General features: G+C 36.4%; 3 protein-coding genes and 1 pseudogene across 12 annotated transcripts; 1 reads left to right on the top strand and 3 right to left on the bottom strand.

The window, feature by feature from the left end:
* Positions 1 to 2393: 2393 nt before the first annotated feature.
* Positions 2394 to 7210, bottom strand: LOC129370339 (acidic mammalian chitinase-like). The gene is made up of 12 exons (XM_055046270.1): positions 7178 to 7210; positions 7002 to 7051; positions 6898 to 6927; positions 6600 to 6804; positions 6168 to 6224; positions 5889 to 6054; positions 4932 to 5056; positions 4719 to 4842; positions 4445 to 4627; positions 4212 to 4328; positions 3127 to 3259; positions 2394 to 3048 (listed from the first exon to the last, which is right to left on the bottom strand). The coding sequence occupies exons 2-12, from the start codon at positions 7024 to 7026 to the stop codon at positions 2708 to 2710; spliced, it is 1506 nt and encodes a 501-aa protein (XP_054902245.1). The 5' UTR covers positions 7027 to 7051; positions 7178 to 7210; the 3' UTR covers positions 2394 to 2707.
* A 2754-nt stretch (positions 7211 to 9964) lies between these two features.
* Positions 9965 to 27146, bottom strand: nfascb (neurofascin homolog (chicken) b). Of its 8 annotated transcripts, none has more exons than XM_055046312.1 (28): positions 27126 to 27146; positions 23768 to 23921; positions 22763 to 22896; positions 22177 to 22282; positions 21899 to 22089; positions 21532 to 21654; positions 21136 to 21354; positions 20739 to 20850; positions 20430 to 20617; positions 20223 to 20354; positions 18891 to 19034; positions 17741 to 17852; positions 17488 to 17651; positions 17251 to 17398; positions 17006 to 17130; positions 16790 to 16891; positions 16495 to 16692; positions 15654 to 15724; positions 15319 to 15541; positions 14813 to 14928; positions 14126 to 14336; positions 13893 to 14015; positions 13442 to 13615; positions 13230 to 13361; positions 12943 to 13012; positions 11271 to 11282; positions 11102 to 11137; positions 9965 to 11010 (listed from the first exon to the last, which is right to left on the bottom strand). In XM_055046312.1, exons 3-28 carry the CDS (start codon positions 22836 to 22838, stop codon positions 10779 to 10781), a joined length of 3540 nt encoding a protein of 1179 aa, XP_054902287.1. In that variant the 5' UTR covers positions 22839 to 22896; positions 23768 to 23921; positions 27126 to 27146; the 3' UTR covers positions 9965 to 10778. The 8 variants fall into 8 exon arrangements, 7 of the variants coding, with proteins under 7 accessions (XP_054902287.1, XP_054902285.1, XP_054902288.1 ...); XM_055046310.1 differs by lacking the exon at positions 27126 to 27146 and adding an exon at positions 26379 to 26638; XM_055046313.1 differs by lacking the exon at positions 27126 to 27146 and adding an exon at positions 26379 to 26638 and having other exon boundaries at positions 22763 to 22874.
* A 588-nt stretch (positions 27147 to 27734) lies between these two features.
* LOC129370438 (calcium-independent phospholipase A2-gamma-like) lies at positions 27735 to 38169 on the bottom strand. Of its 3 annotated transcripts, XM_055046438.1 has the most exons (13): positions 37857 to 38169; positions 36896 to 37084; positions 35753 to 36809; positions 34311 to 34466; positions 33974 to 34056; positions 32539 to 33776; positions 31524 to 31676; positions 31275 to 31432; positions 30048 to 30142; positions 29765 to 29936; positions 29597 to 29654; positions 29301 to 29495; positions 27735 to 28308 (listed from the first exon to the last, which is right to left on the bottom strand). In XM_055046438.1, the coding sequence occupies exons 6-13, from the start codon at positions 33697 to 33699 to the stop codon at positions 27850 to 27852; spliced, it is 2451 nt and encodes an 816-aa protein (XP_054902413.1). In that variant the 5' UTR covers positions 33700 to 33776; positions 33974 to 34056; positions 34311 to 34466; positions 35753 to 36809; positions 36896 to 37084; positions 37857 to 38169; the 3' UTR covers positions 27735 to 27849. The 3 variants fall into 3 exon arrangements, with proteins under 3 accessions (XP_054902413.1, XP_054902414.1, XP_054902415.1); XM_055046439.1 differs by lacking the exon at positions 33974 to 34056; XM_055046440.1 differs by lacking the exons at positions 32539 to 33776; positions 33974 to 34056; positions 34311 to 34466.
* On the top strand, positions 37837 to 42485 carry LOC129370453 (monocarboxylate transporter 2-like; annotated as a pseudogene).
* Positions 42486 to 60415: the final 17930 nt, after the last annotated feature.

Here is a 60415-nt window from a genome sequence, read left to right as displayed (position 1 = left end):
TGATGGCGATGGTGGGAGTTCGTCCTGGACTCTGTGGGTTGCCAGTTAGATCCCTGCTCCTTCTGGCTCTGTTATTGTGTTCTTGGGTAAGACATGCCACTTGGGTGTTGGTGGTGGTCAGAGGGCCTTGCTCTGTCAGTGTGCCACAGGGCAGCTGTGACTACTATTCGGTAGCTTGCCACCATCGATGTGTGAATGTGTGTGTTCTCCTTGTTAAAGCAAGATTGTTCGAACAAAACAATCTCCTTTTGTTAACTAGTCTTCTGTTTAACAAAAAAGAAGACTATTTCTATTTTAGTTTCATCTCAACCATCTCAGAGATCCGCATCTCAAAGTCTTTTTGAATTTGGATTTACTTTTAAATCCAAATTTAGTTTATTCTTGCATTTTCTTTGTGCATGTTTATCTATTTTTCTCAGATGTTTTTTTTTTTTTTATCTTTCTTGGTTTATTATGTCTTCTTTAGTTTCTCTCCTGTTATTACTCTGCCTGCCGTTTCTTGTGTAGTTCTTTTGAAATGTGTGCAAGTAGAGCACGCTATAATAGGCTGGGACTATAGACGTGCATTATTTTTGCCGCTTGTGCGATAAAGAACTGTAGGGGGAACTTATGGGGAAATGCAAACTGATATAATGCCAGATTGATGATAGCAGCATGGCGATTGCACCATGCATATTTCACTGTTACAGGCCACAGTTTTTTACAAGCAGTTCAATGTTTGTTGTGCATCTTTGGTATAAGCTTGACCTTCAAACAGATGCTCCTTTTGTATATATTGCTGTTAGTTCCAACCTGCCATCCTTTGAATAGAAAAGCAACGGAAACAGTGAAAATTAAACCAGAAACTCTTGTAAGAAGGGAACGGTTAGCCGTTGTAAATGGCTTCAAAGATAACACAACAGGATCTTTCTCGTCTTTCGGGGTGGTAAAATGTAAATTGGAATCTTGTTTTTCTTGACTTTAAAATAACTTTCAGCTTTCAGTATTCAAGAGTTAAAAAGCTCCTGAAGACTTCAGCACTTGGGCAACCATGTCATCAATAAGCCTGTGCTCATACCATATCTTCAGCTTATCAAACTCTGGTTTGTAATGTTTCTCAAAGATGTCCTGGAAAATATATTTGAACCTGCCATCGTAAGCTTTCAGAATGGTGTTCTCTGTGCTCATGTACCAAATAATTATTATATAACCACATAATTATGAAAGCATCTTTCTTTCGTAATTATGAAAGCAAGATGCTTTCATAATTATGAATTATTGGGAATTATATATTCCTAATTATTCATAATTATGAAAACATCTTTCATAATTATGAAAGCATCTTGCTTTCATAATTAGTTAGCTGTGTCTACAATCCAATAGCCTGCCATGAGCAGTGTGTGAATGGGTGAATGAAGGTATAGTGTACAGCAGTTGGGGTCCTCTGAACTTGATAAAGTTAATAATTTTTCTTTCTATTTCAGCCATTTCCCTCCCCGAAATCTTTTGTGTGAAGTTTATTTTCTAAAGGCTTAAAAGTTTTTTTTTTTTGGTCATTTACTTTCTTTGTTGACTTTGTTGAGAACTATGACTCATTTTGTAGTTCTTGTTTTATATATTTTATGAAATATTTTTCTCTTATTTTTCTCAGTCAACTCTTTAATGCATCTTGATCATTAAAGTAGCTGTACCAGCCACTAGCTTCTTTTTTTTATTAAAAATAGTCTTCTGTTTAACAAAAAGGAAAACTATTTCTAATTTAGTTTCATTCTGTCATGTTAGTTTTAGATAAACTAATATTGGGTTGTTCTTAGAGTGTCAATATTTTAAAGCCTGGGAAAAACAATAGGCGTGAGTTAATGTTATTTGTACTAAAACATATTTTTTTTTTACAAGAATACATTTGAAATTAACTACCTGAGACAGCTGCTTCTCTTTGTGCTTCTAGAGCTTTGGGTGTGGAGACGTTTTTGCACGATGTTTACTTATTTACCAGCTTTTCAGAGATTTACCAATTCTGAATCTGATTTTGAGACCATTTTTTGATGGCTGGAATATGTTGCTCAATAAGCCACATCTGAATAAAGACGCACTTCTGATCTGTTATTGCAGTTACTAGTTCACCACCATTGATATTTTAAAAATGTCAGCTTTTACTCCTATTCATTCTGACTGGTATATTTTCCTTTTCAATTTGTTTTCTAATTTCTCATTTGAGATTACTTGGAAAAAAAACAAAAAAACAAGAAACAAGTCTGAACTCCAGGATTCGTCAAAAACTAACTTACAAGTAATTTTTTCTAAATATTTGGCTACCTATTGTGAAATACACAAAATACCTATTATATTTAAAATGAAAGTCAAATAATGATGGCCACACTGGGCAGCAACAAGAAGGAAGATGGCAACGGAAATTGAGGAAGCAAAAAGTAAGAACATTTATTGAAAGATTTTGGTCTTTAACAACAGCAAATCTCCACATTACAAATTACTTTAAGGCACAGTGCACTGAAATAATCTTCTTTTGGTTTTGTAAATAAAGGTGACAAACAGGAACATAGACCCAGAGAGGATATTGCATGCACATTGCCAATTCAGCATTTGTATTCACAAAAGCTTTACTAAATAATTTCATATATATGTTACATTTTATATAAGGGGGCATTTACCATTTTAATTAACAAACCGAGAGTACAATGCAAACCAATTTCATAAATTACATCTTTACTTAGGGCCAGTCGCAACAGTTGCATCTGTCACTGAAAACCAGATTAACAGGACATCTCTGGAGGTAGGTGTTTCCACTGACACACTGATAGAAGGTGGTTCTGTCACTGTCATTTCTGTAGTTTCCATCAGGCTTCCCATTACAGAAATCACTTCCAGAAACAGGAGATTTGGTTGTTTTGGGTGTGGTCGTGCCAGGAGCTGCAGTGGATGTAACAGGGTTGGGCTTGTTTATGGTCACGTTCCCTGTGTTGGGGTGGGCAGTTATGGTTGAATTGTAGCTCGGCTGGTTTGTTGGAAAAACTGGTGCTACTGTCGTTACGGCAGGGTTTGGTTGGGCATCTAGAAACACATAAAGCGTGCGGTTTTTAAAGTAAGCAAGTCAAGGGGGAATTAATGACACTGATTTCTGCTTTTTACCTGAATCCAGAAGAGAACGCAGATATCTAATAAGAGGATAGGTTCCCTGACCACAGAATTGTCCAGCAAAATCATCCAGATCCAGAGACCAGACGAATGCTCCACCGTAGCTGTTCTCTTTCACATACTGTGCCTACAAAATATGAACATTGTGTTTAAAAATGTTAATATTTCTTAATACAATCAAAATTAAATTGACCAGAACAAAAACAGCTTTCAATATTTTAGGTCAGAAGATTTAAGCTTGGTACTGCCTGAACAGAATAGTAGTTTAGAAATGACAACACAAATACATGAGTAATGTTCTCTGCTTGGAAGACTGCGTCTGGTATTTTAGAAATGCTTCTTAAGTTAAGGAAACAAAGTCCAACCAGGAGTCAAATGTAACTGCTAGATTTTCTTATATTGAAATTCTGTTTTCAAAATGAATTTTTAATCAAGGTCTGTCTTTGTGTTTCAAACTAGAAAACTACCGAAGAGCTAGTCACTGCCAGTCAAGGTGGTACAGTTTGATATAGACAGAAATCAACTCATTTTCTTTTATGGGCCACATGAAGACCATTAATGTCCTCAAAAGTGTGCTTGTAGAAGAAAATACTGAAAAAAACCCTAACAAGTTGTTGAAATATTATTAAATAGTTGTCTCTTCTTTCAGCTAACACTTTTTGGGCCAATGTACAATAGTGACAAGATGAGCATAAGCATTAAAAACACTTTTTATTCCTTACATGGAAAACATACCTTCACAACCTGTAACTGGAATTTCTTGTCAAATTTTAGCAAAAAGTGAATTTAGCTTGAAGCAAAAGATGGATGATCATAATGAAGGACCTGTAATGCTGTGTGCCTGTTCCTCCTTTAAAAAAAACTGATGTCACGTCAGAGGTAGGATTTGAAACATTGCAACTGTATCGCCATCTTCTGTCCAGTTTTGGCAACTAAAAGATGTGTGATTGATCTTTGGCTTCATGCACAGAGTTTGTTCTGATTCATAGGGCCATTGCACAAACTGGGACGGACAGGGACATGCAGCATTCTTTCCTTATTTGTATTGTAGCTATTATTGTACTCAATGGATGACATACCTTGATTGCATAGCTCTGCTTGTTGTCATATCCCACCCATTCATCGCCTTTGACTGCATAGGGAACCTTTTGTTCCTCAATCCAGTCAGTGGTGGCTCCAGCAAGAAAAGTGCAAACCTGCAGATACAAGATGATAAACCTAAATATCATCCCCATTTTTATATATTTTTTTGTTTCGCAGTATCTATTTCGTTTATCTAAACATTTTCCTTAATACTATATTGAATCGTTACCTCATAATAAGAGAAAATTCCTGCTTCACGGGTGTAGGACCCAGCAGAGGCTGCTCCGCTGGCCGGTGCGCCAACACCACCAGCTGCTGCTGGTGTGCGAAATGTGCGACCATAGGCGGGAAAACCAACCAGCAGCTTTTCTAGAGGAGCTCCTTGATCTCTCCAGTATTTCATGGCAAAGTCCTGCATCAAAAAAATGGCAAAGTCTAACCAAAGAGGAGATCATATCGCCTCACATGTATCGAGTTTGGGTTTGTTGGATATTTTTACTTATAACATTGAAGTAGACATGTTGACCAGATAGAGCAGAGCTGGTGTATAGAGGGCTGTTGTGGCCAGTGAATGTATCCCAGGCTCCATGGAAGTCATAGGTCATGACATTGACAAAGTCTAAGTATCTGTTAGACATAACATTATCATAAGATAATTTTCACTTCAAATGACCATTTTTAATTAAAATCTGCTGCTTTGCATCACATTGACTCACTTGGATACATCTGCAATCTCATAGCCGCTATCAATAGTCCCCTTTCCAGCTGCCACAGCAGCTGTGAGCAGCAATCTCTGTCTTCTGGTTTCAGCGGATTCCTTCTCAAATGCTGCAAGTAATTCCTAAATGGAAAAGGACATTACCTGTGCTAAGTTTCATCCAAACGTGGAAATGTCACTATGTTGATACAGTATAATGTAAGACAGTTGTGCTTCTGTTTAAAAAAATACACCATTTGGTCAGACTATCAGTCTCATGTTATATTGTCACAGTTTTTAATATGTCAAGAACACTCTTGTAAAAATAACAAGAGGATAACCAGCAGCTCCCTCTTCTGGAGAGTAGCTACACACAATGAAGGTCTAAGGAACGTCATTAGTTTATATATTTGTCAGTTTATTAATTGTTTGCATTCTTACAGAGGGACCAAAATGTCTTTCTGCAAGAGAGCAAAAAAAAAAAAAAAAAAAGGTAGGAGATTTATCTAAAACCATAGAACGATAAAAATAGAATAAACCATGAGGACTTTATGTTCTAAACTCATAACCTAAAGTCATGAGTTTGAGTGTTCAATCTTTGTTTGTCATAAAAAATACTGCAACTTCCATAAAAAGTGTTGGTAATCTATTAGAAATCTTAGACTTGAGATGGATCTACATTATCAACTCTAAGAAATACCAACAGAAATAATTTAGTAAAGCTAATTATTATCAGCAAATTCTGAAAACAGTTAGAAACCTACTCATAATTTTATCCTTGTTCTAAATTAACAGTGAAAACCGTATTTAAAGGATTCTAAATTTCACCGTTTTTCACTATTATTTTATCACAATGAAGTAATGAAGCCTTTGCTCCCGGTCTAGATACATGTAATTATTATTACAAAAACTGGAGAAATTAAATGAGCCACGGAACAGACATGGCGTCGATTTGTGTTGTGTGAAAATGTCTGACCTGGCAGAGCAACGTGAACCTTTTCTTGTCCTCCTCTGGGCTTCCTCTTGATCCCGGGTATTCCCAGTCCAGATCCAGTCCGTCAAAGCCATGTTGTCTCAGAAATCTGATGGAGGACTGGATGAACACCTGACGGTTGGCCGGAGATGAGACCATGAGGCTGAATCTGTTAATATTCACATCAGTTAGTGGTTATTCAATTAAAAGGTTCTGTTAATGATCCATAAAGGAATTCATTCAAACGGTGTGTTTGCAAGCTGTTATGTTTTGCAGACTCACTGTGTTGTTCCAAAGTTCCACCCACCGACAGCCAGCAGAGTTTTCAGCTGAGGGTTTCTGTTGTGAAGATGTAGGAATATTTACATCACTTATACATGTTGAAAGGAAAGCAATCTGACAGTGTTCTGGCAGTTCAAGTTATATGTTCAAATAGAATAATCGTAATATCTTGAAAGAAAAGTACAGTTTAAACCAACTTAAATACTAAAATTAATAAGAGATTTTTTTGTATTCTAAATGTTTTTATTGTGTCGAAGTAAGAATGATATGTTCCACAGAGCATTTCCACTTCCACCAGGCTGTTTGTGCTCATGCAAAGTTCAAAACGATTTTTCTGAACCTCAAAAACTTAATTCTTGTCAGTTTTTCATGGAACGCATTACAGGAATGCATTCAAACAGCTTCGTTTGTCAGTAGTGATACTAAGCTCACCTGTTCTTCAGTGCATTGAAGGATTTATACAGAACTTCATCGTTCCACTCAAACGTAGACAGTTCATTAGAGGAGCTGATGATGGAGAAGGCGTAGATGAGGTGCGTGCAGAGATTTGGATCTATGTTTTCTGGGGTGTATCTGCCAACCCCTGGTCTGTACTGGGACCAGTTGGTAAAGTAGCACACCAGTTTGGTGGAAGAAACTGTCAGAAAAGAAGAAAATTAGTTTTAGTAGGCCCATGTTCAAGCTGTGATTAAAGTGCAAATTCTAGAAGCAAAAAAATTATAATTCATACCAGTCTGAAGACACATCAGAAGTGCCAGTCCTGAAAAACAGTTTAATTAATAGTTTTTCTTAACAACTCTTGACACAAATTAAAATATAAAACAATTAACTTACCAACCAGGATGGCCAGTCGAGCCATGATGAACCCTTTTCTTCAGAGTTTTCTGAAATTATAGCACAGTTTAATGTAACAAACCATAAAAAGATTATATTGGAGGTCTCTAAAGTCAATTTCAAAGAACCACTGCACAAAATACAACTTAGAATACAGATGAAAATATCATTGGTACCTTCTCTGAGGTAGCTTACTCTACGCCTGAGTGCTCCAACCGTTCTTCCTTTTATAGGTAAAATATGTGAGGAACAAAGGCCATACATAAGTGACTCATTCATTATGTCAAGATTAGAATGATTTGGAGTTTTTTTGGCTGGTGATGAGCTCATGATTGTTTGTCATTTCTGTTTTATAAGCTGATAAATGTTGTCAAGTGGAAAGTGTTATGTAACATATCAACTGATGTCGCACAAAGGACTAAATTCATTAGATAGCAGCTGATTGGTTTCCATTACATTTTCATAATACACAACTCGCTCTCGCAGAAGTGATTGTTTAGTTTTGCATGACACAAAGTGTTTGAAAAACATAACATCTCTTTGTTAGAAATTTTCAAAACGAGCAACACATTTTACTGCCAATTAAGTTACACATTGCTTATTTACAGTTGATGTCAGACAGCATGGTGCATGTCATGTAATTCAAAACTATGATATGAAATTTTAAATTCATATCATGCTTGGTCAACTTTTCACTAAGTTGTTTTTGAGCAACTTGGTCAAAAGTTATTTAGTGATACTTGGACATTTCCACGACTCGTCTTTAACAATAAACCAAAGCAAACATCAATAAAATGTGACATGATTCTTTCAAAACGCAAGTAATTATGTGGCTGATACTTTCAATAGTGTCAAATTGTGTTATTGAGTAATAACTGTTTACTAAACTCCTTTGGACATAAAGTTTTGCTGTAAAACAAGTTCAAACAGATGAATTGAAAACACTTTCTAAATTTCATATTTGTGGAACAAATTCTGTAAACACACTTCTCAGTCAAATATTTAACTCTGCATAGCAGTTTATTTTTAATTTTTCTTTGCCTGTGAACAAAGAGAACTTGGAGAAAACCTAATTGGGCTAATCTCTTAATGAGATTGTCAGTCATCTCTGTGATTAGAAGGGCACAAAGATTGAAGATGAATGCAGTTCGCATGGGTAGCAGCACTCCTTATAGATATGCCTATATCTATAGATAAGATGTCCTTGCCTTAATAGCTCTAAGTGCATCGATGTTCTAATTTTCCAGAATTGTCAAGGTTCAGCTTTCATTTTTATTTTATTTTTTGTCAATGAATACATTACAGATTCAGAATTTTATTTTGCTTACTTGCTTACTATTTTTCCAAAGTAGCAAATGAACTTTTATCATCATGATGTTGTGCAACAAAAGGCTTGGTTATAAACAATTTGTAAAATGAAAACGTTGTGCAACAACAATGTGCAGCGGCGTCTGTCTTACATAACTATTTAGGACTGTGATAAATTACTAAGTTAGAGTCTTAGTTAAACTAACACGTTGGGGAACCAACCGTTGATCAGGAATGATTAGCCAAGTGTAATCAGTCTCTGTCAGAATCTGAAAAGATTTCTAATGCAGTGGTATTCTGAGGTCAGCATCACGGTGAATTCAACGCTGCTGGAAAACAGACACTGCAAGCATACACCATAAGATACACAAACAGCTTCTCTGAGAATTCATTTCTGTTTTTTAAAATATATATTTCCTTTTTTTTTAAATGAATCTATGTGCTTTGTCTGTGACTTTGCTGCTCTTTTACTGAAATTTTGTGGCACCATAAAGTATATGTGTATTCTATTCTGTTCTATTCTATTCTGTTTTTTTTTTCTTTTCAATTAACACACACAAGGTAGACATGTCGAGCTGTGTTTCACCTTCTCTCAGGACAGTGGAAGGAAATCCACTTTGACGAGATGATCAGAGACAACATTTTTTTCTTTGGGAAAGTACAATTCTTTTAGATTCTGTGTGCAGGAGTTCAAATGACCCAAGCTCAAGGGTGAGTGTTGGCAGGAATACAGTCAGCAGTTTAGCAAATGGCAGACTGATTGATTTTGGACCCAGGGTTTCTGCAAAGATTCAGTCCTTTTCCCGCTTACTGAACAATGTTACAATCTGTCTTTGTCTGATATTTAAATGTAATTATCTAAATCATTTAAGTGTGGCAAAATAAATAAATAAATAAATAAATAATAATAATAAAACAGAATAAATAAGTTTTTCACAGCACATTAAATGTGAGTAATACTTGATTACACTTAATTATTCTCTACACAAATTTGATGAAAGTTAATATGATTTGTATTTCTTTCTGACAACAATAATTATTGCAAAAGATCAATAGATGACACACCATGAACATTTACTTCAAATGTGAAACATTAACATTCACCAAAAGCGTTGTGTAAAAATGTGTCTACTGTATTTACCTCTGTTTCTTCAGATATTAATTTAAAATAAATATCTAGAATTGTCACATTGTAAATCGACTATACAATATTTAGAAAATCATAAAGAAAATTGTAAATTAAAACTCCTGTAAAATAACTCACCCAGTTGCGTTAGTAGGTTTCTGAGCCAATGAAAAACCTGCCTTACAACATGTAATATACTTCTCTGTTTCTGTGTGTGTTTAATCTGATAAGACACAGGGACCTGTTCTCCACAAAATGATTCCTGCCAGAGCTTTAACTTCAGTAAATAAAGATCTGAGTAAATAAATATGGTTCAAGATCTGCTGATGTCCCCAGGTAACCCAGAATGAATCCCCATCTGTGTTTCTGATCTTATTTATCTGATTTACACGAGTCCATCAGCTACCAAGATCAAGTTCATTCATAGACCTTTTGTTTCCACTAGTTTGACAAAATATTCCTACTACACATAGTCGAGTTTGATTTAGATGATACTTTTCCACAGTGAAAGACAATATTAGCTTCTGACTGTCTGATGAAGCACATTTACTCGTACATCTTTTAATCAACTACAGCCACAAAGAAAGCACAAAATAAATATATGGATTCAGAAATTTAGCATTCAGAGTGAAGTAAGCCCATATATGTATGTATAAACACTTTTTTATTCAGTTTTTGCTTCATACACAGCCGATGTTAGACGTCAAAGAAACACTGTTATGTCTCAGAATGCATTAAATTAGGAGAGCACTTCAGAAGCTATTTTAAATTGTTCTACAGAAATGTTTTTCCTCAGTGAGGAAAGCATAAGGTCAGCTTTTTTGTTTCAGTGTAAAAATCTAAAAAGCTGACCGTTATGAAATTTGAACCAAAGTTGAGAAAAAAAACCTTCAGAATGTGTTTCACTCATAATTAACACAAACCTTACAGTTGGGAGTTAAGAAACAGAAAAAAGATGCAGTTACAGAGGGTAAGTTGGTCCTTGCAAAAGTTTTCACATATAATAAAAAGCTCCTTCTCAGTCTCTCACAATACTTCAGTTTTCGTAAACATATGTTCTATATATATACAACACGAAAGGAAAATCTTCTGTTTTAACCAATAATGTCTAAAAACACACATATGTCAAGAGGATCCAAACCTCTGCATGTTTCCCCCCTGCATATAAATGACATTTGAGGCTTGTAAAATAATAAAGGTTTAATAGCAGCTCTATTTCCAGCTGTTTCCTCGTCAAATGGACTCAAATCCCCACTTCCTCTGCATGCCTCCTAGAAGGTACGAACAGAGTGAAGTCCCAGGGAAAACAGCCGTAGCAAGAATCGGTCCTTGAGGTTTTAGTCTCATGCCAGAGAGTAGATGGTATTCATCGGAGAGTGGAGCTCGAGATTCCCACCAAAGTCCAAATCCCTGACATCTCTCCTTATTCCTGTATACTGGCCGATGAACGATCCGTCCTCATTGAACTGGATTTCTCCTCCTTCTCCATATTCAACCAGGCTGTCATCACTGTCTGATCTCTTCAGTATCGCCTCCACAGATGGCTGAGCTCTCTGGAGCCCTCTTTCCTCCTCTCTGGCAAAAAGAATAAGGGTGTCACCACAAATTGGATCTCAGAAATGTGAACTATTGTGACTGAAATACAGTGAAAGGTAATGTATCATACCGCCGAGGATAGGGCAAAGTTGAGACACGTGCTATCCTAAAATATGAAAACAGTTAATTCAATTGTAAAATTAAAAGATTGAAATTCAGAAAAACAATATTTTTTTGTTCATAAAGTTACTGTAAATAATGTCAATATTGTCAGTGAGTCAACATTAGTCTTTTCATACCTTTCAAGGGACCTTGAGTGGTTGAGTGGAGAAAACAGAAGGTTGAGGTATTGGAAGGGAAAGTTTTAGATAGAGAAAGAAAAGTAAACAAACAAAAAAACTATTTAATCAAAGGGTTACAGAAAAAAGGCTCACATCTGATTTGAACTACATCTGTGCTCAGATGTGCTGAAGCATGATTAACAATCTTCTTGTTCTTAGGAATGGTTCAAGTTGGAGACAGTGTCTGGGCAGAGAACATTCACGATAAAATAATTCAAATATTATTCATTTCATTGTGTATTTCCATGTGTTTTTGCATTGTTGGACGTGAAAGTGTGTCGGGCCTACAACAGGCTGAGGCACATTTTATTGGAGTTAATAAAACTTTGCTCCAGCAAAGTCAGCTTGCATTACTAGTAAAGACCATTTTAAATCCCTTCCTAAAACTTGTTTTTATTTGTTGGCATTTAACAGAGGCCTGATACTGTAACTTTTCTACTTCAATATTATATTTTTATTTTATTCACTTATTATTACCCTTATTTTTTTCTCTCTTTTTCCATCAACTTATTCTATTGTGTTATCATTTTTGTACATCGCTTTGGTTTTAAATCAATTTTTAAAAGTGCTATATAAATAAATTTGACGCTGATATTAACAGTGTCTTTGCTTTTCTTCCCTCCTCACTGAACTGCATCAGACAGGCCCTCATTGTCCTTGAAACATGTTAAATTGTCCCTGTTATCTCTGCTGCACATAGTAAAGCTAAATCAGGTTAATGCTAAAGGTGGCTGCAGTGTTTACACAGCATAGCTTTTCCTTGTGTGACATAATTAGTCACACAAGGACTAATAACAGCACTCATAAAAAAAAGAATAATAATTCATTTTGACTTGGCAGTTTAGTTGGGTTTTACTGGATTAGTTTTTTGATTAAAGTATTTCAAGTGAAAGACATATTTTGTTAATGAATTCTTATATTTTTGGGAGAATTTGGCTGTGTTTTATTCTCTATATGTGTCCATGGTTTCAGAAAATTAGTGCTGAACTTATTTCTTTGTCTACTGTCCAACCACCCCACACCTCATGAGGCTGGTATTCAATAAACAATGACTGAGACTGAAAGGAACTTTAGCTTTTATTTCCTGATTAACGGGGGATGCCTCAACTTTGGAGTTTTAATTTAAATTGCTAACGTTGTTAATAATTGCCTTTAGTTATAAATGACCAAACCAAGCCTGTTGTTTCATAACACTGTAAAAGACTAACTTTACAAATGTCCCTCAAATAGACCTCTGCATTAAATTATATCAAGTTGAAATTCCGGACAAAACAAACCAAATTAACTTTGTATTATGATTTTTCCAAAGAAAATTAATTTTGGAACTGAACAGTAATTGGTTGCAATATCAATCTACAAAAAAGTTAAAAAAAAGAAAAATGTTTTCATTTATATATTTAAAACTCATCCTTTAACATGTCCAGTTAGGATGGACATTATTGGTACAACAATGTCACAGAGCATTTTCAATTTACAAAAAGAAAATACACAGATGCAGAGCAAATCCATGCAAACAATGTTATCAGAAGATAACCTGAAGTGATAGATGTGTGTTATAGTGTGACGCTATCCCTCATTACCAACTAAAAACAAAAATACAGCTGCTTATCTGTTAGTTTTGGATGTTTACCTGTAATCAAATGTTCCCTCCTGATCTTTATCATCCACCAGTTCCAATGAAATGTCTTTTTTGTCGCGCACTAATTCATAGAAAAAGTTGAATTTAAACAGTTTGCTAGGAAAACAAAAGCCAACATCAATTGTTCTGTCAAATATCTACAATAATTTTGCTAATTCATTTAATATACATTTATGTAAATAGTGTCATAAAGCACATTATGCTGGTTTAAAGTATGTTTTTCCAGTGTGCACCTCTGCACCACCGGAATATTTCACAGGACTGTCCCCTCTTTGTACCTGGATATTTTCCTCCTCGGCTCCTCTTGATGAAACACACTATGAGGAGGATGAGCACGATGAGAGCCACAGCGCACATGATGCCAATAAACCATCCCTGAGTGGAAATGTCCACCTGGTCCTGAGCATATACTGGGACAAACAATCACACAAGAAGAAAGTCAGCATCATCCAGGACTCCAAAGCTGAAACCTCGAACAATAGTAAATTACTCTCTGTGGTGTAGTGGGGAGACTCCTCCGTATGCCATTCTCCCAGCCCGATTCGAGTGTGTGCAGCCACAGAGAATCTGTAGCGAGTGTAGCGGTCGTATCGCCGAATGGAGAAGCTTGTCACATTTGGTGGGAACTCCTCCACTTTCAGCTCTTCTCCTCTGCTTGCATTCACTGTGGAGAGGTTGGATACTTTACAAAACTTGGACAACTCTAGATGTTGAGACTGAAACATTAAACTTTAAAATATCTCATTCTCCCGCTGAGCAGTCACAAAAGTTTATTACCCTCTTAACAGACTTCAGTAGTATTTGGATTTCTATGTGCAGCTACAGCAACGGTTATCAGGGGAATTGATCCATAACCAGCTTTTCTGGAATTACTGTGAGTAATTGATTTTTACCCATTTCTGAGTGCGCTTGGCATCTTGTGTTAGAGTCTTTTGGCATACCTGTCTGGTATTTCAGGCTGTAACCAGTGATAACACCATTAGGCTCTTCTGGTAGGTCCCAGTCAACATAAATGCTGTCCAGATGTCGCTGTTGGATCCTGAAGGATCTTGGAGCAGATGGTACTGTAAAAACAAGCCCAGGATTGTAAGCAACAGTTTAATGCAAAGTCTGCAGAAAAATAGCAGCATATTACAAAATTATTATTATTATTAGTAGTAGTAGTATTTTATACCTCCTTCCGGTGTAGAGAAGTGGATGTTATTACTTGGCGGTCCTTCATACCGGCTGTTTGTCACAACTATATACATCTTGTAATTGCTATAAGGAATGAGGTCAGTGACGATGCCTGAGGGTTCTGGATCGCTGTTTGGAAACACTTTCGACCTCATGCCTCTGTTGACCCTGTGCCACCTCAGCTGGCTGCTGTCTCTCCAGTAGTAGACCTTAAAATTCAGAAGAAACACTTTTCAGTCTTTGCCTCTGTGTCTTCCCATATTTGAAACCAAGAGTCAAAATATGAAATGACGATCAACTAAAAAAACGCACATAAAATGAATAACATTATCAAATAGAATTATTAGTACAACAAAAACACGAATGCAGTTTACTTTATTCTGTGTATTCAAACAGCAACAGGACAGAAGAAAGAATAGGAACAAATCACCTGACAGATTATATTTATATATATAGAATCTATATATATATATATATATATATATATATATATATATATATATATATATATATATTTAGTTTCCTAAAATTTCACATATTCCATGTATTTTCATGTTGTGAAGCTTAAATTAATAGTCTGGAAACCTTCTTTATATTAATATCACAATTAGCTATTTCAATGTACAATAAGGGTTCCATAGCTATTATTGTGTTTTATCTTTTATTACAGCCATAATAGACCCACCTTGTATTCTTTGAGCTCTCCCATAATAGATTCACGTGTCACTGGGTCCCAATGTAATGTAACCTGAGTGCTCTCGATGTCAGACACTCTCAAGTTCAGGGGGGCCGCTATCGGACCTGGGAAGAAAATAGAAATGCAATGCCAGCTTATCTTTTCTGTTGATAAGAAGAAGTCTTTCAGAGTAGCGTGTTAGGTGAGAAAAACTAAAATATATGAAATATGAATACAAAAAGAGTTTTTTTTTCTTCAGAGAGAACCTTGATTGCATGTGCTGGACATATATATTCTAAAATAAGCCAAAAGAGAAGTTTTTTTGTTTCTTCTATAATGTCATGTATGTGTTCATAAAGTAGAAGAGAGAGTGGGAATATTTTGGAAATTTACCACAAACTGTTTTGGTGATTTATTAATTATTTATGGAGTACATGTTTTTGAATGTTTCACTGAGATTTAAATACTAAATCAGCAAATAGACAAACTGTGCCATAAGTACAAACTGTACTTACGGTCTTCACCAGAGTAACCAATGACCACGGGCGACTCGGGTCCAAGCCCAAAGTCATTGACTGCCTGGACTTTGAGCTCGTAGGGGGTGAATGTGTCTGCGTCATAAATGTAATACTTCAGCCACTTTGTGGTTGCATTTTTCCACTCCTCTCTGGATTCTCTTCTTCTCCACCAAACCAGATACTTCAAGTGTGGTCCATTCCACTCTCGCCATGTCAGAGGCTGCAAAGAAAAGAAGAGTTAATGATTTATATTGTTTTGTGTTAAGGAAGATTTATGTGGTAAACTCCCATAGGAAAATACAGATTGACGGTTTTATTTCGGTCCTAGTTACCTCCCAGCTGATTTCCATGTTATTTCTCCATGTGCCCACCCCTTTCAGATTTTTCGGAATGACATCAGGAGCTGTACAAGAAAATAAAATTCTTGATTTAAAACCACATGTTCTAAGCTTGGATTTTTCCCAGCTGAAAGAGACAAGCAGACATCATTTCATCAAAAGTCATAAATCTAAGTCTTTTTTTCCTTTTTGATGACAAGGTTGTTCAGAATAGTGACTCTCGGGGAAGTCTACTCATTAGCTGTTAACCTTAAATGAGTCGTAAGACACAGGAGGTCGACTCACAGCTTGAGGCATCCTTCTACATTGCACTCCAGACTGCTTCAATCCTGAGGAGCAGCAACACTGATTTCTCCAATAGGAATATGTTTGCACGGTACATTGATTTCCATAAACTTTCCACAAACAGAAAAAAACTAATGGGTTGTAATTAAAACTAGTTTATTCAGAATACTAATGCCTGCCACTACTTTCTCAATATCAAACCCTTCTAAATAATCACTAAATTTTACACTTGTTTGCATCATCCCCCTTTACTTGCTGAAATTTCCAGTCCTGCTAAGAAAACTCCACATATTACATTTCTTTTTTTTTGTCAAAAATTATTTCTTAATCTGGGATTGTTCCCCATTTAATAAACATAAAAATAAATTTTTCTATTATTTATATGTTAGATTATGCTACTGCATGAAAAAAAAGATCATTATGACTTTTCAAAGGCCAGTGTGAAGTTCTCTCTATGTCCTTAAATTATATTAAAAAATCAATCATGTTTCTCATGTTTATATGCTCATAGTTGCAAATATAACACAGTGTCACTCAGCATGACACCCACGTGCGCCGCTGGTCTGGAAGCGCCTAGATGGCCGACTGGGACGACTCGATCCAATTTCATTGATAGCAATAACCCTGAACTCATAGTAGGTGAAAGGTGACAGATGCAGCATGACAGAGTTGAGAGTTCCTGGGTATGTTGATAGGTTTTTCCACTTTCCTGGTATCCAGTCATCATCATCATACTGCACTAAATACTCTGTCGGAAATCAGAAAATAGTTTTTAGTATTATCATGAAGAATACAGATACTCTAACATTTCAAAAGCAAAACATATCCCTGTGAGTTTATTTTACCAGTAATGGGGCTGTGGTTGCTGTCTCCAGGAACCCAACTGAGTCGCACACTGCGTTCATATGGATCTGACAGTTCCAAGTCAGTCGGAGGATTTGGTCGGTCTACAACAAACAAACAAACAAACAAAAAAACAAACAAACAAAATGTTAAAAACAGTTTTAAGACAAACAGGCATCTCATCTGCTAAAATAGGTTTTTCTTTCTCTGGGTCCTACCCATCACCATTAGGTGTGCTGATGCAGACTTCTGTTCCAGGTCATTTTGGATGACACACGTATAATTCCCCTCATCATCTCTATTTACATTAGTAATGACCAGATTTGATTCATCCATCGATACTCTACCAAAGTAAAAAAAAAAAAAAAAAAAACAACAAAAAAACCCTCAAATGATCACACTGAAATAAAAAGCTTTCATTCTGTTGTGAGACATGAAATGAACTTGAGAAAAAGTCACAGACCTCCAACTGAGAGCAGCTTGCTTTTTGTTTTTCATCCATGTTGTTGTGATTGGTGTAGTGATGTCTGCTTTCACGGCACACTCTAGGCGCACATCACTTCCACGTAGGACTTTCATACTCTGTGGTTTGGTCACAATTATTATGGGCTCTAAGATTTATAACAAAAAATGCTATTGTCAGACTGTTAGAAGAGCTTCCTGGTGACAAATGTTTTCTGTGAGAATCTGTCATCTTTACCTTTGACTTCTACTCGGACTTGAGTCTCATCTCTCCCTGCAATGTTGCTGATCACACACAGATAGGTACCCTGATCTTCTATCTGGATGCGTTTGATCTCCAGAGTCCCATTCCTGTGGATCCTGAAACGATTCCCCTCAAGATTTCCTTGTCCATATCTGGACCTGTGTCAGACAAGCCATAAACCTACAGACACTGAAAGGCTGCTCCCTAAGGTCACCCAAGACTTATGAAACGTACGCTGTGGCCTTACCATCGCAGTTCAGGAACAGGAGAGCCAAAGAAGCGACAGTCTAAAAAGGTATGATGTCCCTCTATCGTCTTTATGAGCTCATTCCTGGGCCCAATAATACGAGGCGTTGCATCTGAGGGATAAAACACACAATCAGCTCGGTAAATTTGGACAATGATACTCACCACCAGAAGGATAAGTCACAAAACATCAGTTGACTGTTCACTGATTCATATTTGGAATTATATTGATGTAAATTTGAGTGGAAGGAAAAAGTGTGACAGAAAAAAGTACAGAAGTAACTCTGATAAAAAACCCATTGAGATGATTGTGGGGAGAGTCAAAAAGCAGATACTGCAGCTGGATGAAGTGCTTTTCGATCCACAACCTACAAACTTGTCGGTAACGACTGTTCTTTCATAATTGTTTTAAGGGAACATTTGATTACAGGTTTTATATCTGCATATATTTGAACATTTTCTTAGCTTAAAAAAGGCAAAGACAACTTTTCACCCTCAAAGCTGTAATAACAATTAATCTTTAACAACTATTCTGGCTGAGAACTTCCAGTCTGAGAACTCCCAGTTGAGTCACAAACCAAACATTTTTAACGTTTTAACGTTGCAGCAAAAGTTCCTCAAATCTAAGATTCTATTTTTACTAAATAAATGAAGATAAAAATACTCAGAATGACATTGACAAGATAGATGTGTCATCTTTTTTAGTAGTATGTAACTACATAAAGATTTTGACTGTATTTATAGGTAAAAAAAAGTTGCTAGAGTTGATCAAATAAAATAACCAACTTTCAGGCTAAATGTTCACAGGACACAAGTGTTTTAAAAAACGTTAAATTTTTAAAGCACACCTTTTGACTCAAAAGTGGAAACAGTTGATAGCCTTTTAAAATGCCTCCAAGAATTTTTCTGCTGTTCTGAACAGTAAACTCTCCTCCAGATACTCTAAGTTTTTAAGTGATATACACAAGATGTTGTAAAGATGTCCAATGTTATCTGAATATCAACATAGAAAAGCGTTAGGAATACATATAATGGATATTTATATTTCAGTGTCTTTTAGATTGTTTGTGTTTGTAAAAAATGACCCATAATTTATGGTTTAGTGCTGACTTTGAAAAATAACTGAACATTGTCTAAGTAGCGAAACTTACGTAGAACATTGACAAATGCATTGGCCAGTAGATACCCATGCTCATTGGAGGCATTGCACTGATAGACAGCAGTGTTTTCTGTGGACACACTGCGAAAGGTTATCGTTTCTCCAGACACCTGCCTGTTAGACTGCGGTGTAGACGCTGAAAGACAAATTACATGTGGATGAAGAAAAGAATGGGCAAGAATTAACATTTAGATAAATTTTTAAAAGATCATTCTACACTTTGACAAACCTAGTAGAGTCATTAAAAGACCTAATTGTATATTTTGCTGCATCAAATAATAATAATAAAATCTACAAAGATCCAAGGTGATCTGTTTAGTTCCTGCCAAAGATGTTTCCTACAAAATGTGATCATGAGAGAAGGTTGATTTGAATCTGGTGACCTACATCATATATTTTAGATGTTCATCCTGCTAAAATAAAAACCATCTGGTATTCCGAAAAAGGCCAACAGTATCACACATGCTTCAGCATAATTGACCTCCTCTGTTCAAAGCAGATGCTGGCTAAAAACCTGGAAACATTTAACAAATTGTTTACTTAAAATTATGATAGTAGAGCAAAAGTCTTCTTCCTTGCAGGCCTCTGCAGCAGGTTTGGATTGAGTAGCTATGTTAATCTGCTGAACTCAAGATGCTGCTCTTTAAAGGTGAACCTTACGTATTTAATTGCCCTCTTATCCTCTTCACAGTGAGTGGTGGCAAGCTAAACCTGAGTTCTATGTTTTTTTATTACTGGTTCAGCCTTTTCAAATTACTTCTCTGGAAAAAAAAGAGACCACTTAAAATGATCAGTTTCTCTGATTTCACTTTTTATAGATACATGTTTGAATAAAATGAACATTGTTCTTTTTATTCTATGAACTTCTGACAACATGTCTTTGAATTTACAAGCACACATTTAGTTTTTATTTTCAGAAAATTAGAAATGGTCAAAATCGCAAAAAAGATACAGCACTTTCAGACCTCATATAATGCAAAGAAAACAATTTCATATTAATTTCGAAACAACACTAATGTTTTAACTCAGGAAGAGTAACAGGTATCGATATTTGGTGGAATAACCAGGAGGTTTTCAATGGGGTTCAGTGCAGTGGGCCTTTGGGACTTTGTGCTACATCATATTAATACTCTAGAGTAACAGTAAGAAATAAATTCCTCATTAAAAGTTCCTGGACAAAGTTGAATTGCTCTAAAGTATATATGGTTTAGTGTACTTATTACTACACTAAATAATGAATGTATCTTAAAATTATTTTACAAAACTCTACCAGGTTAATAGTAGAGTTGGAGGATGCTAAACACATCCTAAAACAAAAACTTACTCTCAATTGGTTCTCCGTTTATGGACCAGCTTATTGTCGGTCGAGGGGCCCCATCAGAGCGGCACACCAGCTGTCCATTTTCCTCAGGAGCCAAGATCAAATTTGTAGGCCTTTCCAACCAGAATGGAGCCGCTGTTCAACACAGAGCACATAAGCTTGTGCAAAAATGTGCTCCAAATAAAAACTGTTTGTTTTTGAAAGTCTCACCTCTGACCCTGACTGTTATTGTGTGCTCAATATACCCGATCTTGTTGGTAGCTGCACACATGTACTCTCCGGCATCTTCAAAAGACGCCTTTGGAATTTGAATCATTTTGTTGAAGTTCTTCACTTTCATACGTGGTGTCACTGGCAGGTCCTCACCGTCCTTAGTCCAGGTGATGCGAGGAGTCGGCCTTAATGATGGATTAAAAAAAATACTATCTTGTAACAGCAAAGAGAAGAAGATATGCATAAAACACTTTCTGTGTCTTTATATTTCTGAAAAAAGGTCTTGGTTTGTGAACTTGCGCTTACATCCCTCCAGCTATGCACTCGAGAAGCAGTTCCTCCCCTTGAAGCACAAGAATGGAGCTGGATGAGCCTTTGGGAGACAGCCAGGTGGGGGCGGCCTCAGCCACTGTTCGAGCTGTCGTGGAAACCATTCAGAAGACATCAGCAGCACACACATGCACACAGTAAAGGTCCAATCTTTTGGACCTTTAGTGTTTCATTAAGCAGCATAAAGCTAACATGACAGATAACTGTAAAAAAGAGCAATGCTTCTGTTTTTAGGATGCAGGCTAACATCCAATTAGACCAACCGATAACATTGTGTGTTATAATGAGCAGAAATTCAAAGGCAAAAGTAACATATGCACACCTGCTTGCAGAGATTCCAATGAGAATTTAAAACGAGTGTTAAGTGACTCACTTGAAAGCACCTTCACAACCACAGGCATCTTTTGCTGAATCATATTCTTATAAGGAAATCGAGCGCTGCAGCAGTAATCAGTGGTGGAGTCATTAACCAGCACGTTAGAGAAATACAAATCTCCATTGACCCCCATGGAAACTCTGCGATCCTGCCGCACAGCCTGCATGGTGGGAAAAGCTGTCTGAACAGGCCAGTTGAAAGGTCTTGCATACGAACCTAAACAAAATTATTAAGAATACATTATTTGAAGTATTGTTCCGAAATAAAATTCTAATCTTATCAGCACTAATGCCCAGAGAACATATGTGAATGTATGCATTTTTAGGCATTTAATAAGTGTGATTAGCACTGTTGTTTCAACCCAAAGCTCACTAGTCTGTGTTGGACACTTACAGCTGGACATCCAGTAGGTTTCAGGTTTAGGGGGCCCTGGTGGAGCGTCGCAGGGCAGGACCAGAGGAAGGCCAGCGCTGATTACAACAGGCTCCAGAATCTCCCGTGGCCACACAGGAGGTCCTGCACATTCACAAAGGAATGCGTATCTCATCTGAGCAGCAAACTCACCAAACCTTTTTGCCTCCATGTAAGCAAATAATTTAAAAGTATATTACATTGTTATACACCACACAGGTGAGAATACAGATTCACAGGTTTGATTCAAAGCCATATGAACACAAACAGCAGCAGAGTTCTCACCGGTCAATGACATTTCCTTTAACTGGACAACACAGTTCTTTTTTAGTTTCGTGTTTTGACTTACTATAGAGCCGTAGTCTTATCTTGTGTGTGTATGCGGACCCATACTGATTGGAGGCAATGCACTGATACTCTGCTTCGTACTGTTCAGGATTGTGTTTGGCATAGATGTCTAGAGTCCCTGAGCGCCTGCGCATTGACACCTGGGAGTCACGGGCCACATTGAAGTACTTCCCGTTACGCCTCCATGAGAAACTTCATATTTAAGGAGAAGACAGGAAAAAAAATGAATGAAGTGACTGCTGATGAGGCTGTTATCTGCTCTTCAGCTGGAAATCTCACATAGGATGAGGGTTGCCTTTGGCTTCACACTCCATGACCATTGTTTCTTTGGGATCCACAATGTGTTCCTGTAACGACTGCTTTAGGATGGTTGGAGGTTGTCTGGCTGAAAGGATGAGAGATAAATCAGGCATTTCTACAAAAATATACAATGCTTAACAAGTATTTACCCTTCGTCTCACTTTTTCACATAAATGTCACAAACGTCAGTGTGTTATATTGGAATGCTATGTGATAAACAAAGAAAGGGAAGTGCATGCATATTGTTCAGGATTGTGAAAGAACAGGTAATTCCCTAATTATTATTATTATTATTATTATGGTATCACTAGCTAAGATCCAGTGCAACTAATTGTCTTCTGAAATTGCCTAATTAGTAGACAGAGTCTCTTAAGTACTGACTTCACAACTGTGCATCTCTTTGCATTGATCTGTCACATAAAATTCCAAAGTAATACATTCAATTTTGTGGCTGTTGTGTGAAAAAGAGTCATGAACACTTGCAAAATGTGCAAACACACTTACAGCCAGCAAACAAGACAAAACAAAAAAAATAATAAACAGACAACTGAGTTTACTGACTCACTTTCAAGAGGCACGTCCAAAGCCCAAACACTCTGCCACAGAAACAGCAGCAGCCCTGGTCCAACCAGTGTCCTCATCCTTACAGTTCATTTAGTCCAGTAAGAGTTTAAGGCCTGCAGTTCAAATGTGCTCAAACTAATTAAAGCAAAACATGCAAATTAATCATTCTGTTGAAAAAGCATCTAACAAAGCTTTTACAGGTGAGTAATCCCCAGGACATCAACAGAAATTGTACAATTATGTATGATATGGCAAAAAGAACAGATTTTTTTTCTTTACAAGGACACTAACTAAGAATATTTCACTTATTTTATAAAGTAGCAACATTGCTACAATCAAAATTATATTTAAACATACCTTTAAATGTGATTTAAAGGTAGTTTTAGTCATGAGAGTTATGAGAGTTTTGCTATTGCTGTTAATTCTGTATCTATAACTGATAATTCAAAGGACAGAAAATAGACATATAAGTATTTAATTATTTTGGATTTCAGTAAATTGCTCCAGTAACAAGTTCAGCTAAGATAAAATTATATACAGATGAAATAAATGAATGTTTAAATGAACAAATAATAAACAATGCAAAAAACTACCTGACAATAAAACAAGCGACAACAGATAATGACAAATGTCAAATTACAAGTGATTGCCAGTTTTCTCTTTAAAGTCAGTGAAGGTCAGTTAGATATTTTCCCACTGAATAGGTTGTTAAAGATGTAAAGTAAAACATAACAAACGTGTCATAATTATTATAAAGGAACCTTATTCAAATATTGTTCTGACTGAACAGAGATGATCATGAATTTAAGTTCCTGGTCTTTACATGACAGATTCAGAGGTGCCTGAAATGCACAAAGCTTGGGAAAAAAAATTGAAAAGAATATCTTCCATGATTAAAGTATTGAAAGGATTTAATTATAAGTCTCTTTAAATGCATTTTTCTATAAATATGTAATGAATCCAACATCGTCTTAGTTTGTCAAGAACAAAAGTTATGCAAACCTACCTTACTCCTGTAAACTTAAATTACTGATCTCTCCTCCCCATCACCATGGCCTTCTCCAGGCATAAATAATTCAATTACTTTTTCCCAGGAAATTATTCTTCTTTTGCACTACAGCAATTAATGCCCCAGTCCTTCAAATATCAGGTCAAGAACCCTGGAACGAGCAGAAACACATCAGTAATTGAGTTTCTGTCCGTCACTGCCACTTACACTCTTCCCACCCATTTCATGAATAATGAATGACTCCATTCAACTCCTACACTTCACCCACTCTACCGTTCAGGTCAAGCTCTCGAAAGTTACTAACATCTTCATTAAATACAGACAGAGTTTTATATAAACTTTCAGCAAATAAATGTGCAAATGCAGCCTAAGAATTTCTACTTTTCTTCAGAGTAGTTACTTTTTCTCAAACAAACAGAACTTTAGACAAAATGAAAGCACAAAGCAACTTCAGCTCGACACTGTTTGCATTCTCGGTGGTTCTGACGACGTCAAAATGTGGGCTAAAGCAATGCGCTGCACATTATGAATGAATTGTTTGTTTCTGTCGCATGAATTTTACATTGCTCAAGCCACATGATGTCCTGAGGGCAGCAACGTTTTTCCAAAGTTATGAAATTTACTTTAGGTTTATATTTGAGTTGTTTGGACTCTATTAAAACCATTGATTTGTCTTAAGAAATAATTTCTAAAAGTAGATATGGAAAATATGGAAGATAAAAAAGGGGGTTGCTAACCTTTGTTTGGTATGTTTTATTTTCTAGAAAGAATGGCAGATTGTCCACAGTATCCTGACCTGTGTGGGGTACCAAAAATGTAAGAGTGGTCAAAAGACCAAGAGTTACTGGGCTGAACAAAAGCAAGGCAGAGAGTTAGAGTATAATCAGAATCAACAATAATTAATAATTACGAGGATAGATATATTTATGTCTCTGCAGTTCTGTGGCCTAGTCTACATAAATATCCAAAACACAACACCAGCTGCCTCACATTGAACAGAAAAGCAGAAAGAGCTGTGATGAGCTGCTTGGCTCTCAGAATGAGCTTTTCTGCCCATACATTGGACTGTGGTAGGCCTGTAAGTGAGCAGCGATCAGTGCCATGCACCAGATTGCACAGTGAAGAGGCACAGGGGCGCGTGGGACCGGCTCAGTGACGACAATAAGGCTCTCTATGCCCGTGGGTCTCCTCTGGCACGAGTGCCCAGGGCTCCTGTGAGAGCAGATGGCATGTGTGAGGGGATGTTAAACCAAAACAGGCTCCCCGTTCAGCCTCAAAGCCGCTATCACTGACACTTTGACGTCACTGCATCAGGACGAGAGCATGAAGATGGAGGAAAAAAACACTGCTGAGCAAGACGCTGCAAAATTACATCATCACTACTGTGCATTAAGGACATGACGGTCTCACAATCAGCAGAGGCAAAACCCTATTCTAAAGCTACTTAAAATATATATATATATTATGTTTGTTGTAATTTGTCTATTAGCAGCTAACATTGGCTGAAGAACTTTTGATGAACTCTTACTTTTTTCATTATGGCTTTTTCGGGCACCTAGTTTATTTAGCGTTTTAATTGGTTTGAGGTAATGGGAAATTGCATCATGTTGATTTTGATTACCCTTTCCCCCCCCCAAATGTCAGTTAGACAAATTGCCTCATATGTTAAATATATGGTGAAAGTTTATGGACTACTTATTATATGCAAGATGCCAAGGTCCTGCAAAAAAAAAAAAAAATCAAAATCATCTCCCTCCCAAGCCTTACATATTGGAACATGATTCAATTATCGTCTGGATCACAACTTTTCATTGCTCCTCTATATTTTGCAACTGTAATACTTTTTTTTTGCTTGCTTCTTGTGTTGTTGTCATTATGTAACACACTTTGAACTTCCTTCTGTGCTGCTCTTATGTCCTAGGAAAGCAAATTTTCTTTCCCCCATGATTGTCAGAAAAATTGTATAATGAAATATATTTTTATTGTGCTTCTTAAAATAACTTTCTTCACTTTTACTTAATATCTTCAGATTATTTGGATGATTAATAGAAATGTAAAACAGAAACACTTAACTAGCCCCCCTGCTGTCGTGAGATACTTCATATCAAAATGATTTAGAACATTGTTTTAAAAAGAGCATAAAGGGAGTAAAAATATACGCCCCTTGTTTTTTTCTAATATAATTAATACACCATTTTATCACATACTGAATACATCATTTAAACCTAGCAAAAACATTAAACTTGAATCGGGTTACATTTATTCAGTTCATTAACACTTCAGTAGTTTTTAAGTACCTTGAAAGTAAAAATATTAAAGAATTTTCCTTTTATGAGTTTTTTTTTTCTAAGATTGCAAAAGCCTTGCTAGCACGTTATTTGTAGTTACAGTGCTGCGTTCACAATCATAAAAAAAATCTGCCGATGTCCAGCCCCATTTCTCAGATCAGAGTGTGACATCATTTTAATGGCTGCTGAGAAGAGGATTTATTGTAGTGTACATCATGGAACTTTGTATGGTTATATGATTCAATACTCTACATCTCGTAGAGAGAAATGCAAATAATTTGCTTAACAAATTGCAGTTAGTCAATATTAGGAGTTCCTACCTTAATTTTTTTGGTCTCTGTTTACGCTTTTTGCCTTGAAGCACAATGTCTACCTCTTCTTATCTTCACACACTGTCATCTTGCAGAATCTCCAAACTGAGTTTCATCTTTTTACTCAATCTTCTCAAAGCAGGTGACAAGCAGAGAGAAAACAGAGGCTACTATAAACTGTTTGGATAGCTGTTACTGGCTCTGGTCACACGCCTGGCAAACATGGCCTGAGAGGCTGTGATAATAAATCCATTGTGAAATCCACACATGAATATTACGTCATCTCCATTGTGTTGGCAACATGGAGCTAAACAGAGCTGCCATGTCATGCACTAGATGGTAATATAAGCTTTTTAAAATTTAGCAGTCCTCCCATCCAGTGTTTATTGGAATCATCTAAAGTTCTCCTTAAAGTTAACCAAATTTGTCTTCCTCTTATGTGTACGTTCTGTGAGTTTGCTGGGCTGTTATGGACCTTGAAGCTTCACCCTGGCTGTCACGAGCACACTCTCCCCCACAAAGCGTTTCTGTCTGAAACAAAGTCAGATTGTTGTGGACAGGGGGAGCACAGCTTCCAGACACATGTGGTTGCATTTAACCCTTCATATTCATTGGTCAGTGAAACCCTTGCAGTTTTGGACACATATAGTATGCAGACGCTAATGAGGAATTGCATGATATCCATTGTTATTCATTATCTAATAAATTATTGAACAAAGTTTATACATAAAATCAACATAAGAAATGAACAAGAACCATATTACGAAGCCGGATATCGGCTGGCCCGGGTCCTGGCCTTCACCTCAGAGTCCCTCCTTGAAGATGGGGAGCCCACAGGCAGGAGTATTCTGGGTACTTTTTTGAGCCGTGTCATCTGGAAAGAGAAGATGGACTGCAGCAGATTGAGGGTCACAGTTTCCACAAGCTGAATGACGATGATTATAAAAAAGACACAGGGGTTTTAAACCAATACTTTTTGTGAAATAAATGAAAATTACTTCTAAATCGATCATTGGTATGAATTTTTCTATGTAAAAAATAAGACAGCTCTAAAATAATTCTGAACATATTACGTAAATGTAGTTCAGATTACATAAAATGAACCGTTAAAAGAAATCCTTTCTGATGAGAGTTGCTTATTTTGTCTTCAGTGATCTTATTGCAATATAAGATGACTGGCAAGCATCTTAGCTCATTTGTTTGAAACCAATAAAGAAAACACAAAAAGAGAGCAAACAAATGCAATAACACGAGAGAAGGTGTTACCTTATTTGTTTCTTTGATAGTTCGTCTAAACTGAGCACAGCTCTGTGAAATAAATTTCTTGACATTGTACAAACAAGCATCAAAAACGTAAAATTTGTTGTATTTATTCTTTTTATTTATTCCACGCATTCTTTTGCTATTTTCCTGCAACATTTGTAAATGTGCTTCACAGCACTGCACAAACTGACATGTAGAAAAGCTGCAGCTCACCAAATCACGTCAGTGACTTCTTCATTTCCCAAGTCCTCTGACTAATCCAATCCTTGGCTTGGTCGATAGGTGAGCGCTTTTTTTTTAGAACTAAACACAGCTTAGCCACTTTGGATCGATTTGTGTCCAGGTAGTCCTGGGTATCTGTCACAAGCTTATCCAGTGTCTCAGGATGATTCTCATCCAAGGACACGTCAGCATTCATCATGGGGTTGAAGCGGAAGTACACATCTGGGGGCAGCAAATCGCCCAAGAGGGTGTGGACCCCTTCAGTGTCAGTGGCGCTGAAAATCAGGTTATTGATATTGGCTCGAAGGCTCGTGGAAGTGGGAGGGCTCCTCTTGACATTGTCATAACGTCCAGTGCCAAGGGACAGCACGCACTGAAAGGGTGTCCTGGGCCACATCAAACGGCTCTCGTGGACCGCCAAGGTGCAAGGATTGTTCATGATGATTCCTCCGTCCTGCAGTGACAGAGCACAGATTCAGATTTAATTCCACACACATGTTGTGCAGTTTACAAGAGCCAAAGGAAGTCAATCCAACATTATAACTCAGATATCACCTAACTCACTGTTGCATAAATATTACATGTCAATATGTTTATTGACATTCTATAGTGTTTCTTTCTTTTTTTTTTTTCTATAGTTCATTTTGAATGTGGGTGATTATTTATTGAATGTGTGTATAGATTATATAGAATATAGTGTTTCATTGCTGTAGCAATGAACAACTACAACAAAAGAAACTGCTCAGCAATTCCTGACTATATTTATATGATTTAAAATCTATTAAACCTCCGACTTCAGAGTTTGTGTTGCAGTCAAACCTGATCTTAGATCAGAGCTAATAGTAGCAGTCCTGGGAAGATTTAGCAATGCATGTGGATCAAAACTGTGACATTTCTGCGGCTCTTGGCAGGAGTTTTCTCTTACTCCGCATGGCTCTCAATAGTCTTAACCCCTGTAGTGCCAATTTGTTTTGCACAGAATATGGAATCATTCAGGTTGGCAACAGAAGTCAAGACGAACATCGACCAGCCAACCGACGACAAAGTTGGACTTAACTATAATAGATGCAACAAAACTAGTTAGCTCGTTGACAAGCAGAAGTATATCAGCAGCTAGTTATCTTTAGCCTCAATCGCATAGAGTCACAGAATGCAATGAAGATGTCTGCATGTGTCTCAAACTTTTTCTTGACATAAAGTTACAGAAGCAAAAATACCCAAAAACACAGAGTAAATTTTACTCTTGGTCTATTTATAGTCTTAAATAAATAGTCCTGCCAAGACAAAATTTGATACCTGTGACTGACATAAAAAAGATCAAATTATTGTTTTTTAATTCATTTCATCTTGCTTGCATGAATTTAAGGATGCCTGATTATGGGACATGTTTGTGATTAGGTGAAGAATATTTCACATTAATAGTTTTATTGCAGACAACTTTATAACCTGGTGGATGTCATTCTGCAAAAGAAACTCCTGGAAGTATCCAGGTGCGGCTGATGATGCACGCACTGCCTCCCACATCTTGTGGTCTGACCCTCCTGAAAAGCGGCTAGGGTGGCCTGGTTTGTGGCTGTAGTTGCGAAACACATAGGCCTTAGGGCCTGTGCCCCAGTTCACAACTGCACTGACAGCTGAAACCTGAAACATAGGAACAAATCTTTTGTTGCAAAGCTTAACATGGACCAGCTTTAATCGAAATATCACACCTCATAAATTTTGAAAGAAGATATTGTCTTTACCTTTGGAGTGCCCTTCTTTCTGGATGTTTTAATTAGCAGCTCAGAACCCAGCGTCTCCCTTGTTCAAGTAAAATAGGTAACATGTGGGGAGTATAACTTATATCTCATTGTAAATGTTCATTAAGTTTCATTCTAATGCATACAAATAGATTTTGTCAGAGTTCGTACTGTAGTATTCTCTCCCAGGTTGCCGTATCATAGTAGGAATGACTCCATCCCATGTTCACGGTGCCAACCAGCGGGTTTTGCTTGAAAACCTCGGTTCCAATTTGACGGTACATTTCAGCACAATCCTCCAGAGAAACACGGGCCAGCCCCAACATGAAAGCTAAGATGGCTCCTTTTAGCATAAAGAAGCAACGACTTTAAAGTGACACAGATATAAATTAAAACAGAAATATCTTAACATGTCAGACTTAGCTTGCTTTCTTTGTTGTTTTTTAGTTTCTACCTGTGCTCACTCCACAGATGTAGTCAAACAGCTGGTAAATCTTTCTGCCGGTCTCATCTTCGATTATCTTCAATAACTGAAGAGGTACAAGACCTCTGGGAAATGAAAGAACAAAAGCATTTATAGTTTTCCCATTTTATTAGCGAAAACCCCTAAAAACCAAACAAAAATTGAAAATCATGTTTCCTTCTTCAACTTTCTATCATGTTTTGGAGTATTACATAAAACCCCAAAATATTGAAGTTGGTTTCTGTAAAGTGTAGAAATACTTCTAAAAGCAATGTAGTCGTATATAAAAAAGGCATTTTTTATGGTTCGAAAGTAATTTTAAAATAGGAAAAATGACTGGAATAATTGTTATGCAAAGTTTAAATTTTGCATATGCATCTAGAATCAGATTGTTGTGATCAACATTATGCATTGGAAGAACGTGTCTAATTTGTAACAAATGTCTCTCAATACAACCTTGACTGAGATACATGTTTGATTAAATTATGAAACTAAACAGTTTGACAATAATTAATTCTGTAGATATGTGTGTTTTATGATATAGAGAAAACAAACTGATAAGGAAAAGCTCTTGTAGGCGGAGTGAAGCAACTGAATAATTTATGGCAAGACCTTTGGTCACATACTTAATCAGAATGAGGGATTGCTAAATTAAGCTTTAAATCAATTGACCAGCTCCCTTAAAAGGTCATATTTTCTAACAATTAGCATTTACTACTTACTGAGTTTCACTATAATGCATTAAAATCTTAATCTAACTATATGACCAGATTTTAATGGAATGGATCTATTTGTATGAAATTTTGATTGACTTGGATTCTACATAATTAGATATTAATTAGATGCATTTGTGTTGTAGAGTTTATTTAAATTACAGCAAATGTGAACTGACAGTAAATAAGAAGGACTTAAATCAGATTGAAATATATGCTGAAGATGCTGGTTCAAGCATTGACGTTCACTGATTCCTATTTTTTTCTCAGTATTTCCTCAGTGTTCATTTAAAATGGACATTTTCTGCAACATGACTGTCTTGGATAATCTGACACATTATTTTATTTCGATTTACTCCAAGATTAAGTGAAAACAGCTGATCTATAAAATTTTATGAACAGGTATCACCATATTGCAGAATTTTGTTAAAGAAAGCAATTACTGTAGTTCATTTACTTTGTGCACCATAACTTATTAACAGTAAAGTTTCCAATATTTACTAACCTTGTACCTCCACCATCAATGGAGAGAACTCTGATGCCCTGACCTTTGACTGGCTCCACATAACCAATCAGAGCTAAGGCTTCTCTTACAGAGGCCTGCAGTCCTCCATGGTGTTTGTAAGTTCGCCGCACTCTCAACAGGTTGACTATAGTTGGCCCCTGGGGAACAAAAAGCATCTTGGATTTTTATGTATATTTTAAGTTTTTTAAACATTTTTAACCCTGTCTTTGACACAACTGTTCACAAGACCTGCCAGATGAAAGACTTGCATGCTGGGAAGCGGATAAGGTGTTCATTGAGTACTTCTATGCAGGAAGTCATAGCTTCTGGAGTTGAGGATTGTTGTAGTCTCAATATTAACCTAAGTGTGGTCTCCTCTGCTTGTCTGCGGCTCAAGACACACTGAAAATACACAAAGTTTGAAAGCTTTAACAGTCTAAGAAACTCATATGAGGCAAACGACCATACAATCTTTATACTTCTGGAAAGTTTTAAAATATTAGCAGGTAAAAATCACAAACCTCAATGTGTGTTAAAGGGGATTAATGTGATGCAGCAACACAGGTAGGAGATAGTGAAGCTATACAAAATATATGATTTTTATAAATGATGGTATTTTACAAATTAAAAATCTGGAAATAATAGTGTGCAAAACCACGAATATTTAGGTTAGAAGTGAGTGTTGTTGTTTTTTTTTTTTTCCTTTTTTACCAGTACATCAGACTGAAGTTTTTTGCCCATTCTGTAATGTAAAAGTAAACTGCTGATCCCATCTGACCAGAGGAAGTTCTTTTACATGCTGGAAACCTAACCTGGCCAGTTATCTTGGTCAGTTATTATACATACTCTTAGATGATAAATTGAGAGATTATATATATATTCAAAGCTTGTAGTATTGTTTTATATCCTAATCCTGCTTTAGATTTCTCCACAAATGTATCTCCAACCATCTCTGACGTGTTTGTTTCTCTTTTTGATGCGGTTTGTTCTCTAATATTCCTCAACAAACCTCTGAGGCATTCACAGTACAGATGAAAGTAAAATATAATTAAATTAATTAGTGAGATGTCTTCCGAGGTATATTATTGCCCTGAATTTTTTTAGGCCATCAGATTAAAACTATCCCTATCCTTCTTCAAAATAATTAAAGTTGGTTTATTACGCAAAACTCCATCTATTTTATTAGGGTTACTGGTTGTAATGTGACAAAATGTTAACAAATTCAGCATGTATGAACACTATTAAACAGGTAAGAACAACTCACCCTTTTATTTATTATGGTCTCTGGTAAAGTCACAGGAGGATTGACTTCAGTCTCGTGAAAAACTGACCTCAGGATACCTGAGGCAGCAGTAGTGGGATGGAGTAAGATGTCCATCAAAGATGTTTTCTGTATGGATACCGGGTCTGTCTCTGGTTTGACAATTATACTACGGTCCTTCTGTTCACTTTGCGATCTAAAATACTCATTGATATGAGTTGATGTCTGAGAATAGCTGTCTTTTAAGCTATCAGCGTCTGAGGTAGGTTTTGTTGAGAAAGGAAGTTCTTTGTCACTGTGAGCTTCATCTTCATCATTGCTGGCGTCAAAGTATTTATTGATGTGTCCTGCAACGTGAGGGAATGACTCCTCAGAGTCCTTTTTGTGTTGCATTGTTGTCTGTTGTTTATGTTGTTTAACTTCATGCTTTTGACCAGAGTCTGGGATTTTTTTCCTCTTCTTCACCCTCCGGGTCATTCCTTTGACAGATGATAGGTCCTTCTTTTTACCTATTTCATTCGCAGAGAACACTGAGTTGATATGTTTGGCAACATGAGTGAAGGTCTCCCCAAATACTGTAGCAAAAGAGTTGATGTGAAATAAATCTGATCCAGACGTGTCATCACTGGAGTCAACAGTCTCTTGTTCTTTCTGTTTCTCTTTGGATTTCGAAGGGTGTGCTGGGCTGCTGCCTCTCGGTTTTTTCTGATTTGACCACTGACTAAACCTGCGCTTTTGTGACTGGTACTGATATTCAGGAACTGTTACAATAAAACTGCCATTTTCAGCAAACCCAACAACATGGCTCCTCTTATGGTAAATGTTAAAGTGTCTGGACAGCGGGTGACTTTTCAGCACAGGTGCATTAAAAATCCCAACTGGAGCTTTGGTTTTAAATGCCTCCTTTTTAGTAAATGAATAAAAACACAAACAACGGAGATGTCTTACTTCCCTAACAATTTCTTTAAAGAAGATTGAAGCATAACTTGAAAAGAGCTTTGTACTGTTAATAAATGTATAAAGCCTGAATGAGTTTGGACAAAGTGGCTGTCTAAAAAGGGCTTGGTCTTTTTTGAGACAGATCATTGTGTACATATTCCTGCATGATATTAAAGTCCTCTTAGTGACACCTGAACATAAGACAGAGAAAAATGGGTGACCCATTCTTGACTCAATGTTGTACGCAGCTCCCAGACTTGTTGTGGACACCTCTTCTCTGTTGCAACATAATCAATTGCTACCTAGAAAGAATCCATAACACAGTCTTTATGAATCCAACTGATCAATTATCTACATACATACATGTACAAAAAAATATCAGTAATGTCATTTACAAATGTTTGATTTACACACAGTGTCTTGCAAAAAATGCACTTTACTGAAAAAGCAAAGTGAAATGAAGGTAAAAAATTTTCCTCCAAAATTTGAATAGGGTTACCTTTATTTGGCATTTGGCATCATTCTCTGCTCTAACTTGTTTCCTAGAACTGCTTAATGGGACCTTTATTATGCATAAGTCCTCTGCAAAGAAATAGTCAAAATAAGCAATCTGACTACTTTGGCGAGTTACCTACTCCGATTATTTTTACAGTGACAGGGCAAAGGTGTGATCTAAATACTGTAATTATACATTAACCTTCACAGCAAATTTGATAAACAGATTTCCCTGAAAAATAAATCCTTTTTTTGTCTTAAATCCTAACTCCAGTAAGTTTCTGGGGACAAACAATTTGGGTAAACAAAACCTCACCAAAGAGCAACTTCAAATTTTTTACCTGTGGCAATTGCATGAAAAAATTTTGTTGTATGTGTTGATCCAGAGTTTGGGTGGGAGCGGTTCTGTTTGGGGACTGCTGGGGTTTTGGACCGGTTCAGTTAATTGTCATAAAATGAAGCTATGTCATGAAGTTATGTCATCATTCCTGGAAAATCTAGAATAAGCAAGGGAGAGAGTGTCTCTGAGCTGTTAGTCAGTACGTCACATCTCATCACACACAGAGTCAAATACACAATATATATCTCAAAAGATGGTCTAATGTATCGAGATTTAAAATGTTCTTCATTTGAATTACATCTTGAAATATTGACATCTTTTACTCTTTAAGAAAATATTGTTTACACGCACAGGTTCAAACTAAACATATAGTCTCATCACGTTTCGTTCTGGGTAAAAAAAAAAGTATAATCAAAACAATGAAAACTGAATGGCATCTGTTCTTTTTCCACAGCAGAAACAATTTGTAATTTGTGTAACCTTTCAGATGATGAACATGCGACACATTGGTGGTATTCATCTAACTTTACCTTTCAGGAATGTTTGAATGTTTGTATCTGCTTGAACATAATATTACTTACAAACAAAATGAAGTGTTAGGGGTTTGACATATCACAGCAAAGATTTGTCTCTTTTAAGTCTGCTCATAATAATGCAGACTTACAGCGGCATCTAGTGGCAGCCTCCTCACAGTCTTCTTATTTAGGCCTATTTGCTTTTGAAAAAAAAATTCAATCTGATTTTCTGGTATGACAGGAAATTGACTGCATTTTGCTTCAGTGACTTTCAGTCTTATCTCTGCACAATGCATTTACCAAAACAGAACAGTTGCTAACGCAGAACTCGTTTCCTGTCTGTCTTTCAAATTGCTTTATTGTCTGATCAGGCATCTTTTGCTGCTTAAAGGTTTTTTGTTGTTGTTGCTGAATGTTTTGTCATCCACCAGCCTGTTTTGCTGGAGGACACGTCTTTCTGAGTTGATGATGAGAATACGAGACTGAACTGCTGATCAGAAAATAGTGCTGTCACTCAAAACGAGCTCCATAGAACAGATTAAAACTTCATTCTAATTGCGCTAACACATGTAGCTATACAGCCAGCGAACAAACAATAGAACGAAAACTTGCTTTTCTTGAGAATCTTTTATAAATGGATTTTTGTAAATACAAAAGGCAAAAATACATCAATAGCTAATATTCTCATAATGTCACACTCAAAACGCTTTTGAAACTGAAATATAACAGCAATGAAACAATACATTACGAGCCAATACGCTCATTGTAATGCTACACTTAAAACGTTTTTATAACTGAAATACAACAGAAAGAAAAATACACTTCCAGAGGATACTTGTCTTAATGCTACACCCTATAATTAAGTACACTGCTCTACATTTTATCAACAACAAACAGCTAAGTGTCCTTCAAATACATAAATACTTACAAAGATGAAAGTTTTCCAGGGCACAGCGCGTATAAAGTACATTCAGAGTATTCATAAGTTGCTTACTTTCTCCTAAAGGCCTAAATTCGTGTTGACAAGGTTACCGGAGAAATATACGTCAAAGACAGTTTGCTGCTAAGAGCGCTCACTCGGTCTTGTTTCTAATGTAACGAAAATAGTTTTGATAGTCAAAGATAGTTTGTAAAACAAATGTCACACTATTATGCAATTTCAATCCCTTTCCTTTTTCTACTGTTAACATGAATTTACAAATAGCTAACTATGAAAGTGTACCAACTTATTAATGTAACTTATTTCCACTACAAACTTATTTAGAAAATCTGACTGAAATGGCACCGGATTGTTTTATGCTTAAATGTGTTCTTTTTTTTTTTTTGTTGTATTTTTTGTTTTCTACCAATTTGTTTGTTCCAGGTAACAAACTCTCTGAAATGTTGAGAATACAAGTTGAACAGAAAATAATGTCACTCAATATGAACTCCATAGAACAAATCTGAACTTTATTAGTTGTACTTTTGACATTAAATGTGAGAATTTTTTTTGGGAATCAGATAGGATCCGTATTGCTAATCAAAATGCAGCCTCGTCTAATTTCAGTTTTTGCTTTTCACCCCATTCTTGCTGCAGTTCAACCGTTTTCAAAGTATTTTTCATTGATCCGTACAAAATAAAAGGCATCAAGAACGACACAATTTATATGTATATGTATGAAAAAGCATAAAGTCTTTACCACACTTGCATTGAAGTATTTTAACAAGATTTTCCTGCAGCACAATATGCAACATATTCATATCAATAAATATACAATAGCTCATTTTATTACTGAAAAAAGTCAGGAGGAGTCAACTGATTTCTTTTCACAGCGTCCTGTTGTGCAGTCCTCTGCCCGTCCAGTCCACTTAAGTCGATTCCTTGCAAAGATGGCGTATGACTTATCCATAAACGGCCTTACCGGTGACCACATCATAAAGCGGCCCAACCAGCCGAGCCCAACGGCGCCATACATCACTGCAAACGCTGGAACGCCGCGATGCACCTGACAATGCGAAAAGTAAAGATGTAAGTGCGTTTTAGCATTCGGATTCTTTAAGTCTCAGTTAAGTTGTTGTGTTAAGAGTTAACCTCGTCTTTCTCATCGATTACAGTCATCTCCTCCATGGCCATCTCATAGGTGACATCATTGTATTTTGTCCCCTCGTAGCCTGGCTTAGAGATGTCAATAAAATGAACTTTGCCCGGTCGGTTTCTTTGCAGGTACTGAAGGAAGCGGATCTCTGTCATGCATATGGGACACAACCCATCATACAATACCTGGAGTAGAATAGAGATTAACACACTTTAATCTGTGGCATTTTACTCATTCACAACAACAACAACAAAAATCAAGCACAAGCAAATGAAAAACATACTGCATTAACTAGAACACATTCAGTATTTACCTAAAAATGTGGTGAATAGGACTTACTACTAACCAAAGTATGAATATTATATCTTCAAACGATGTGTTATAATTGTTATAATTTGGCAAGTACAAGGATGTTGACAAGAAAATCCAAAACCTTCAGCTGTAGTTGGTTGTGCCTGGTATGTAGCGGTAAGTAGCTTTAGAAAATTGCTTATGGAAGGAAAAGTGTGAGCTGATGACAGTGTCAATGATGCACATGGGGAGTGAATGCTGGTCTCTGTTATCAAACCCAAAAATGTTATATTGTTTCTGATAAAATGTTATCAGAATTAAGAAAGATGATTCTTGTATATGAGTGGGATTATTTTCTAATGTTGATAATGCAAATGAACCGTATCAATCAGAGGAGCAATGGTGGCCTATTTCTTGATATACAAGAGAAACATTTGATATTTTTGGAGGGCAGGGAAACAGAAAGTTATCAAAATACACAGTGCGTCACAGTATGGGACTGAAAACCCCCCAATAATTTTATTATTGTGCCTAATATTTTTCATGAGTGATAATTTTCTTCATAACAACAATAATGAGCTTTTATTTATTATTTTCAATGTGAAATCAGGAACTGAGCTTCAGTTTCCCAGAGATGTCAAGAATAATGAAACAGGCTTGTCTCACCCGGACACCTGCAGGTTCGGAGTTGAGGTTCCTCCGCTGGTGTCGACAGAACCCAGGCGTCACCAGTTTCACCGTCGGATTTATACAACTGGAGAGTCTGACTGAAGCCAAACCCACTCTAACTTTACAAAACATAACTAACAAAACCACGCGAATAAGACACTGTTGAAGATTTAACAAAGCAGCCGAATGTGGCTGATGCTATTAGAAGGTTCCTGAACTTCGGGGACGTAAACGTCTGAGAATGGAAGAAAAACCAAAAAATAGTTACAGTGTTTCTATTCCACATACCAAGGATGAACACATAACAGCGGAGCTTCTCTTCTTCTTGAGTTAGGTCAAACAACAGCGCCACCTTCTGGATTTGTACTGATCTTGGAACTTGGAACCATCAGTAATGCGCTTTATTTGCAAATCGTTCAATTTTCGGAAAAGAAAAGAAAAAACAACAACTTTTATATCGAGTACAGTAATGTATGTATATATATATGCATGAACAACTATGAACAACTTCTTCAAATTCTATGGCTGTATTATTTCTGGGTATTTAAGTAAGACATTTATTTTAGAAACAGAACCTCATGTTAAGGTCAAATATGAAAGAAGCTTTAAAGATATCTGCAACAAATAGAGGGGGTCATCGTGTCTCCACAGGAACTTCTTGGTGACAGCATGTTTGGGAGTTGTGCCAGAAAAAAAACATTTATACCAGAAGACCTGTGCTTCTTTTTCTCTGACAAAGGCCCTGAAAATCTTCAGAGAAAGTCTTCTAGAAGATTGGGGGATTGTGCAAAGAGGAAAGATCAAAGATCCCTCTCTGTGTGGACTAACCTTGTAATATAGAAAAAAGTCAAAGTGACGCATCTCATGCAAGAGGGAGTGAACAGAGTTTTGCTACCTGGGTTAATAAAACATTTGTCACATGTGGCTTTCCTGAGATACTTTCCCTGCTGAAAGAATGCCTTTTTCTAAAATGTTTAGTGTGACTTTATGCTCTTGCAAAAATTCAAAATTTTTTTTTCTGGAGGCATGTTCTTAAATTGCATGGTTTCTAAAATCTTAAAACTCGAGAAAATTTTTGTTTCAGTGCCGTTTTATACTTGGCTGTTTAAATCAAATATTTCATTATTTTTATGGGTTCTATATGCAAATAAATGATGTGTTAAAACAGCTGTTAACCATCATCTGCGAACCAACACCACAAAACGTACACAAAGATCTATCAGGCATGAACTGATGTGATAAAAAAACACATTCTGTAACTTTTAAAGGAAATGATGAAAATCTTATAACTCTCCACTTGATCTTTAGTTACTTGCTGAGGTTTTTTTTTTTGAGCTCCATGCCTCAGGAAGGGGCTAATGCTTTTGTTGTGAACAGCCACTTGCCTTTTTGGTGGATGAGATGTGATGAGATCAAAGTACCTGCAGCCGGGTGCTGAGGGACGAATCTAGTTTCACATGCTGCTCAGAATAGTTTTAAGGACCTCACAGAGGTGAGGAAAACAATCTGTTTATTAAAACTGGCTCAGAATGTCTTTAGAAATTTACAGTTGCTTGTTTTCTGTGCACGTCTTATTATCTGTTTCCACTTTCCAGTCTGAGGACTAAACAGGCCACCTGCAGTAGCAACCAATCTGGGCTACACGCCACCAGATGGAGGCTGGGGATGGGCTGTCATCTTTGCTGCTTTCATCTCCATAGGGTTCTCTTATGCCTTTCCCAAGTCCCTCACTACCTATTTCAAGAAAATTCAGGAATATTTTTCAGTTTCCTGCTGTGAGATTGCCTGGGTGTCCTCAGTCATGCTGGCATCTATGTATGCAGGAGGTCAGCGGCCGCCATCACTGATAAAATTTGTTCGACTGGTACTAGTGTGCTTAAACAGCTACATGTTAACAAAGCTTTTTATGTTTTATTTGTCATTGAAAGAAGAGGTGAAGACTGAATGAAGAAAAAATGGTCAGTGGACTCATGGTGTGTGTTGACATGGTTCATAATTCATCTGCACCTCTGTGTCAGAGTAATTAGAGGTGAATACTTTTTTTCTTTTCTTTTCTTGAGTAATACTTAATGTTGACTTATTTTGTTACTTTTTGCATAACAAATGTCACCTTATTGAACAGTTAAGTTTTAGTATTGAAAGGTTTGCTGTAAGTTGCTCAGTTACAACTGGCTTTGTTTCAGTCTATTTTCTTTCAATGTGAGGTCACTGGCACTTGTTCAGTGGAATATATTAATGTTTGCCAAAATTGCTGCAAAATAAGTGTGTCTTCAGAGTCTTGGCAAAAGTATTTGCATTGCAATTTGATGTGACAGACCCAAACTAGAACATATTCATAAAGTGGAAGGGAAAGGACACATTGCTGTATAAATTCTTCACATGAATATTTGAAAAATGTGTAATGCATATGTATTCAGCTCCTTTGAGTCAACGCTTAACTACCTGCAAGTGCAGCAATTACAGATCACATCTAGCAATAACATATTTTGTGTGTTTTTCTTCACCTCAAGCTCAGTTAGATTGGATGAAGATCAGTGGTACTCATCAATATTAATTTCTCTGATTCTCAACCTCACTCTCTAGACTTTGACTGCTTCATTTTACTCTGTTGAAAGCATTTTAACATTATTTTGGGTTCATTTAGGGTTGTCCTGTCAACTCATTTTGCATTCCTAACAGGTTTTCAACCAGCATTGCCAAGATACAGCTACCTTTAACACTTACCTCATTTATCTTATTCCTAATGCCCATGGGTGAAGGAGGATCCTTCATGGGTTACCAGCTTCCCATGGGTCACATCAGTGTTTGTTGATGGCCAAACAGGAAGTTTATATCATTCTGCTGTTGTTCGGGCTGCTTACTTGTAGTTGTTGCTCTGCCAGAAAGGTAGCTTTGAATCTCTATCATCCATATCATCTTCAAACGTGGAGACTAAAAGTTTGACGACTCATTAGAGGGATTTGATCATAAAAACAGCCCATTTCCACCAACAAATCATAATTACTGACCAAACAGAAGAGATTTTTGGAGTTTTGCTAGATGTCAGTGGTTGTGATGAAGGATGTCACACATTGGTGTACATCTGATATTTCTACATTTTTGCCATACATACATTTTGAAATGTTGTATGGTGTTCAGTAGGATGCTTCAACCTAAACATATTATTATATCTCCTAATCTCCCTTTAAACCTCTCCACAACATTATCCCTGCCTGCTGTGTTCCTTTGTATTCATTTGATAAACAATGTTTTCATTGAACAGGTAGATTTTAACTGTGATTAAATTGAATACTCAATCTGTTTTCTAAGTGACTTCTAAAATGAATTATGTACATTAGATTTTATTTAGAGAATTTAAATTGAAAAGGACATAACACAATTGTACAATCTTTATGATAATTATTGATAAGAAAGATCTAAAAACCTGTATTTCTATTATTCTACTTCCCAAGCATTTTTCTTCCTTTCAAAAGGTTTTGGTCTTGTCTTCAACCTGCAGTCAGCTCTGACAAACATCGACACTTACTTTCAGGTCAAAAGGCCACTTGCAAATGGACTCCAGTTGTTTCTTTCCGCTCTGGCCCCTCTCAATCAGTTCCTTTTATATTCCTTTGGTTGGAGAGGGAGTTTCCTCATCCTGGGGTCCATTGTTCTGAACTGCTGTGTGGCTGGTGCTTTGATGAGACCAATTAATAAACAAGCCTGATCCCAGTCCAATAATGACTCATCAGTGAGCAGGAGGAAAACCTCTGAAGAAGCTGCTGCTATTAGCTCATTTTCTGCTAACCCTCCAGCCAAAGACAGTAAAAGCAAAATAAAAAGTCAGAGCTTTGTTTACAGATATATAGACATCTCCCTTTGCACACACAGAGAATGTCTCATTTATCTTATTGGTAATGTCATGCTTTTTGACTCTTGCTACTGTTATGTTTCTGGCTCCTTATGGTAAGTATCAAGGGACAGATGAATATTCTGCACCTTTGTTACTTCTTACTTTTGCTTTGATGGACATTTTTAACGGACCAGTTTCTGGATTCTTAGCCAACAGCAGGTGGATTAGACCAAGAATACAATCTTTTTTCATTTTTGATGTTTCATACAATGACGTTTGCCACCTACTTTGTCCACTGGCATCTGGTTAAGGAGGTCTGGTTGTTTATGTGGTCTTCTTTGGGCTGGCAATTGAAATGCTTTCTGCACTATTTTTTGAAGTTCTGATGGACCTTGTTGGAGCTCATTGCTTCTCCAGTTCAGTTGGACTTGTCAGAAACATCAAGTGTGGACCAGTGCTTCTTGGACCCCACATTTCAAGTTTGTGAGCAATGTTCATAAAGTACAATTTTTGCAGAAGCATAAGTTGACTCTTCAGCTCTTTATTCTGTCTTTCAGGGGCTCTGGTGGATGTTTTCGGGGAATACAAATACATGTGCTATGCCTCATGCTCATGCTGGTGCATGACTACAACTACAATTACTTCTTGTAGTTGCAATCATGCATTATTACCACTACAAGACGCTAGATGAGGATTGCAGGCAGAACGTAGCAGTGGAAATAAGGACATCTGAAGAGTCAGTGAAACTTAAAATAAACCAGAATGAGAAAGCAAGCAATGAAACACAAGATTAAGGTTTTTGACTCACAGTTCTAGATCAGAAACATGGAATTCCATATGTATTACTTTTTTTTTAATAAAGTTATTTTTCTGGAAATTATGAGCAAATGTTTTTGATTCTTTTAATCCTTTGAATGAATTAATATTCCCACATTTAGTTGTCTCAGGTGTAATTTTCTACAGTTACTTTCAAAAATATTCTTACACATTGAAAATCTTCAGTTGCAATAAGACAAAATGTGAAAAAGTTTAGTTATTTATTTATGCTGTAATAATTTTAGGTAACAGACCTACATAAAATAGAGCAAATAGGCTTTCTTTTGAAAAGAAAATGATGCACAATTTAAGTTGAGACTCGTATGTTGGATGGGAAATGTCACAGAACATCATGTCTTACATATTCCCCAGACAGAATTTAACTTGTTTGATTAAATATGTTTCAGACACCCATATTTGTTTGTGAGATATTTAAAGTTTGGGGTTATTTCAGCACACAACAGTTGCTTTAATTCTAATTGGCAATTGAGACTTCCAAAAGTAACTGTTTTTTTTATTTATTGTTATGTATTATGGAGCTAATAACAAATGCATGCATCAGTTTTCCTACATTTATTTATCAAAAAAAAAAGAAAACCATGTTTCATTTTTGCTTTATTTTATGCATCACTCAGTGTCTTGGTCTATGACATAAAGGTTTAATAAAGAATATATAAATATGTAGCCTAAAAGGTGTATTTACTTTTACAATGTTCTGGACCTGCAATGTTGAAGACAACGCTAAAGTTATTGATCTTTGGGCAGCATAATGCAATCAGTTCACCTTTTATCCACTAGATGGCAATGAACCCTTCACGTGAAAGTGAAAGCGAGAGCATACAGTACAAAATCTCTTCAACTAAGCTGCAGTTATTAGGTCTTTACAGCATTGAGTACTTTAATTCAGGTGATGACCCTCTCTATTAAAAATGATGAACATAATTATCTACATGTTTCTTGAACAAAATTCCTCATCTTACCTCTGCACTTACTCTGTCCTTAAAGTTTAATTCCCCTAAAGGAGAGAAAAAAAAGTTTTTTGTTCGTGTTCTAGTTTGCAGTCAAATTAGTTTTCAGTGTCATGGGGATTGGTAAAAGTTGTTCTGCTTCTGCTTTACTAAAGTAATAAAAATTCCCTTTTTGTTAGCAAAATATTTCAGACTGATCTTTTGAATAAGAGCAGAGAACTCTGTGTGCATTTAAATAATAAGCATTCATTTACGTGTGACTGAACCATTGAAACACTTTCCTTAACCTTACTGGCACAAAAAAGCATTGTGCGTTTTACAGATTGGATAGAACTGTAGGACTTACCTGCACATATTCTGGTATTTAAAAAAAAAAAAGGTTTCAGTATTTTCTGTATTTCTAATGGGCAACTATTATGTGAAGTTGAAATTCTGACTCATGCTTCACCAAAGTGAAAATACCTGAAAGGAAACACAATCTGTGTTCTTGAGCCAGGTCAAATCTTCTCCTCAAAGGTCAATTGTTCTAAGCCCACACACTGTATGATTGCAGTCATCATATAGTGTGTCTACTACACACAATACAATATTTCAAAGGCAAGCAATCTGAAAGCAAAACATTGTCATTATTACAGATGTATGCTTAAATGTCCCATTTCTATTATGTCCCTGGAAGGTTTGTATTGACTTACTTTATAGAGGGATGAAGCTCTATTATAAAAGTGAATCGATAGGTTTATTCACAGCATTGGATGCCACTGTAAATCCCTGTCTCATGGATGGCTGGTGTTCTCTTTGGAATATGGCTTAATTTCAATCAGTTAAACATCATTGGTTCAGAATTGAGCAGGGTGGCATCAGTTCCACTGGGTGGCTTTTCAAACAGTTAATGTCACTTACATATGTAGCACAAAGGCAGAATCATAACGCAAGGCCAACACACTCCACTTCAAGAAGTTTATTCAAATATGCAATACAATTAACTCCTATTACAGATAAATTTGAAGACAAGATTAAAACATAATCTTTTCAATCAAACTTTTTTTTCACACATGGAAAAAAAATCACATCAATGAATGAATGTATTTTTTTATTGTAAAAGTGGCCTATTAAAAGGTGAATTATATAATTTTTTAACTCAAAGCAAAGTAGCCATAAAATAAAATATTGTAAATAGATCAAATTTGCAACCTTGGGTCTAATATTCATGCATCAAACTCCCTGAGCTTTCTAAGTAAATATATAAGTACGAGACTCCTGAAGGTCTGGATTGATTTGCACTTCAAGGTGTCTTTAAGAAATGTCTGCTTATTAAAACATGAGAATGTCAAACCAAATTTGGTACTTATAACAGTACGTTAACCCTCACTGTGCATGTTGAACTCAAAACCGAAGGGAGTTTTGTACTATTAAGAGCTGGAAAACTGAAAAGGTCAAAGCTGGCCAAACCATGTTTTTTGGACCACTGGCAGAGTAAGAGGACATTTGAGTTAATTAGTTTTCACTGTTTCAGACATCAGCTATAATCTTACAGTTTATAGTCTAATGAATGGACACAAAGAGAGAGAGTGAGGATCGCCAATTAGCGATAGCTCCCAAACGCTCAGTCTCAACTCCTCACTGAACAGCTTGAACATAATCACTGTGATGAACTGTGACTGATGTCAGTAAATCTGCCCTTAATTGGGAGCAGAAAGATTGAATCCAGGGACCTCGTTGACTAATCCTGATGATGCTGAGACATCTGGCTGAAACCCCACTGCTGGTTAAAGCAGTCAAACCCGGGTTCTGTTCCAACCATAAAGCGGCGATGTTTGCAAGTGAAGTAGTGCCACTTTCTGGTTTTAACTCAACGTGTTCCCAAATAATCTCTGCTAATCTTCTTTATCCACGACTGCAGAACTAAGCGGTCTACACAATGTTTGCTCTCAGAGGAAGGGTAATGAATACCAGAGACTTTCAGAGGTCCCATGAAAATAAACACTGATAGTTGGGGCAGCTAACACAGTCGCACCGGGAGTGTTGACATGTTCTAACAGGCAGAGGGGCCTGTAAGGACTCAATCAGACAACAGACATCATCCCCTCCTCGAGCCTGATAGAACACAAGATTTACTGGGGTTGTTTGGTGAAAACAAAGCACTTGGCTCTCAACATCACTGTCTTGTCAAAGAGCTACTACAACTTACAGATCACTGATAATCACAGAGAGCCCTAGTCAGTCAGTCAATCACTCAATATCTTTATTCCAGACATATAAGAAGCACCATGGTAACAAGATAAAACAAACAAGATAATAAAAGAAAGAAAAAAAAAACTGCATTTAGTGGAATTTAAAATACTATTTTGAAGAATAATAGGTTTTTGCAAAACTATTTGAAGTCTCTGGAAATCAGACTCCATTAAATAAAAATAGTTTGCCCAATCAACACTTCTTGAATTTATGCAGGCTCATGATGTAATATTTTTTGATTTCCTCATCTATGTAAATATCATAAAGTTTTATTTGATTATAAATACATTGAATTATCTCCAACTGATTAAAATGTAAAATATGGAATGAAAGAATTGGCCAGTTTTCTTTGTAAAAGTGATCGATAATCTTTATTGTTTGTTGTAGCATTAATATGAATACAATCTGATGATATTGTCTTTTCTTTGTATTTTAGCTTGGTTTGTTCACAAGTACATCTCAGTTAGTAATCACCAATTATCCCTGATTGCTTTTAAGCTCAAAGTGACCCCTCTCTGAAAATCCACCAAGTTTGTATCTGAATGCTGGTAGTGGTAATAAACTGAAATGAATTAAAAAAAAAAATGTATTTCGAATATGCAGTGCCAAAAACTAGTGAACAAGAAAAGTAAAAAAAGAAACCTTCTGCTCCCCAAACTCTTTACAAATGTGAAATATTGCCAGCTGTTCAGGTAAAAGGTTCAGTTTGCAGTTATGCACACCAGACAGGAACTAACTCTTTTCCATATGCCATCAGGATTGTGTGTTTCACAACATTATTTGCTACAGGGGACAGGAAAAAGCAAAGCAAATACAGACTCAGTTTAAAAATAATAAACACAGAGGGTTAAAAATAGATTTGAAAATGTACCCCTGTTTCCTCGAGAGACACAGAGAGAGATAGCAAGAGTCAGACTGTATGATTCCAAAGACACTTTTTTCTTTAGGTCTGGGCCTGAAACAAGAATCAGCTGTGAACTGAAGCGCATAAAAATCCACAATGACGTAAGCAAGCAACAAATACAAACAGACAGTGGTCACTATTCAGGCAAAATCTATAAATATTTTTGTAAGTGTTTCTTAACTGCAAGTGCAGAAGAAACAATTTAAGAATTTCACAGACTCAATTCCTATTTTATCTCTGGCACAAACGGTTTGAGCTTGGTAATAGTTCTCATCTTAGAAAGAAAGAAAAAAAAGTCCAGATATTAAAGTCTGTGCCTGGTCAATAGTGACGGTAAGATTATTACTGGCTGAGGATTTAACGCATGATGAGGTGAAATTGCAGGTTTCTGGACAAGGGTTTGATAAAACCATTTTAGTATTAGGCTGTAGAAAATTCTCCAAATTTAATTGCAATATACATGCATCATTTTTTTCCCCGGAAAATTTTCTACTTAAATGGTGTTTAATTAAATATCATCTGCGTTTATGTGATAAGCAAAACATTTAAAATTCATTACTTTGCGCCCAAGGGACAGCATACTCAACTCAAAACAAAACCTGTGGCACATCCCTCGACTGAGGAGCAAATGAGGCGGCAGGGTTACGAGAAGCAACAGGATGAATCCACTTAGTGCGGTAGGAGGAGAATAATTTCAGGGATGACCCAGATATACTCACAGGCTTTCTGAGTCTGTGTGTTTCAGGACACCAGAGTGCAAAAATGATATTTAACTTTCTTCAAAACTAATACAATATCTGTCACCAGAGCATCAGAGGATAAAAGAATCAGTTTAAAGTCATTTTAACCTGAATAGAAATGCAATTTAGATGCCTAAATTTACTACACCCAAGTAGCTAATGCAATATAAACACGCTCCACAAAAATAGAAGAAACGTTTATATTAAGTGCTTTTATTGATGGTTCGTTTTTGTATTTGCTTTCTTATCTGTAATTCTGTAGCACACTAAGATTTTATCTTTGAATGGTGCTATATTAATAAAATGTATTTACTTGATTGGGAAAAATAGTACATATAGAAAGAGAGGTTTAGGAAGAAAAACAGACCCACAGCATCACATATCCTCCACCATGCTAAGCAGTGACTTTGTCAGATATTCATCTTTGGTTTTAGGCCAACAAACACGGCAAACCGATCTGTCATGTTTGTTGCCAGAAAGCTTTTGTCTTTCTGTCAGCAGTCCAAAGAACACAGTTTCAATAAGTCCCTGTAGTGTTAGCAAACTCCACACGTTTTTGTATTTAATGATGTTTTCTATTTTTAGTGTAGTGAAGGTGGAGCTTGATGGATAAATGTCTCCCTGCAAAAGCTTATTAACAATGCATGGGATGGGTCGATGTATTATCAGTCTCAAGTCTTTCAACACTTTTCTTTTCATCAGAAGAGTAAATTCCATTTTAAGGGAGCCTAAAAGAACATGAATAGAATGCAAGGAAATGGCCATAAAAATATACTTATTCTCACAATGAAGGCATTCAGCCTTCAGTGGTAAACTGACTAATTATATTGGATGTAGTGATTAAAAGAACCAATTGCACCAACTATTCAGCTTTTCTTTAGTTGATAAAAGTAACCCAATATGGTATTTCTCCTTCTCCGTAAAGTTAAAACTCTGCTAAATATTAGAAATTGATAAACATCTGACTTGACTTGAGAGAAAGATGGCTAAAGATGTGACCAATTCACCAGAGATTTGTAAGGTCCTGATGCCCCCTCAAAACGGATAAATTAATGAGACACCTTGTACTTAGCCTTGGAACTTGTTGTTTCACCTCTCTGTGAACCAAATGGGTCCCTTGACCTGCAGTTCTAAACGTCTGGGTTCTCAGCTCAGTGGGCAGAGAATCTCAGTACAGCATTTATTCGACCCAGCCTCAAGGTTATTTCTCTGTGGAAGCACCGACTCTTTTCATCCTGGCACATACGTTCCTCTCTTTGAAATTCAGATCTGGAAACAAAAAAAAAGAGAAAAATATCTGTTTGAAAGATTAAAGAAGATTATGGTGACCATATTTTAACCTAGCTGATCCAGGTTTAGTTAGCTCAGCTGGGGACAAAGTCTTGCTTACTGCTCAGTCAAACTTTCTGTGTCTTTCTCGATACCTCCTTCATCACTCTTCATCACTGACTCAGCTCTCAAAAGCACACTCGAGAAATGTTTTTTTGTCACAATTAGATAGTCACAAAAAAAATTCTATAATTTTTTTCAAAACCTTGTCTTGAAAATTCTTCAAAGAACAGAAAATAAATAACATTCCAGAGACAAACATCAATGTCCAGAGCCTCTGTATTTCTTTCAGGACTGAGAACTGCACTGACGTGCTATAAGGAGAAAACAGAAAACTTTCAACATGTACTCACATGCATTTTAATTATGCAAAACCTATTTTCAAATATTTTACAACAGCTTCTTTTCATTGACTTTTATACAATCAGTTTGTGGAATTAAATGCTAAATATTACTAAATCTAGACATCTGGTAGCAGAATGTTGAAGTGTTTAAATGTTTGAGGTCAGGATTTTTGCATTTCAACTCTGCATGAGCACCACTTGCAAACATCCAGTTGGCATGTGAATAGCATCTAAGGGTTGCTATGGAGACTGGGAGACCCAGAGATGTGACAATTTGCTGCAGTTCTTAAACAGTCAATCTTGGTGACAAGCCAAACCGGAAACAATACATATGAATGCTTGTCCAATAGAGCAGAGAGTGTTTATCTAAGCATGTTTATCTAAGCATGTGTCTCTTCACACGTTTAACCCTTACAAATATTGTCAAAATGACATTTGAATTCATTACACTTTCCCTGTGAGTTGATGAGAATTGGTAACGGATTTGACTTTGACCATTCATACCTAATTAAATCAAAATACGTATCAATGGAGGCGATTTAAAATATGATTACATAGAGGTACATATTTTTCTCTAATGTATGCTACACAAATATACCAATAATTTATTTCAAGGCCTATTTATTAAATTTTTGCCAGGATGCCAGGACTCCACAGACATTAAAATAAATTTGAAGCTCAATGTTTTTCTGTGGAGCGAAAGAAGACGGGGTGAAATTTTAACCCACTTTCTACTGCTATTTTGTGTCTAAACCATTCCCTGAGGGAAATATCTGGCTCTTTATCCACTAAACACTTTACTCTGTTCATCAGATAAACTCTGACTGTGTCTGTTTGATGCTTGGTTTTGTGAAGCAGGCCTTGTTTTTTCTTTCACCTCCTTTCTTCAAACAGCTTCTGCTGTGGCCAAAAAACAGTACACGATGGAACAGTGAGAGTAAACAGAACATAAAAGATGCAGGACGGGCAGCTGAACAAGGTGCTCAAGCTCTCCAGTGGAGTTTTGAAAAGCTGCAGGGAGCTGCAGATTTAGCAGCTCCCTGCAGCTCTGTAGGTTTGTCACTACAAGTGAACTCGTTCATGAGCCTACAAAATTGACATGGTAACATGTTTACTAAGATTTTGACATGTAATGCCTCCCACACCCCCATCTAAATCAAATCTCAAGTCTGTCCCCTTTGTCACTCAAGACTCTTATGACTGAACTTGACATCCTTTCTTTGTATGCATACCACCAAGTCAGCCAAAAACATTTAATTGCTTTGCTACGAATTGAATTCATCATTCTTGAGCTTAATCTAACTCATGAACATTTGACATATTCATCTTTGTCTTAGTATTGAAATCCAAACATCAAATTATTTTAATGTATTTGTGCATTTTGAAATCCACGAATGCATCATATTTGCCAAGTAGAATTATAATTATGCAGTTGTGTTTAAATAACAAAATAATAATAGGCTAGCATAAGCTGGGGTTGAATTTAGGAATTAAACAAAACAAAATATTTTTTTCCATTGAACAGTTGATCCATTCATCAAGGAGCAACACATCCAGGGTTTTCCTGCCAGAAGATATTTTTAGTCCCTGAAGGGAATTCTGGGTCTGTCACGGGTTCTGCTCCCAGTGCGATTTTCATGGGAAACACTGATGTTTTCATCCTAATCAGATGCTCAACCCACTTTAAATAACTACTGTCAATGCAGAGGAGGAGTCTCTCCTCCAAGTCTCAGGTCAACCAACGAAAAAAAGCTGGTGAGGGTCGGACCACACAAAAAAGAAAATACTAATTTACGGTAAATAACACAGTAAAATTCTAGCACCCACAGCTGCTGGTGTTTAGATAGACTGTTGATTTGGTAAAAATTTGAAGTATATTTAAAATGATGCCAGGTTATAAGCGAGTGAAAAATATGTATGTATTGAAGAAAAGTTTATTACATTTGGAAGGCTCATTTATAAAACAGAGGGTTATGGTGCATGACAACACCATACTAATCCAGTTGAGTTTCAAGGGTTTTTTTAGCTAGAAGCCTAAGTCCAGTCTAAAATCTTTTTGCAACATACATGCAAATCGATTAAAAATCACAGATTCTGTGTGCTTTCATAAAGTGATGCTGATCATGGAATTTGATCTCAAAGTGGATGCTTGAAATAAATGAAATCATGCAAAATTATCAAAACTAACATTGCTCTTGACCCAGTGTCTCTTCTCTTTGATCTACAGGGCAAACACATTAAAAACAATAAGAGTAGGTTTCTATAATATTCTAACATTTTGTGCTTTGAAGAATTTTCCACTGCAATGGATTTCTAAGAAGTCATTGATGGTTTTTGGATGGAAGAAGCTTATTTTAGAATACACCTCGCTTGACTTTTTAGCATGATTTGTCCACTCTTAGAGTGATATAGTTAACTGCACATAGGAACCCTTCTTAGACTGTACTGGAGGACATTGAGCAAGAAAGGAAAAAACAACAAAAGTTAGAGGGATAACATGTTTTCATCATCTTTCATCGTCTACCACTTAATAAATGCTTGAGACAAGATGGTAGTCTGAAGCTTTTGTGTTGTGTTTTGTACTTATAAAACAAAAATTGTTACTTGTAGAGACAAGTCTAATTTGGTGGTGCAGGCATTCATTCAGACTAGCAAAGCTGCTACTGCTGGACATTAGTTTTCCCAATGGGATACAAATGGGACACATTTTTGGCTCAAGTAGAGACAGCCATATCTTGAATGCAGACAAAAGAAGACCTTAAACCCCCAAACTCTCAATCATGGCAAATGCTTGGAAAGGAAATTGAGACGCAAAGAAAAAGGACTTAATGAGATTATAGTTACCCATAATTAACAATCTGTAAAACACATTTCCCAAAACCAGGACCAGAGCTGTTCTTTTTGTCTGCTGTCAAGCCAAAGAATGCGCAAATTATCACGCAAACACACATTTAGCCCACTTTTCAGAGTCGACAAAGCAAAGTCTCTGACCAATATCCTTAATCTGCCACTCAAAATACATTTAGCCTTTGTGAGAACAAATGTGCATGCCGAAAGACCGCTTTTTGGGGACTCAACAGCTTATTAGAACAATTGTTCCTCTTTATCTGTTGAACACAGACAACCACTAAAGCTTTCGTGTCTGGGGACAGCAGTGTTGTTTTGTGTGTTTTACAGGAAGAACACAATGATTTTCATGCGGATTATAATCTCTCCTCTGGATTTTACTCTGAATTACAATGCTACATAAGCAAATTTTGTTGAATGACTGAGGGAAGAACACACTGCAGTATTCACACTTTGCACACTCAGATATAATTTACAGTATTTGGATGCTGACAAGTAAGTGGGTTGTGTTATCAGTCTATCAGGGTGAAACACTTGAGTGACCAATCTGAACCAAGAGATATCATTGTCATTCAATGTAATTCCTCAGCCGTGATTTGAAACAATTCTATTGAATTTAAGATCGTTCCCAATCTCTCCTCTGCAGAATCCCGTAATAGACATTCCAGAGGCAAGTCCCAAAGGATCGACACCAAGCATGGGCTCAGACTGCAGGCATAACAGAGAGACTAGGCATAGAAAGGGAGAAGAGCAGAAATAATTATAAGAGCAAGTGAAGCGTAGCAACTTGTCCGTTGCTCAAAATGAAAAGCAGGATGAAACATGATGGTGCAAATCAGCCGCAAATCCGTATACAGTACCTGATTCATTCATCACATCTGGATAATTACACTCTCGTATCCTTGTTATACTTGGATTCGGTAACCGAGCTGTGTCATTTACCCATTTCTGGCTGGCACCACGAAAAATTAAGTGTACCATTACCTCGAATTGAAATTGTCAAAGAGAGAAGCAGGAATGGAGACTGGAGCTTTCCTTGGAGACGCAGGAAACAATGTCTAAGTTATTCTGATAACTGAAGTGTTTTATGTTATTTTATTGATGCTTGTCTATGCTAGAAGAGTTTACAGAATTCTCGCCTTTGTGGTTGTGAATGGGTGCTGCATCAGCTGAAGTGAATGAATGTCTTCAGAAAGTCTTTGTGTTTCAAGGACAGCCTGGTTGACATCATGGGGTTTTGACTGTCACAGCTGCTTCTTTAAGCCAGAGCTGTGTGATTAAATTCCCATTCTTTTTCAGCAGAGACGTGGAACGATTTGGAAACCTATAAACCATATGGACAAGTCAATAAAGTGTCTTTAACTGAGACCTTCTTGGCTCGCTCAGGAGGAAATTACCACAGGATGCCTTTGCAAGCAGGGTACAGTATGTATTAACAAAATTAGCTTTTGTTTTTGCATTCATTACTTTAGCTAAGTCTTTTGAACTGTAACTTTGGTAGAAACTGAGAGCTAAGACTGTAGCTAGTGAGATTTAGTCAGGTTTTGTCAAAGGTTTTTCTCCAGTAAATAATTGCCCTGATGTGAACAACTTTTTATGTATCTTCATTTGGTTGATATGGGAATTACTTATAGAGAAATCAAGACAGAACAGACTTCATTAATGATTAAATATATCAAATTTCAAACAGAAAAGCTATTTTTTTTTACTTTTGCACCACATTAGCAATGATTTTACAATTTGAAATATGAAAAATGCCATGAACCTAACATACCCGACAAAATAATAGAAATATTCATAAAACACGCACCTATCAAAAAGTTTTGTCCTTGACGCCAGCCCCGGTCATTAAGGAATAGATTGCCAGTACTGACTGCGTCACAGACCAATATCTTGTCTCTGAAAATCAATCCCATGCATTGTCTTGTAAATTTAGTGGCTTTAGAGTGCAGTAAAATTGCACATAAAATACCATCCCTTTTACAAATCACTCATGGCAATGTTCTATACGATGCAGCCACTTTTATTCCTTTTCCTTTTCTTGAAAGCAACAGACATTTTGTTTCAGAGGAAGTTTCTTCAGGACAGCCAATATTTGCCATCCTTTCATGGCTCCACACAAATACAAATGTTACATTAATGTTCTAACATCACATCACCTGAAATGTGAATATTGTAATTTTGTTTAAAAGGTTAACATATACTATGCAATCTACTGAAGTACCTAGTTACTGTTTGTATGTTCATTCTCAGTTTTGATATGACTCTTTGACAATTCATCCCATAGAATGTGTCAAGATCGACCCAGTTAATGATGTACAAACAAAACTGACATATTGAAACATGTGTGATATGTGGAACTAGTGATGAGCATCACTAACTAAAACATTAGTAATGCTAACCCTAATGCTCTGATCCTACACATTTTCTATACTAAGCACTGTACCTGCATAGTATTTAGCAGAAGCTAATGCCAAGGCACTACAACCACTTTGACTGTAAACAGTAAATGACCAGTACTTGTATCATGCTTCATCTAGATCAGAGGACTGCAAATTGCTTTACTGCATTCAGTCATTCATGCACACGTTCACATGCTCATGGTGGGGAGCTCCATTTTAGCCTCAGCTGCCCTGGGGCAGTGGGACAGAAACAAGGCTGCTATGCACCAGTACCACCAGGCACCAGTGGTACTCACAAGTTCACTAACACCCCTAACCAGGATGAACAATAGTCAGTTCATCCACCACAAGCCTCTGGAGGCTTGCGGTGGATCCACCTTGAGGTTCCAGAGGAACCAGCAGCTTCAAATAACTGTTTGCTGCTTTGTAAGAGCATTTTAACAGCTGCTTTCTTAATCCGATGAATTTGTCTAAGGGAGACCTTCCTCATTATGCATTTATCTGTACAGAACCATCTTTGTTCTGAATCAGCCACAAATCTCTTCACAGTACGATTACGCTTCAGTTTTTGTTAAATATCTAATATTTTCGAACCTTGTCATATGGCACTACGCTATCTGATGATTTTCATCAGCAGAAAGATCCTTTCTTTTTCCCATATTGCTTGAAACCTGTGACCTGCTTAAGAATGTGGAACATCCTTCTTAAGTAGATTTCCTTTAATTGAGCTCACTAGATAAACTAATCAACCAGCTCTCTGAAATTAACTATAGTGATTCAAAGAGCCCTCACACACAATACCAGCTATAAATTTAATAGCACAACAAAGCATTTACTATTTATGACACTTAAATCCAATTTGTACAATAATTTGGAATACGGCGTAATGACATCAGTAGATGTAAACTGTTTTGTACGACAGCTGGCAGTTCAACAGCAATGCATTCACTATACACAATAAATGTGGCACTGCATCATGGGAGCAAAATGTGAGGATAGAAAAAGAATTGCAGTACAAGCCGTCTTCAAAATAAGAGCATAGAAATAAATATCTAACTACTTGAATAATTCTTAAGTGTCAAAACTTCAACACAAATGTCAAACTTTGTTCAACTAAAAGTTTAACAAGCTGCAGAGGTCAAAGGGTGAAAGGCAGGTTATGCCTTGGAAAGGTCACCAGTCTATTGAGGAGTTAACAAAATAAGTTAGCCGCTCAAAATAAGTTAGCACTTTATCCAGTTAGGTGGAAGCTAAATGTGCAAAGTATTATCTCTATAATTAATGCAATAGTGTGAGTGTGTGTACCATGAATGAAACTAAATAAAATATAATTATGGATCTCCAGGTCCTATAACGAAGTATGTGTCACTTTTAATGTGGTCATTTTCTGCAGGCATGTTTAGATAGTATTAACAGTGTCTTCGGGATCAGGATAAATAATTTGTGAAGTAACACATAGCTGGTGTAAATGTAACATAGAGTGTTACATAGAGGGCTGGATCTAAAGCTAATGCTTAAGTATATATTAATATACTTATTATATTAATTAATACCTGAATTTATTTGTAGTAAGGTCAAAAAATATCGTAGCCATAATCCATGTATTTTTAGCACAAATATTCTGAGTTTCTGTTAACAGCTCAGCTTTATATATTGACAATTGAAAGAAGAAAGGCAACAGAATCACAAACAATGCAGCCTCCAAGGTATTATAATGTATTCATCACAACACACAGTCCAAACAATGACACTCACACATAAAGTCTCAATCAAATCAAGGTTAAAGATAATTTTCTTTCTCGTCACTTGACTGCAGCACTGTTATGAAGGAGCATAGAAAACTTTCCTCTTACACAAAAACACAACCTCAAACAAACTGCATGCAGTCCAATCTTTTTATCTGCTTCTTGCCCTCAAACGCTGCTAGTTAGAGTGAACAGATGCCTCGCTGTCCACCATTATTTTCTCACCCAGTTCCACTTTTACTAACTCTTAAATGTCAGCCATGAGCAAAGAACACCAAATTTACTGGTTTTGGCTCTGGGACTCGTCACAAAAGTCACTGTGCACTTCTGGTGTAGGAAAAGACCGGCTGGATTGCTTTTGTTTAACCCTCCTTCCAACCCCAATATTAACCCTGAGTTAACCCCAGTACCAACCCTGACTTAACCCCAGTACCAACCCCAATATTAAGTACCATCATCCCCATAGGAAATTATGCTTCTTTCATCCTATGTGGGAAATGATAAAACATTATCTTTGACATTCTGTTTTTAGAAGATTGAAAGATGAATGAAACTGTAAAAACTACAGTTTGAAACCAACAAAAACATATAATAAAGCATTGTCCAATGAATATAAACATGACTGTTGTGATACTTGGTAAAGACAAACATTTTGTAATAGATAAACACCAGAATAATAATTAAAGACAGAATATTTTTGGTGTGTTGGTCTGTTACAAGATGTTGATCAAATATACGGACATTTAATGTTTTAACACAAAATTCAATAAAGGCTTTGAGTACTTAGTGAATAATGCAAATATCATGACATTTATAATCTTGTAAAAAGTGTCAAGCCCTCTGAAACAATAAAACATTCACCTTCACTTTCACTTTCTTCAGATTAGGAGATTCGTTTTAGCATAAATCTAAGGTGATAGTCTTACACAATGAAAATGTGTTTGATCGAATATAAATGTGCGCAACTGCATTACAAAAATAACTCAAGAATATAGATGAAAGGTCTGCCTTGCTATTCCTTCTACACACAGAGAAACAGTCCAACAATTAGGCTTTAATAAACCTAAATTGATTTTTAACCCTGATTTAGATGCTATTCAACTTTAAAGAGCTTTGCATAGTTTTATTTGTAAAACAAAAAACAAGCAAAAATTTTTAAAAAAGCATCTGTTTAATCCTACTTCATATTATATATGTACCCCTTAACGTCTTAACAAAAAAAGACTAGCGTATGTAGTAATAATTTTTTAAAAAATCCAAAGGATGGAATATTTTTGCAAGATACAGGAACAAACGTGAATAGAAAACTTTAGAGTAAGCCTTTATGGAACTTCTTAACCACTGAATCGTTTGTGAGACCCAATAATGTTAAATTCAACAAAATCTGAAGAGACAGCACGTGAACCGTTGGGAAAATCAGGTGTGAAGAAGACATGTGAGTGTGTGTGCTGTAGAATTATAACAGAAATACATAAACTCATTGTATTCCAAAATAACATTATTGTCCTGTAAATGATAGCAAAGTCAGTCTTTAAACATCAATTCATACAAAACATATTTTGTGAGAAGACACCTAATTTGGACAAAATAACCAATCAATTCTACATTTTAGAGATATTGAAAAGCAAAGGTCTACAGTTAAACTGTCTTTTTTTTAGGTAGACTAACACTTATATAACTCCCATAACAGCCAAATAAACAAAATCTACTCTAGACTCCTGACATCAACCTCATCACCACAAAATGAAGATCATGAAACGCATGCAACATTATACAATTTTTTTTTTTTTCTTGCGACGCAGTCTCTCAGCTGTCTAAACAGGATGATTGCTGCTGGTCTGAAGGGTCCTTCAGTGAGAGGAGCTTAGAGACAAAGTAAGAGGCAGCATATGTGGGAGGTGCCAAATAAAGCATCCCTGATTAACTTGTTCAGTTTGTGTAGCAATTGTGTTGCTTATAATTACACATCGGCACAGAGCTACACAGTGTGTGCTTCCAAGTCTCTCAAAATAACAATTTCAATGGCAATTTGAGAGGAAAATGAAAGGCGTCTGAGCAGCAGATGTTCGTTTTCTCTGTTGACAAACGACAGACAGTGCTAAGACAGGTGAAGGTCAGAGCAAAGGGAATGCATTCAAAGCTGAAAGTGGCAGATCTGAATTATTCATTACCTACGTATTGACCTAATTATCCTAGTACGAAAGAGCAGATTATATTCTGTAACTATTAACAATAATTTCTCCTAATCTGAAAACAGAAGAGGATCCCCCTGCGATGCAGATGATAGACAGGTTTACAAACATTGAGACCTGATGTCTTGTTCTTTTCTCTCTCAATACAAATTTGTTACATGCATCTTAAATTTTGTTGAAGAAGTGAAATGCTGGATGATTATAAGTTCAATCATTGTTTGTTTTCTCTGCATTGTGGTTCTATGATACACTGTAACCTGTATTAGCACCTCATTTCCAATTTCTATTTTCCAAAACCTACAAGAAACATTTCCCCATGGAAAAGCTTTTTTGCAAAAATTAAAACTTTATTTTGTCATATGAGAAATATCTGTAACTAAAACAGTATAATTAACTTGTAAAGTGCTTCTGAAAAAAAAGGAATTGCCATTTTTAACTGGTATTAAATGCACGTTGCATTCTTTAAAAAACAAACAAACAAACAAACAATAGTTATTGAACTTAACACACATCAGAGTTAATTTTCAGTGATATCACTTGTTATGGTGTACTGACATTGTGTTATGGATTATAAATTATGCAGAACATTAAAAGGCACAACATTAGTATGTGTTCTCCAGTTTTATATTGATTAACATTCAAAATGTATCAGCATAAATGAGTTGTAGCTGATCATTGCAAGTCAGATGTTTCTAAAAGTAAATCATCCAACAGATTACATCCAGATTAGATTACTGTAACTGTGTTTGTTTTGAAATTGGTCAGCATCTGCTGTCCCATATGCAATGCACTCACACTGGTTGTTTCTATTGCCAGAGCTTTGGGTAACACCTGAAAAAAGGGACAGTTTAATATCTGTGCTAACTTTTCCAAACTGGGTTTTGATTCTGAAATCTGAAATTATAGCTCTTAGACCATCTGATCATCTACCACTGAATATGCTTAGCTGTAGACGGGACTGTAAGAAAGATCAGGTTGCGCTGGTGGTGGTGCTAAAATGTATAGACTTTCAACTGAATCTAATGGATTTGACTTTATATATGTATTTTCTATATGAATTGCAGTATTTTTTAGCTGCCTTTTAATTTTTTTTTGGCAGATTAGTGATTTATAATAGAGCACAGTGGTCAACACTGGTTACTTTAAATCTGCTCCATGAATTATGTTGATTGGATCATCCTCGGCTGCATTAGTGAGGATAATCATGTAATCCCATCTTCCTCTGATGAATTGGAAAGTAATTCTTCCATCTCAGGATGACACTGTTTTTGTTACATTTCCCTCTCAATTTCAAACAAAGATTATGCAATCTGTGTTTTTGTCCTTAGAAAGAAAATTGGATTAAGCCGGAATGAGAACGTAGTGGCTCAAAAGAAAAAAACAGAAATTGGTGTTGGCCTGAAAAAGCCTGATCAGTGTATCTCTTCTGAAACTTTTGAAAACTTGTGAAAAAAAGGCAATGCACAAGTGAGCGTAGAACACATTTCCTCAGTTGTAAATTAGAAACAAAAGCATCACTGATACTCCTCAGCTTCTCCAAGTTTTATGAAAAGTTCAGCGTGTTCAGGATCATATTCTATTATCGTATTTAAAAGTCCTCTGGAAATAGTCTAACATAAAGTGAAGAGAAAAAAAGGGACACAATCCTCATATTCACAGTATACTGTATAAGTTGTTTTGTGCTCCTGAGTTATGGCAATACCACACAATGGATGATAGGACCATGGACTTATCAATAATGCATAAGATAGTGAGAAAAATGACAGGCACTCTTGCTGGTAGGTTCTCTCCAGAAGCAAGCCATAAATTTGCAGGGCAATAATAATGACTCTTCTCAGGGAAATAAAGGCCACCCTCTGCTCCCCATAGTCATAAACCTGACTCACTCTTCCATTGGTTGGAAGAAAAATGCTTCCTCTCCCACCACACAGGAGTCATACACCGGAGGTACTTCAAACAGCCAACTTGATATGCAATCATCTCTCTTTACACAGGAAAGGATACAATTTCAGTTTTTATATTAGCTATTTTCCTATTATGCTTGTGGAGGTGCGGGAAAAATTGTGAGCAGAGTAATAGTGAAATAAAGCCCAGTTTAATAGTTTAGGCAGAAGTTTTTTTCTAATAAGTCTTTTACTATCTTCAAAATTTCCAAATTGTGAAATTTTATTTTTCTCAATGCAGAATTGCAAAATTGTACAATAC

This window comes from Poeciliopsis prolifica, unplaced genomic scaffold, assembly GCF_027474105.1.
Source record: "Poeciliopsis prolifica strain line A6 unplaced genomic scaffold, Auburn_PproV2 SCAFFOLD023, whole genome shotgun sequence".
NCBI classification, from domain to species: Eukaryota; Metazoa; Chordata; class Actinopteri; order Cyprinodontiformes; family Poeciliidae; genus Poeciliopsis; species Poeciliopsis prolifica.
Note: the sequence above shows the minus strand (reverse complement) of the source record. Positions and strands in the feature narration are given on the sequence as shown.

Bases quoted from the DNA above. Each gene is read 5' to 3' on its own strand.
- LOC129370438 (XM_055046438.1), bottom strand. From the start codon at position 33,699: ATGGGTCACCCATTTTTCTCTGTCTTATGTTCAGGTGTCACTAAGAGG. The intron at 31,677-32,538 runs GTGAGTTGTTCT...GTGTATTTTCAG, and splicing joins AGACCATAATAAATAAAAGG to TGTGTCTTGAGCCGCAGACA. The intron at 29,496-29,596 runs GTAAAGACAATA...CCTATGTTTCAG, and splicing joins GAAAGAAGGGCACTCCAAAG to GTTTCAGCTGTCAGTGCAGT.
- nfascb (XM_055046312.1), bottom strand. From the start codon at position 22,838: ATGAGGACACTGGTTGGACCAGGGCTGCTGCTGTTTCTGTGGCAGAGT. The intron at 22,283-22,762 runs GTGAGTCAGTAA...TCATCCTTTCAG, and splicing joins TTTGGACGTGCCTCTTGAAA to CCAGACAACCTCCAACCATC. The intron at 14,929-15,318 runs GTAAGTACAGTT...TTTTCTTCCCAG, and splicing joins TGGTTACTCTGGTGAAGACC to GTCCGATAGCGGCCCCCCTG.
- LOC129370339 (XM_055046270.1), bottom strand. From the start codon at position 7,026: ATGGCTCGACTGGCCATCCTGGTTG. The intron at 4,628-4,718 runs ATAAGTAAAAAT...TTTTTGATGCAG, and splicing joins AACATGTCTACTTCAATGTT to GACTTTGCCATGAAATACTG. The intron at 4,329-4,444 runs GTAACGATTCAA...TTGTATCTGCAG, and splicing joins GAATTTTCTCTTATTATGAG to GTTTGCACTTTTCTTGCTGG.